The following is a 72089-nucleotide window of genomic DNA, read 5'->3' on the forward strand; positions in this document are numbered from 1 at the left end:
TTTTATATTTCCTATTTAGCCCTCCTGAAATTTTGAATTTAGTCCACATATTTGTACAAAAATATTTTTAGCACCCCTTAAGTATTTTTCTTGGCTCCGCCACGGACGGATGTTTCCTTCCAAGATACAACGATCACGCCTTATAGTAAGTAGCACTACAATATTTTTAGGCCAGCGAATGTTGACAATAACTGTGCTCTTAAATGACTCTGACTCTTGACATAAAGACTTATTTTCTGCTTCTCAAAAAACTTGTGAAAAACCCATGTAAAACTAAAACAAGAGATGGATTTATATAGAGTCAATGGTGACTCTATATGGTGTCTTTTCACTAAATGGTGACTCCCCATGTCTAATGGTGACTGCCCATAACACTTATGCACTAAGTGTCTTATGGTGAAAAGGCACGACCTTTAAACACATCTCTTGGAATTTAAACTTCTAAAATTAATTTCCACTCACATAATAATTTTTGTCCCAAAATTCCAACAGTTTAGAGGGGAGTCGCAGCTTGCAAAAAGTGTTCACAACTATTATATCTAATATTTAGATGGATGGCACGTCATGACTTACATTTGATTCGAGAGATGCCCTTTTTGTTCCATCTCCTGCGTCTTCGTTCAACTAGTGGACTAGAATATCGCACTCACAATTTTTGAAAATGTTATACAGTGAAAGCTAAATTTAATTCATGGAACATAAGAACATTGAACTAACCCTAGTTCTAATAACATCATTTGGATTCTGTAATTTGAAGTGGAAATACCGAGTTGCTTCTGCTGATGAAGTATAAGATGCTCCGTTGATGGTTGTTGTTGTCGTTCTTCCGAGATTTGCTCCAGCGTTACACCACATGGATATAAACATTTTCAGCTTCTGCCACATGAAACAGACAAACAAAGAGAAGGGGAAAAAAAGAGTACTCCCTAGAATTTTTAGAGCCTCAATTTGCAAAATAATCTATTTAACGAGAGAGAATGAGAGTCTGATAAAAGGAGTTAATCAAATCCTGCTGAATAAAGTCAAACTCTAATTTTTGGGGCCTCTTAAAATTGTTGGTCGTGAGGCTGCCTGAGGCTGCCAAATCAAAGATGCTCGAGCAGATATTTGCATTTTTGTGCTATTGATGAAGTCGTTAGTGAAGAGGCCGTGGGTGCAAAATACTGCATAACCAATAGGAGCGCCAGAAGATCATTTTAGGATCAGGCGAATATAACGTGCTCATCATTCTACCGTTGATGAACGCAGTGACGTCACCATGTCACACCAAACATGTGAAGATCAGCGCGGTAATTATAAGGTCAGTGCGACAACTATGAGGCAGGGCGATCATATCACCATCTCATATCCGAAAATAATAGCTTTATTAGTTGTCCTCCACTATGTAACTCCTATAAAAAGGGCAAGAAACCATTGAAGAGAGAGACCTTTTTGAGAGCTAGGATAAGAATTTTAGAAGAGAGAGTTATTTTGTTCTCCAAGTTAAGGTTTTATCATATCTCAATTGTTTTGATTCCAACTTTTGATAAAAAGACTTGGAGATTTTCATTACCATGTCTTAGATTTATCAGTAAGATCATTGGGGTGTAGGTTGTACGATTTTCTGCAACTACATTTTGGAAATAGAAACAGCTCGAGTGAGCAAGAGGAATGTTCCTCTCCTGTGAAGTTTTCAAAATGGTTTAAAACAATTGTTGGTTGTATCTTTAAAAAAAAGGTTTTTGTTCTTCTTTTATATACTTTTGAGTGTTTTTAGAATTCTAGATCTGCAAAAGAGTTTAAGTATTCTCCTGTGGAAGAAGATCTTTGATAGTTGTTTTTCTGAATCTTAGAGAGGACCCATTATACGTTGTCGAGAAAATGAATTGTTTCAGGTACAAAGATGATAAGAGTAGCATCAAGGGATGAGCATGTGATAGCAACCGGGAGGAGTAGGCGAATCGCAAGAAGGAGAGGAGGTGAAATCGGTGAAACATCAGCGACGAGTGAAAGAAACAACCAGTACCAGCAGATCCAATCACAGATCCAACACGTGCAAGAGACTGATAACGCCCAAAGGAATTTTTATGATGAGGTAACTATGCATATGACAGATACAGATACTGCGGAAGAAAACGAGGAGAGAACCCAGGAAGAAGGACAGATCCTAGATAGCAAAGAAAACATGACGATAGGAGAGTTGAGGCAAATATTAGGTGACGAAAGAAGAAGGGAAGGAGAAGAAAGAGCGAATTTAACGCGTCAAAATGCTGAATTAAGGGAAGAAAACAACAGGCTGCAGGAGGAAAAATCGCGTACGACATCCAGGACAACACATACGGCTACAGCATCATTGAAGAGCAGGAGCACGTCAAGGCGTAGCCGATCAAACAACAGAGATAACCGCATAAAGCAACCATTAGATAACAATTATGTTGAGCATCTTAATGTAGGGGATAACATTCTACAGCAACGCGAACATAACTGCATGGAACAACATCATAGGGATGATCGATATGAACAACAAGACGAACACAACCGCATGGAGCAGCATCACGTGGATGATTGATATGAACAGCGAGGCGAACGTATTCGTGTTGACAATGAGTATGGGCGTCAAGATGACGAAGAACAAACAAGAATATTGTTGGCGGAAAGAAGAGGACAACCCTATCGAAATCAACATCATCGCGCTGAGGAAAACGAGAGGAATAATGAAGTGCGGGTTAACATAAGGAATGAAAGACGCAGACGTCGGAGAGAAGATGCAAGAGAGCGAGAATTTCAAGAAGCAGTGCGTCAGAATAGATAGGAAAACAGAGCATGACATGCGAGGCTAAAGGGATACAACGAGTTGGGATCCCAAAAAAGTGCACTCTACCAGTATTTACTAACATTTTCGATGGAACCATATGCGCGGTCCAACATATCAAAGCGTTCAGCTACACAATAATGCGGTTCTATGCAAATATTTCCTAGCAAGCCTAACAACGGAAGCTCTAAAACGGTTTGATGGATTACATGTGGGAACTATCAGATCATATGAAGTAAATGGATAAGGCCTTAATCATCTTCAGGAACACCTTAGACCAACCCAATGGGACGGGCAAATTGTAGTCAATTGTTCGTCCAGGACGACGGGATAATGTGATTTCTCAGTAGGAAAATGGACAAAGAAAACTATTGGGAGTCTTGCGACCCGTTAGAACTGTTGGATATTTTCTTCTATGCAACTGATGTTGACCCGAATCACGACAGAAACGTCCCACCCGAATCACTAAATTAAGTTAAGCAACGCTTATAAACGTTACCAAAATTTTGTGACGGCATGTGGACAACGTACATATGCGTTGCTTAAATTATTAGCAACGGAAATATACGTCGGAAATTTGGGTTTTTGGTGTAGTGTATTCGAACTACACCAAAATTTGGGTTTTCAGTGGCAGTGTGCAAGTGCCGAGGTGACTAAGGGTCCTGGTGGTTGGAAACCAGTGACCGATTATCGGGGCATGAGTACCCGGCAATCGAGCATACAACATTGCTCCCATCGCAAGTGGCCGAAATCACTTGCCCAGGCTAGCTAGTTAATCGATAACTCCCTGGGATATCGAGCCAGTAAAATTTAGGAATGACCGAATACCTTACCACTAGATCAAATTGATAGTAATGAGATACCTCAATCCGGACATGGCATTGGGCCCGATGACCCTCCATGTTGAGTGTGTTCGACAGAAATGGAATTTACACTAACAAATTAAACATTTTAATGCAGGAAATAACATACCCACCATAAACAAACAACAAGGTATGATCGAAGTAACACAAGCGAAAATGTCAGGAAACGATAAAACAGCTGATTGGCGAGATAGAAAAATAAAGGAAGATGTTGGAAAAAATAAAGGTGTTCAAGCGGATTAGAACCCAGTACAAGGCACAACACTACAAAAGGTACAACTATTCCTTAGGCGGAACTGATCCTGAACCAGCTTTCTTGGCAGCGACGTCGACCTGTTTCTTTTCGATGACTGCCTTCATGCTTTCCTTGACCTTTGTGATGAGCTCGGTCTTGAACTTGTCTTTCTCAGCAGCTAGATCAAGGGTCAGTTGGGTCGACGCAGGTTCCGCAGTTGCAACTTGCCCGAGCAACTGAGTTTCCCGAGTCTTCAGTCGAGCAACCTCCCCCTCCAAGGATTTCACCTTTCCTTGCTCAGCTGCAAGTGCAAAGAAGGAGTTAGTATCGGGACAACGACATCATAACAGAAAAAGAGACACAAGAACAATACGACATATGGAAGAACACCTTCCAATAATGGCAAAACTACTCTAACATTCTCCTCGAACTTAAGTAAACTACATTCCGTAGCTGAGATCTTCGCAGTTAACTCATTATAACGTTTCTCATTGAACTCATTGGTGGGGAAGTATTTCTTATGATCACTCCAGTCATCCTTCTTCCGATCATGTGCTATCTGCAGACCTGACAATTGAGCTTGAACCCATTCCAACTCTTAGGATACTTGGTTGAATATCCGAAGCTTCTCATGTAATTCTTGGTTAGACTTCTCGGTGGCATCCTTCTATTGCAAAATCCGCTTGCGATCAACATGCACTCTGATTTAAAGTCTCAATCGTTGACACTGACTTTCCAAGTTATCGGCTAATAATGTCTCATCGGCGGCAATACCCTGTGATAAGATTTTCAATTGTCGTTGTTGTAAATAGGATTCGAACTCTAAGACTTGTGAATACTAAATTTAAAGGTTTAATAAAAATAATAAAAGAGAGAGTTACTGGGACTAGGATTCCACCGAATTCATATCATAAGGCTCAATTATTCATTCTCAACAATTATCGCTCAATAAATTAATAAAACATCGACTCTTGTTTTGCCAAAGTAGATCCTCAAAACATTAGTTACAAATCGTAAGCATGGGACATCAAACATTTAAGCAAGCATGACCCATCTAATAAAATAATAACTAATTAATTCGAATCATAAATCAATTCAAAATAAGTGCAAAGTTCATATAGAAAATAATACAAATTCACCAATGTGTGAAGTTGGGCTTCCTCCGTCGACCCAGTGTAGGGGTTTAACTCCTCATATTGTAGGCGCGCTCAAAATTCATTTTTATTGCTCAAAAGTGCTTACAAGAGGTGAGAGATAAGAAAACTAAGTTTCGCAACGCTGTAAATCTGTTACAAAACTGTTACAATGAAAATTACAGAAAACTATTGTTTTTATCTGTCGCAGAAAACTGTCGTTCCTCGTGGAAACAGTGACAGTTTTAAACGACTGACTACAAGCGTAATCTGTTCTTCTTCTTTTCTGCAGCAGCATAAAAATCTGCTCTGCAACCCTCTGGTCTTCTCCCCAACTCTCGATACCCTTATCTGATCTCCACTGACTCTATTTATATCCAACAACACCATAAGATCCCCGCAATCAATCAACAATATTCTCTTTATTTCCATGCAGGATACGGGATTTATTTCCATAATATTATATTTTCGTACGCCATGTAGCTGTTATTTTCTTCCTTATTTATCTTCTACAGTCTGCCACCTTCTGTCGAACTTCAGCAAACTCGTGAAACACTCACTTTCCACAGTCAGTCTCAACCAAATCCCGAGTTATCTTCACGTACATAAACAATTGCCCTGATTATCTTCCAAACGATAAAATATCCTTCCTCTTTTGATTTCAATTCAATTACCACCCCTGTTTAGTGGAAACAGGTCAATCCTAATCAAATCCAGTGAACAAATCTCAAAGAATATCTTCCAAATCTTTTCCATAAATCCAGCCGTTTGTGAAGTACATCTTCCCTGTTTAACAAATTCGAGGATATTTGGTCTTTATTTTTGTTGCTCAAACACGTCACCTTCTCTGTTTAGGCATGACATGTCACTCTCAATCCAAAACTAATGAAATCTATGGCCAAATGAAGTTCAAACTCAATGCAGACAATATTAAGAAATCCTGGGAACTGTTCAATCATTAAATCCACCATTATAGCCAATTATGATCTGAACGACGACCATTACCAACCCCTGTCTAGCCCAGAGGAACATACCCAATTAATCTCAGCCCTTTAGTCTCCTTAAAGCACGCCCAAATCACAACCCTAAATCTGCCGGTAGAGAATTATTTTTCCCGCCAAAACTTGAATATGAAATGAAGAAGATGAAGCTGCCCCTTATCCTGTTTTGGGGTGCGAATAACCATGGGTGTAAATAACAAATAGGTTGCTCCTTAGAAATTGGGTGCCCATTGGTAACTGAGTACCCCTTAGCCAACAATGAGAGTCCCAATAGCAAATGTCCTCCAGAGGTGCCTTTAACAGTTTTTTCGAGTCGATTCTTCTAAAAACGTTTATTTGCACAAAACACCTACAAACAAGTTTATTAGTGATAAAATGAGTCCTAGCTAATATATTTATGGGTGAAAATGTGTTGCACTTTCGTGCTTATCACCCTGGACCCGAGAAAGGCTCGCCCGAAGATTGTCTACCTCCTCGGGAACATACTCAAATCTCTCATAGAGGAGTAGCTCGGCTCGAAGATCCCCGATTTTGGCGCCCTGACGATCAATCTGATCATCCTTATTTGACGATTCTTTGGTGGAGATTCGCAACATGACTTTGCTCAATGTCTAAATTTCTCTTTAATAGGTGATACTCCGAGGCAGTGTATGTATCTATACTTGACATCTCAGCTAGGAATATAATAATAAACTCAGGATATTGGCACTACACGATCAATCATATATAGCACAGCTTAAAATCAAGTACCTTTGGCCTCGGCTAACTGCGTCTCCAGACTGGTACCTTTTTAACTCCTTCATCTTCACCTCGTTCCTGATCTTGAACAATGTTGAAAATAAGGGGTGTCTGGCCGACAGTGCATAAATGAACGATCGTACTAAATCTTCTTCTGATAGCCTTACCCTTAGTTCTTTGCAAATCGTACCCCACCTTCACACAATACTTCACAAGATTTCATTTTCCCTTTGTTTCAACGAAAATAATGCTGATATTTCTGGTTTACATGGATCACTTCTGGCGCATTTGATCATCATTTCTAGTTCTTCCCGTGTTCCATATTTTCTCTCTGTCACTGGGTCATTGCTCGTTGCGCCTTTTCTCCTTGTCACCATCAATTACTGCATACAATATTCCTTTTCCCTGAACTCCTTCCTATTGCTTTCTATAGCTCTTTTCAGTTCTTCTCGTTCATTTTGTTCCCCTCGTCCCTTTCTATCTCGCCAAAACTCATGACACCCTTCAATTGCCAATTTCTTTCCCGAAGCATTTTCTCCCCTTTGGGTGTTATGTTCTGTTTGTTTTCTTTTTAGATGATTGTTCTTAATCAAGAGCTTCTCGTTTTTCCTTTCTAGTCTTATTCGTTCTCTTACCAAGTCTTCCTTCCTTCGCCTTTCTTGGTAGAGTTCCTTCTTTAATTGCTCTATCTCCTTGTCATCATCGCATGCCTCATTTTCCTTACTTAATTAAATGCCCGGGCAATTCAACACTTTTCTCTGCCTCTTGTATTGATACCTTCTTGCGCTTGGAGTTGTTTGCCTTTGCTCCGCCTTGTAGGGTTCGTTTTTCCTTGGCAATGTGGGTTTATTTCTCGCTTCTCACTACTTCGGTTCCACAACTATTTTTCCCTTCTTTGTTTTTTCACTTTGCTTTATCTCAACTTGGCCTTTCTTTTCCAGAGTTTTCTCGCGATTCCTTTCATTGACAATCGTCATCTTGTCTGCCTCCTCCATGCTTTTCTGCGTTGTAATCTTCTCCTCGCTAATCCCAATGGTGAAAACCATCAGTTGTTCCGCTATTTTTTCTTCGCATACCCTCTTTTTTTGTTCTATCTTCTTCCTCAGTTTTTCATCATAGTTGTGGAGATCCTTTTCGGTACAATTTTTTGCATCCTTTAGATCTCCCTTGATCTCGCCTATTGCGCTTGGCATGGGAAACCGTATGGCCTGATGATATGTAGATGCAACCCCCCTTTATCCCATGTATCCACGACCGACCTATGAGCGTTGTAAGATGAGTCTATATCTATCACACAAACAATAACCTTTGTTTCCAACTCGCCCGCGAAAATCTTTACGACTAATTCTCCCTTCGGCTTTGATGCAACTCCATTGAACCCATATATATTATATGTTGATGGTACAAGGTCTGAATCCTTGTACCCCATGGTTCTAAATGCATGATAAAATAGAATATCAACCTAGCTTCCTGTGTCCACCAGGATTCTGTAAATTGCGCAGATTTTTTCTTTCTTGACTTCGTCATCCTCCCACTTTGAATATTTCCCGAAATTGAAGGTTATGACCAATGTCTTTGTGTGCGAAGCTCCTTCCTCTGGTACGTCATTTGTTTAGAATGTTATCTCCCTCTTCTGCCACTCTTCTAATGGCTCCTTCTTCGCCACGCTGAATATCTCATTCCCTTCAAATTCCCTCTTATACACTCTTTTGAGTATATTATCATGGAAATTTTGAACGCTCTTGGCTGAATGTATTATCGAATTACAATTCAGTTTGTGAACTCCCCGATGTATTTCGATTCGGTACACCTCTTGATTGTCACGAGGTGGGGGTGGAGGCGGTTGTACATATCCCTCCAGAAAATGAGCGAGCTTCCCCTGTTCCACTAGACGAAGTATAATCCTTCGGATGTTTCGGCAGTCATTCGTATGATGTTCGTGAAACCGATGATACCTGCAAAACTCATGACTTCTAGTACTAGAAGGTGGTTCTCTTCCCAGATTTGGTGGGGGAGGAATCTCTTCTGTCAGTACTATCGCTTCTCATACCTTCTCCACAGTTGTATTGAGTCTCGGAAGCTTTACATCTTCAAAGGCCGGTGCATTTGGTCTTCGTTCTCCAAACCTAGGTCCTTGATTGCTTTTGTGCTGATATCATGTGCTATGGCTTCGTGGCTCATAATTCCTGCGTCTTGAGTCCTCATACCTCTATTGATCGATCCACTCTTGATCTCTGCTTGACACAGCTACAAGTTTCGCCGGAACTGGGGTTGACGGATCCCCTTTCTCATATTTCGGATCATCCTCCACGACATTTATTTTTCTTGGTAATGGCCTTGAGTTCCCTTTCCTTTGCTGGAATTGGTGTTACTTCGTTGACTTTCCTCCGCTTCTCTTTCAACGCTATATATTCCTCTTGGTACTCCATTAGTTCATTCATTGTCAAGGAATTCCGGATTATGAATGTTTGGGTGTATAACAGGTCGGTCGGGAATAAGGCGTTCACGAAGGCTAAGATAAAAAAATTTCTCGTCAACTCGTCCTGCGAGTTCACTACACACTGTCCTCCATATCGTCACTAGTCCTCGCAAACTTTCCATTGGTCTTCGCCTTAGGTTGAACAAGGTCTCGATTCCTGGCCTCAGCAGGTTGTTACTTATGTATGTTGTTAGGAATATTCTCTGCAAGTCTTTGAATGACGAAATCGACCTTTCTGGTAGACCGTCGAACCATGACAATGCTTCGCCGGTCAAACTCGTCGGGAAATATTTACAGAGTACCACTTCGTTTCGTCCCCACTGCATCAATGATAAAGTATACTGCTTCAAGTGTTGCACAACACTTTCCGACCCACTGAATATGCTTGAAAATGTCGGTAGCACGCACTTCTTAGGAATGTCCGCATACATTATTTCATAGGTGAACGGAGATTTATCTGCCTCCTCTATCGCCTCTGCCAGCTGCACCCTGTCACCTCTTCGCGAATTTTTTATCAACGTCCTCATATCTCGTAGCTCATTCAAGACCTCTTGGTTCAGGTTTCCTCCATTTCCTTCATGATGGTCGCCTCTCATCACGCTAATCCTTCCTTCCCCACATGTGATTGCTTCCTTGTGTCTCCGGTTTACCTCTTGTTTCCTTTCCTACTTTCGCCTCATTTCGTCTTCGTCCCTCCTTTCTTCCTCATACCTTCATCTTTGATCTTCCTATCTCGTTTCCTTCAACGTCCTTCTCGGATTTCTTTCTTCACTACTTTCTCTTCGTTGTCTCCTTCGCCGCTCTCCTCCGTCGTCCTCGCGGGCGTACCTCCTCTGTCGTGTCTCTTCTTCTCCTGACGATATCGTGTTTCCTTCCTAGTCCATCCCTTCTGCCGCTACTTCCTCGTTAACACTAGTCCAAAAGGGACCATAAATGACGAATGAAGCATGTTATAAAACATGATTTATCACGGTTTTCATCTGTTATTCTAACCGTTATTTATTTGGTGTGACTTTTTATAAATGACAAATAGAGAATGTTATTAAGTATGACGAATAAAATTTGTGACTTTAAATCACGCTCAAAATCTGTTATCAAGTATCACATTAATTGAATGTAAAATAAAATAACGTTTGATGTATGCCATAAATAAATGATGCAGGGCGGAAGCGTTGAATAAAATTAAAATCTAAAACCACATATTTCCGAGATACCACTCTCAAGGAAAATACTACTTTTTCAATTAATCAAAATCTTCTCCTCTAATATCAAAACATGGAGCTCTTTATATAGATAACTCCTTATCAATTAATAACCAAATATTTTATTTAATTGCTAAAAATACTTACTACCTTATCTAATGGATATTTTCTAAACTAATAAAATACTAAAATAAATACTATTAGATACTTCTAAAAGTTACCTAAATAATAAAAGAGAAAATATCTTAATTAATTAAATATTATTTGCTAAATAATAATAATAAATCAAAGAAAAATAACAATAAACGAGTATATTCACTTTCCCTAAATACTCCACCATTCTCCCCTTCTCAAAAAAAATTCGCCCTCGAATTTTGCCAGTATTTGTTGTTGGGTAAATAATTCTTCGATGAAAATTCTTATAATCCTTCAACTTAAATAATATTGACATAATTACTATTGAACCGGAAAATACCTATGCATCGAAATAGTGAAGTTGATGTCGTTGATCCACCTGATTACATACTGCTTAAAGAGAATATGGACCAACATAACAAGAATATAACATGATCTCATCATCAGGGTAATCATCATAGACCGGTGGTGAATTCCAATCCACGATAACTTTATATTCTTTAGTTCTAGAGAAAGAAAAAATATCATCAAACCTTTGGATTTCAAGCTTTAATCCGGACTCCAACGAATCTCGCGGATCATGTGCAACTCCTTGAAATCCTTTCTCCTTGTCGCCAAAGAGATTTTTTTTTTCATCACCGGTCACTTCCTCCACTCGTTGTAGGCTAGGACCATGATGGGGCTCTTGCTGATGATGCATTTCCGCCAATAGGAGGGTGAGCGCCTTAACCTTCCGTTCTAGATCATCTATTATCGCTTGCTCTTTCTCATCGCTGAGAGCGGCTCTTCGAACAACATCATAATTTCTTCCTCGAAACATGATGCAGGAGCGTTGCCTGTCTCTGAACCAACTGATGCAGGGCGGAAGCGTTGAATAATATAAAATCTAAAACCACATATTTCCGAGATACCACTCTCAAGAAAAATACTACTTTTCAATTAATCAAAATCTTCTCCTCTAATATCAAAACATGGAGCTCTTTATATAGATAACTCATTATCAATTAATAACCAAATATTTTATTTAATTGCTAAAAATACTTACTACCTTATCTAATGGATATTTTCTAAACTAATAAAATACTAAAATAAATACTATTAGATACTTCTAAAAGTTACCTAAATAATAAAAGAGAAAATATCTTAATTAATTAAATATTATTTGCTAAATAATATTATTTACTTCGATCTACAACTCTCCTGAGCTACTTGAGAAAGACTTTAAAAATCTTGAAAATAACAAGAAATCTTAAAGAAAATTAGTGAAAAAACGTAGATCTGTTGATCTTGAGGTTCTCCTGGACTTCTTAGATCGTGAAAATCATTTTTGAGTCCGAGCTCTACTCATTCATCTCAACAGAAATCTACTTTGTAGTGTGAAAAAACTTATCTTACAGAGATTATGAAAACAATATAGAGTTGTTGTTAGGGAGGTAGATTAGATCTTCATACCTCTCTGTTTCTAGCACCAAAATTTAGTTGCATATTTTCTGACTACTACACCCAAGTAAGATTAAAGACTAAAAACTACTTAAACATACAAGATTCATCATGAACAAGATATAAATAGCATGAAATGTAAATATTGACAGAAGCATATGACGTGGTTTGGCCATGAAGATCTACGTCCACGGAGAAGAAGATGTTTTCTAATTGATTATAAGGTCTTACCGTTGAAAGTGTTACAGATCTCTTCTAGATTTCTCACTTTCTCTCTATCTAAATCTCTCTCAGGAATTCTTTGTAGAAAGACCATCTAGGATTACATAAGTTGTCCATCTCCTGGTACATGAACTGGTATTTATAGACAGAATAAACTCGTGGTCGCTTGATCGTCCGAGTTGGGTGAGCTGTCATCCACCATCCTGGCTCCCTCGGAGTTGTTCTATACCGTCCCTTACGATGGCATATAATAACGGACATGTACGCCATTAAAAATGAACTGTTAATAACGGGTAGAGGTCAGGTTGGTCCTCGCGAAGCTCTAGTTGATGAGGTGATGGAGAGGACTAGATACGATGAATTGTCACGCACGGTTGAGCAGCTCGCCGGTCAAGTAGCAACATTGTTACAACGACATGAGCGCCGTCGTCCTCCTACTGATGAATCCAATTCGGATGGAACAGATGACGATAATGATACTGAAAATCCCTTTGTTGGGCGTGAGCGTGATTCTAGGAGTTGGGAATCGTCATTCCGCATAGAGATTCCTGAGTTTCATGGTAGTGGTTTATCACCGGAAGATTGTATCGACTGGTTCTCTACTGTGGAGGAAGTTCTGGAATTTAAGAGGGTTCCTGATGATCGAGTGGTTCCGCTTGTGGCTACGCGCTTTCGCGGAAGGGCTGATGTTTGGTGGCGTCAGTTGAAAGCATCTCGAATTCAAAAAGGTAAAACTCCTATTTCGTCCTGGATTAGGCTTGAAAAGTGCATGCGTTCGGCCTTTTTACCGTTTAACTATACGAGGGAAATCTATATTCGTTTACAAAATCTTCGTCAGGGTTTTCGGTCAATTGATGATTATACGAAAGAGTTCTATGATTTGGTCACAGGTTCAGGTATTACAGACACCGAAGAAAAACTTGTCTATCGATACTTAGGGGGCTTGCGTGAGACTTTTCAAGATACCCTTAATCTGTTTGACTATTATTCTGTGTCTGAGGTTCATCAGCATGCTTTGTGATTGGAGAAACAACTATTTCGTAAGTCGATTCGGGCAGCAAATGGCCGTCCTCCGACTTCGTCTTCTCATACTGCTTCCGCTCAACAGGTTGTTAGTACGCCTACAAAGTCTGGTCCTAAGTGCTATCGTTGTGGAGATCCTAATCACTTGGCAAACGAGTGTCGCAAGATTGGAACACCGGGTAAGGCTTTTCTTGTAGAAGTGGATACTACTGCTGATGTCTTTGCTGATGCGGAAGACTCTGCAGCTGAGTTCGATGAGGTGTTCCTGCCAAGTGACCAAGGTGAATGTTTGATGATCTACCGACGTTCGTTTCTTACTCCTAAAGCTGACGCTGACGAGTCATGGCTAAGAAAGAACATCTTCCAGACAACGTGTACCATTGCAGGCAAGGTGTGCCGTTTGATCGTGGATTCTGGCAGCTGAGAAAATGTTGTTTCGGACGAGGCTGTTCGTAAACTCAAGCTTCCCAAGGAAAAACATCCTAGCCCATATTCCGTTCACTGGCTTAGTAAGGGATCCGAGGTAACTATTTCCAGACGTTGTCTTGTGAAGTTTTCCATTGGTGATGTCTATGAAGATGCCGTGTGGTGTGATGTTGTGGTGATGGATGCCTGTCATCTGCTGTTGGGTCGACGATGGAAATACGATAGGGCAGTGACTCATGATGGTAAGCTGAACACATACTCTTTCATTTTTAAGCATACTCGTGTTACGTTGGTTCCTGCCAATATGACAGTACACGAACCTGTTTCTCCCGTGGCTTCCAATTTTCTTTTTTGGCGTCTGTTTGAGAACGAGATGCTCACTGAGGGGATGGTGTTCCTCTTGTGTGGTCTCTCTCGTGAGGATACAACTGCTATGGAAGTTCCGACATGTGTGCAGGAGCTATTATCGGACTTTGAGGATATCTTCCCAGTTAATCTTCCAGAGGGTTTGCCTCCTTCTCGAGCTATTCAGCATCGAATAGACTTGGTGCCTGGTTCAGTGCTTCCTAATCGACCTCATTATCGCATGAGTCCAAAATAATATATGGAACTACAACGTCAAGTGGGGGAGTTATTAGCCAAAGGCCTTATCAGGGAGAGTCTCAGCCCTTGCGCAGTTCCGGCGTTGCTCATTCCTAAGAAGGATGATACATGGCGCATGTGCGTGGATAGTCGTGCTATTAATAAGATTACGGTAAAGTATCGTTTTCATATTCCTCGATTAAACGATATACTTGACCAGCTTCATGGTGCTACGGTTTTTAGCAAATTGGATTTGCGTAGTGGCTACCATCAGATTCGTATACGACCAGGAGATGAATGGAAGACCGCTTTTAAAACGAGGGAAGGACTGTATGAATGGTTGGTGATGCCATTTGGTCTCTCCAATGCTCCTAGTACATTTATGCGCGTAATGAACGAAGTATGAAAACCATTTTTGGGTAAGTTTGTTGTCGTTTATTTCGATGACATATTGGTTTATAGTACTGACTTGGATTGTCACTTATGTCATCTTCGTGAGGTCTTAGTAGTTTTATGCCAGCAACATTTCTTTGCTGCTCCAAAGAAGTGTGTTTTTTTGTACGGATCGTATTCTGTTTCTGGGCTACGTCATATCCAAGGATGGCATCTCGGTAGATGAGTCTAAGGTTGATGCTGTACGTACTTGGCCTTGCCCCCAAACAATCCATGAGTCTAGGAGTTTTCACGGGTTTGCGTCTTTTTATAGGAGATTTATTCCCCATTTTAGCACGATAGCAGCGGCAATCACTGACTGCATGAAGAATGGTAAATTTGCATGGACAGAAGAGGCGACAGCAAGCTTCATCTTGCTTAAAGAAAAGCTCTGTTCGGCTCCTATATTAGCTTTACCCAATTTTTCTTTGTCGTTCGAAGTTCACACAGACGCCTCTAAGGTTGGTATTGGTGCCGTCTTAAGCCAAACAGGTAAGCCGGTCTCCTTTTTCAGTGAAAAGTTGAATGGAGCCAAACGTAATTATAGCACGTACGAATTGGAATTTTATGCCATCATACAGACTCTTAAGCACTGGCGTCATTATTTGATTCATTCCGACTTTGTTTTGTTTACTGACCACGACGCTCTCAAGCACATTGGTAATCAAGACAAGATGAGTGCACGACAGGTTAAGTGGGCTAGTTATCTGCAGGATTTCACGTTTGTCCTCAAACACAAAGCGGGTACTCAAAACCGTGTGGCTGATAGTCTGAGTCGTCGTCGAAGCCTCTTAACTTCCCTGCGGACTGAAGTATTGGGGTTTTACTCGTTTGCGACATTATACCAATCAGACCCATATTTTTCTGTCATATTAGAAGCTGTACGTGCAGGAAACAGTGCACAATTCTCCTTGCTGGACGGATTTATCTTCAAAGGCACTAGACTGTGCATCCCGTCCTGTAGATGACGCTGATAATGAGGTCGATTAGGAAGCACTGAACCAGGCACCAAGTCTATTCGGTGCTGAATAGCTCGAGAAGGAGGCAAACCCTCTGGAAGATTAACTGGGAAGATATCCTCAAAGTCCGATAATAGCTCCTGCACACATGTCGGAACTTCCATAGCAGTTGTAGCCTCATGAGAGAGACCACAGAAGAGGAACACCATCCCCTCAGTGAGCATCTCGTTCTCAAACAGACGCCAAGAAAGAAAATTGGAAGCCACGGGAGAAACAGGTTCGTGTACTGTCATATTGGCAGGAACCAACATAACACGAGTATGCTTAAAAATGAAAGAGTATGTGTTCAGCTTACCATCATGAGTCACTGCCCTATCGTATTGCCATGGTCGACCCAACAGCAGATGACAGGCATCCATCACCACAACATCACACCACACGGCATCTTCATAGACAACACCAATGGAAAACTTCACAAGACAACGTCTGGAAATAGTTACCTCAGATCCCTTACTAAGCCAGTGAAGGGAATATGGGCTAGGATGTTTTTCCGTGGTAAGCTTGAGTTTCCGAAAAGCCTCGTCTGAAACCACGTTTTCACAACTGCCAGAATCCACGATCAAACGGCACACCTTTCCTGCAATGGTACACGTTGTCTGGAAGATGTTCTTTCTTAGCCATGACTCGTCAGCGTCAGCTTTAGGAGTAAGAAACGAACGTCGGTAGATCATCAAACATTCACCTTGGTCACCTGGCAGGAACACCTCATCGAACTCAGCTGCGGACTCTTGCGCATCATCAAAGACATCAGCAGTAGTATCCACTTCTGCAAGCAAAGCCTTACCCGGTCTTCCAATCTTGCGACACTCGTTTGCCAAGTGATTCGTATCTCCACAACGATATCACTTAGGACCAGACTATGTAGGCGTACTAACAACCTGTTGAGCGGAAGCAGTATGAGAAGACGAAGTCGGAGGACGGCCATTTGCTGCCCGAATCGACTTACGAGATAGTTGTTTCTCCAATCGCAAAGCACGCTGATGAACCTCAGACACAGAATAATAGTCAAACAGATTAAGGGTATCTTGAAAAGTCTCACGCAAGCCCCCTAAGTATCGATAGACAAGTTGTTCTTCGGTGTCTGTAATACCTGAACGTGTGAACAAATCATAGAACTCTTTCGTATAATCATCAATTTACCGAAAACCCTGACGAAGATTTTGTAAACGAATATAGATTTCCCTCGTATAGTTAAACGGTAAAAAGGCCGAACGCATGCACTTTTCAAGCCTAATCCAGGACGAAATAGGAGTTTTACCTTTTTGAATTCGAGATGCTTTCAACTGACGCCACCAAACAGCAGCCCTTCCGCGAAAGCGCGTAGCCACAAGCGGAACCACTCGATCATCAGGAACCCTCTTAAATTCCAGAACTTCCTCCACAGTAGAGAACCAGTCGATACAATCTTCCGTTGATAAACCACTACCATGAAACTCAGGAATCTCTATGCGGAATGACGATTCCCAACTCCTAGAATCACGCTCACGCCCAGCAAAGGGGTTTTCAGTATCATTATCGTCATCTGTTCCATCCGAATTGGATTCATCCGTAGGAGGACGACGACGCTCATGTCGTTGTAACAATGTTGCTACTTGACCGGCGAGCTGCTCAACCGTGCGTGACAATTCATCGTATCTAGTCCTCTCCATCACCTCATCAACTAGAGATTCGCGAGGACCAACCTGACCTCTACCGCGAACCATGTTGGAAGGATCGATACCCAGATTCCGAATTCTTCGATACCCAGATTATACGTAAAATATAATAACGGTACATGTACGCCATTAAAAATGAACGGTTAATATATGTTATTGGATGATAGCATAATAACGGTTAAAATTTGTTATAATGGAGAGTCAAGAATGTTCCATCATTCTCTGGCGATTTAGATTTTGGTATTCCGATTCTGTGAATCTAAAATCCGGTCAGATTGAGAATTAGTGCATCTGAAATTCGTTCAGATTCATATACCGAGTATCTGAAACTGATTTTGGAATATGGAAGTGAAACAAAATTAATCCAAAATTAACTTTATTAATTATATTTTTAAGAAAATCAAATATTCGAATACAACTCGGAAGATAAGTTACAAAATGAAAATTAAAACTGTAATCAATCTACTGTCACCTTGCCGCTCTAACTTGGTGGCTCTCCTACAAGAGTTACATAGGCTTTTGGCCATTTAATCATGCCACATCTTTAATCATCCCCGAGTACATCATCATCTTTGTCGCACAACATTGCTCTTGGGTTAATGATTTCATCAATCATGCAGTCATTATTGTCATCAATTAGCAGCAACTTTGAAGTATTAGCATATGCATGTGCAATGGTTTTTTTCTGAAATTAAAGACCAAACGACCGAGGTGCTGTTAATAGGAAAATGAGTAGAGAGTTCAACTGTAAAAGAGAGAACGTAAAACCATACCCCAAACACGTCTTTCAATTTGCTCCATTCTCAAATCTGGGGACCTAGCATGATGCATGGCAGACATCTCAGCAGTCCTGTATAATTCACATTTCATTTAGTATTTGTTTACCCAGAATTCAAACAAAAGCTAAAAAGGGGTAGGCAAACTTGGAACTGAGGTGAAATGGATGGTACACCTCATAATGAATTGAGTTTTAAGTATTGGTAGAACAACATCACCAAATAATTCAGATCTTAGCCATTATACAAAGGATTATACGTGCAATATCTCCCAAATACATCCCAGAAATTATCTTCTAAATAATCTGTTGCATTAATGAAGGATATGACAATTAAAAGCACTGAAAAGACAACAACTAATAAAATAAAATAAATAAAATAAAAAGATGTCCACACTTTTTACATGCTCACCAACATTAAGACTCTCTAGTCCAAAGCCTGATCATATTCAGTCACCGGAAGTACCCCAGTCCATGTTGATTACCTAGCGAATTAGAAAGCAAAATTTAGAATATTTATTTTGACTGCCGGATGCCTTTGCTTTATTTAGGTGTTTTAACTGATCAAATTGATCACTTAAAGCAGAAAAAACATATTCGAATTGGAGTGATAATGGTGAAGGCTACATACCATGTCTCCTGATTTACATAGGAATGGCGTGTGCACGCTCTACATATGTTGCATTTGTTCCAGTTACCAAAATAACTACAGCTGCAACATCATTATTGAAGTATTTGCCTCCAACTAATGTACCAATTGTATCATTCACCTGCATCAACAATGCCAATTATAAACAGAATCTGAAGAACCAGTATGCAAGGATAGCAATAGCATAAGAAAACTCTAAACTAAGAAGAAAATTTTACCTTACCAAAGCTGCATATCTATGCCTATCTGTCTAATGCTTTAGTTAGTTCCACCACCACAACTTATCAACCTAGGACAAGGGACCAAAAGAATCATTATCAGAAACATAAAAGTACGAAAAGAACTCCAAATTATGAACCATGAATACTGTCAGTAACTACTCTTATAGTTTGTGATATCTACCCAGCCATACTCTTACTTCAAGTACGTACATATATGCATGACTAAAGTATGCAAACTAGAGGAAGGTATAAAGAACTAACTGCATCATCAATGGAGAAACCCTTTGTCCATCTAATAAGAGTTCCAGATGCCATTGATAACTTTACAGGGAATGAAAAAATAAAATCCAATTCCGTCTCACTACCAGGAGGAAGAAAAAAGCTTCTCCTTCTATAGCTATAAATCTTAAGAGTTCTTTAGCAATGAAATCAAGAGAAAAACTGTAATTAAATCATACCTAAAATCAAACCTCTTTAATTGGCAATTGAAATTCTACAGTCTCAATCACCTCCTCCTTCATTTGAATATTGGTCACAATTTCCTTCTTAGCATCCTCCCGCCGTTTCTTCTCTGACCTACAAAAATACCAAATCCAAAATGAAATCAAATTACAAATATCAAATTAAAAAATTATGAAAATAAGATGTTCAAAGGAAAATCAACAAAAAACAAATGAAATCACTATAGACCCTTAAATTGACAGTAAAAACTGATGATCAGACCTTATAGTGGTCATGTCCAATCATGGGAAACTCCAAGGGTGTGAAGGTGGAGCTGACAAGAGACAGACTTAATCGCGAACAAGGGCAGGGTCTCCTCAGGTTGATGTAATAAGTTGTTAGTGACCGCTGGGCATCTTGGTGGTACTCATTTCGGTTCCCACTCTGCTCGCCAAAAGGTTGTGTCACAGGAACAAGCCCAAGAACCCCAGTTCTCATATCGGATTTTAACTTTTTAAGATCAGTAAGTGGCCTCAGACTGATTGCTCAGTGATAAACTAACCTCAGAAAACTGACCATCTTATATCAACAAAGCTTGAACAAGAGAAGCACATCAGGAAAACAAACTCACTTATTGATCAATGGAAAAATAGAATGGAATGACTTAAGATTTCCAAAGTATCCAATTCTCCTAAAAATCAGACCAGTTTATCAAACCAAAATCTCTGCAATTATCGATTCTTAATAGAGATTGAAAAACCCAATTCGTTCCCTTCCAATACATGCAATAAAACTAAACAAATTCATTCCTTTCCAAGTTTTATATCAACCAATTTATCAAATTAAATTAACCAAAAATCAATTTTTTTGACTAACCAGACAAAAGCTTAAGCAAAAAAACAGAATGAAATATGAAAAGGGATTTGAAACTTACTTTAATTGGATATCTTCTTATTCTTCTTCGATCTCCTCTTAGGTTTGTCTTGCGAAATAACAGAAAGAAAGGTATGAATCAAATCAAAATCTTTGTATTTTGGTCTCCAAAATCAATTTTTTAGGGACCAGATAGAAACTTTCAAAACCCAGAAACAAAGGATTTGAAACTTACTCAATATCGCCTTTTCTTCTTCTTCTTCTAAGTTAGAGTCTCCTCGAGTAGTTAGGTTTCCGGAGGGTAAAAAACAGCCGACGGGGTGAAGATAAGAAATCAGAACTTCTCTTTTGGTTCTGGGGTTTTATCTTTTTTTTTGGTTTTGGGGTTTGCTAGAATTGGAACGGATATGGCTCTATAGACTTATGGCAAGTAAGCCGGTGTCTATGTCTAGCCAGTGGTTAGCCATTTTTATGGTGCGCAACAGAATATTTATGGGGCGTATTAAAACTTATAATATCCGATAGATTTATTCTGTGATTTAATGGTTCTTAAAAAATCACACACCTACAAATTTATCACATACCAGAATAACAGTTTTTTTGCGTTAAATGATGGGTCCCACTGTTTTCATATTGTATCACATGATTTGTTTGTAATATCCTAATCACGCAACTAGTATGTTATTTAAAAACGTGATTTATAGCCCCTTATGGACTAGTGTAAGTTGCCGATTTTGTAGCGTCAACATAGCGTTCTGCCTCATCAACCGAGCATGCTTCTCCGCTAGATCCCTGTCTCGTTCGCGTTCAAGGCGGAGTGTCTCCCTTAGTTGCTCCAGCGTCATGTGTTCCTCATCAATGTTTTCTTCCAACTCTTCATGAGTCATTTCTTCCTCTATAGCGGTATCCATGTTGGAAGTGTGTACTGAGCCTTCCCTAAAGTCATCCTCATCGGTCTGATTATTCCTTCGTTGGTTCGCTCCTTGTCTTTCCCCCGCAATCGATGTTTCTGCCCTTCCCATTCTTCCTCCTCTCTTCACTTCCAAATGTTTGCTTCTTCTCGTCTCTATCAAGTGCCTCGCTCGATCTGGTATTATGGCCATCAACTGATCCTTGGTTTGATCTCTTCCGACTGATTTCTTGCCTTCAATCTTCCGATGCAATACCCAAGGGTCGTTCTCTCTCCTAGATTCCTAGTCTTGTTCACAAATGAATCGTTTAAGATCTACAAAACCTTAATTTTAAAACAACTCGCTAAAATCTCTAACTTCTACAATTTTAAAGCAATTTCAACCTTTCTCAAACTCTTAGATGAGGATGAATCCCCGATCTAAGTACATGTTTCTAGCGCCAAAATGTAACTACTGGAAACCCAGTAGCACACCCAAGTAAGAGAAGAAACAGATCTAAGACATGATAGAGGTTTTGGATAAGAAATTCTTTATTAATTAACCATTCCAAGTAGAGAAGAATACAAGTTTTTGAGTACAAGGAAACCCTAATCTCTGACTCTAAGCCAAGCTCTCCCTCACCAAAGAATCCGCCCCTTATACATTTCCCAAGGACCCCTATTTATAGACCAATTAACCATAATGGTGTACAACTCATTCTTCTTCGCCTGGATCTTGTGGAGATGCTTTCTATTTCGCCCAAATCATTTTCCACGAAGTTTTCCCCTTTCTTTCGCTGTCACATTTGGGTGTTTGTTGGGACAGCTGTCTCTTTTCTTGCTCCATAATTTACTTACTTCGCAAGTTATCCTTCTAGCCAAGTAACCTTACTTCGTCAATTTCTATTTCGTGGCTAGTGTCTTGCCGGGTACTCCAACTGATTCTTCGCGGTTTAGGTTCCTTATGCGAGGTACTTCGTTTTTTAGGATGCTTCGCGCTTTGTGTTATTAGTTAATGGCGAGGTAATTCTAACATTTGATTTGACAAGCCACTGACCGAGATCTTTAAGTGAGATTCTTCAGTCCTATTTCGTGCCTTCTGTGTGGCCATGTGGAGAGCTTATTTTGTGTACCTACAATCCTTGAGCCTTCTCAACCAGAGTCTTACAAGTTCTTCCTTCTCTTGTCTCTTCTCCGCGTCGGCAACCACAGCGAGAATCATTTCCGAGGTAATTTGAAGCTTCTCCAAGTCATCTTTGACACCCAAATCTGAACCAATGTCTTTGGAAATAACACTCACCATCTTTCTTAGGATTCCAGTTGCACCGCTCATAAGAATCTCTGCCATACGTATATGGATGAAAGAAGAAACATAGTTTAAGGAAATTCGTTTGAAATAGAAAGAAAATTAGCAGAAAAATGAAAGCAACTTTAGTATAACTCTCGGGTACAGTAGGTGTTTATGTGTAAGATAAATGATAGTGTTGGTGTGAATTTAAAGAGAACAGACAGCTTACTAAATATAATAAGACATGATCCTATAGTTGAACTAACCCAAGCGGTGCATAAATCTCAGATTTGGATCTTACAGATACGTATAATTAAAACTTAATATAATCCCACTTGGTTAGTCCATAAACTTATATTCAATACTCTGCTCTCCGGATTTCAAGTTAAATTAAATACTAGCTATGAGGTGCGTCTGCCATGTTCAAATTCAAATGCGAAAGTCTAATTCAGTATTCGCATCGAACATTACAAAAATGCATAAAACTAGATTATAAGTGATGGGGCATGTTACCTCATCTTCTCCCAAGGCCGTTTCCCAGCCTATGACCCTGCCACTCTGCCAGATCCATCGGTGTGTGTCTGTTAATCTGTCACTTAGAAAAATTTACATATAAACAGTAGCTGAAGAGAAGGCTGAAGATAACTATGAAGAAGGACCTGGATCAGTGGTCGTTGATGTTGCCGATCCAGATTTTTATGACTTTGAGACTGGCTTAAAGGTTAAGAATGCTTAATGGTTTGCATGTGATCAGATGTGGGCCGTTAATGACGATTTAGATGGCTTGCCCAGATTTTATGCTCGGATCAGTAAAGTATACCATTCACCTTTTAAGAGGATCTCACATGGTTGAATTTTTTTTTTTTTTTTGATCAGCACGGGAATCAAACTCCTAACGGGCCTAGTCTCTAACTTGGGAGTTCGACCCCAGGGTTAATTTTTGTTGGTTTCACATGGTTCAAGTTTGTTCAGTCTATTTCAATTTTTTTAAATATTAGAGAAACTCCTATGGGCACAACAAACAGGTAAATTTGACCATTATACACCTACACTGGGATTGGTAAACTATAAAACGGATGAGCAAACCTCCAAATAGAAAGATTTGTTCATTGCGTCTCTATTTGAGTCGATCTATCTGAATCACTCTAAACGCTTACGACTAATTCTATTTCTTAGGTACAAGGTATTTTCCATCTATTGCTTACTCATAAGAGCACTACCTAAAAACTTATTTTAGTTTCTTGTTACTTAATAGGCTGTAAATATTTTGAAAGAACTGTTGTTGAGTCTATTTTCTAGGAATTGGTTTTTCTTTGGGTTTGATTATGGTTGAAAGACGAGAGTTATTGGTTCTCTAGGATTGATACAATGATATAGAGTCAATGATTGTTGAAATATTTACTTCCTGTTACCTGTTAGTTATTCTCTAAGGTTTGGGTTTTGTAAAAATTGTGTTATACACACATACTATTCGAGTGAAATCAAAACTATTTTATCTGTAAATTTAGGAGATTTTGTTAGAATCGTTGTTGATTGCGCCCTACAGTTTACAATGTCACTCGTTGTCATGGGCCCAAATAAACAATGACATTAATATTTCAGACCTCAACCAAATTAAATGGAAGATGCACCAAGTGATGTTCAATTTTCATGTCCATCAAATGCTTACGGAGTGCAATCATGGCCTTGTACCAACTCCGAATGTATCATACATCTTGTTGGAAAATCTGGGTTATAATCGTGCATACAACCAAATCAATCAATAATAAGAAGACCCATATACTAATTTATCAAAATAACATAAGAGATGGTTGAGACAATTTATCAAATACCTGGTCCGCAACAATCCTCCTTCTCAAATTTCAACAAACCAATGTATCAACAATTCACAAAACACATAGAGAATGTAACAGAGATGGTAAGAATCAAAACGACTTATCTGGAATTTGTATTGAGGCGAGGTAATTCTTTTTCCTGAAAGTTTTAACTTCCCGTCAATGGTGCACAAGGTTTAAGGAGTAAGCTTAGCCAAGATGCAACAATACCATTGATGTTAACTTGCACTAGAATAATATCAAAACAATCGAACGTAAAGCAACAACAAACTCTCGGATTAAGACTCTAAATAAAAATTTGTTTTTCAGATTAAAAAAAATGGAAGTTTTTCTCGTTTTCTGTGTCTTTCTGTTTAAGAAAACTTAATCCAAACTGAATGGTCGCAACGATTGGGACCAGGCACGGGGGACCGTCCAAATCCATATTTCCAACAATCCCCCACATGAATAAAATTGCCTATATAGACATTTAGAAAATGCTTAATTCTAACCCTATACTCAAATGCAGACACTAGAGAGTTTGTGCGCGGAACATCACTACATCGGGAAAGATAGCTTTTGGATTTGAATCTTCCTTAGTGAATACCTACCGGACTTACTAGTGGTTCAGTGAACGCGATATCTTGAACTTCTCAACTTTATAATGTAAGTCGATACAATACATATCACATGAACAGTCTTGGAATTCATTGGTTCTCGGTTGTGTTCATTTCGGCCATGAACAGTCTTGGAATTCATGAGTGTTGTTAGATTAACTTAGCCTTATCGTTATCATTGAATCGGCCCCACTTCATACTCATATAGGTGATCTCCTATTCGAAAGTATCCTTCCATACTTTTCTTAGTCATACTAAGCTATAACAATCATTAACAGAATAATTCTCAACCTCTCACTTGACATGTGACACTGTTTCATCATAGAAATGGGAAAGAGACTAATCTCTCTCAGTGTCTCTGGCGAGTATTTTACAACTTAGTTTGCCCTTTTAAACCTAGACCATGGAATCTCCAATCGCTAAGTTGGGTTACCGCTGTAACTTACTCTATATTTGTAGGCAATAGTCTCATTCCCCTCGATGATGAAATTACCTGCTCTCTGGATAATCCTTTAGTAAGTGGATCCGCTAGATTATCTCTGGACCTTATATAACTCACTGTTATAGTTCCACTAGAGCATAATTGCTTAATGGTTTCATGTCTAAGACGTATGTGTCTAGATTTACCATTATACACTTCACTATGAGCCTTTGCTATAGCCGCTTACTATCACAATGTATATTTATTGCCGAAACAGGTTTAGGACATATTGGTATATCTTCAAGGAAATTTCGAAGCCACTCTGCTTCTTCTGCTGCTTTGTCTAAAGCAATAAAATCATCCTTCATAGTTGACCTAGAAATCAACGTTTGTTTGGATGATTTTCACGATATGGTAGCCCCGCCCCTAGTAAATACATAGCCACTAGTATCCTTAGTATCATTAGTATTTAAGATCCAATTTGCGTCAACATATCCTTCAATAACCACTGGATAATTTGTATAATGCAGACCATACTCCTTCGTATGTCTCGAGTATCTCAAAACTCTTGTTAAGGCTTTCCAATGAGTTTCACTAGGGTTATTTGTAAACCTACTTAGTTTACTCACGACACATGCTATGTCTGGCCTAGTACAACTCGTTAGATACATAAGGCTTCCAATCATACCAATAGCCGACTCTCATGCCCATTGGTCGATCGGTATTCCTTGACCCGTATTAGACAACTCTCCATCTTCAGGACTCAGGGTTCTCCAAAAATTAAGGTTTCGAATTTACAATAATTCGATAAATGTGGATAATTTTTATATAGATCCAGCGATCAATATTTTTAATTAATTTTAATGTTCAGTCATGCTGCCGACATTTTTTTTATAATTGCTCGACGAGAGCACCATCGTTGGATGGCCATCCACTTGGACGATCATCCAATGTTTCATTGGATGTCCATCCAATTGAACGTTCGATCGTCTAATAATCATTGTTTAATATTCTAATTCCTACTTTGTAATTCGAAAATTCATGACATATTAGGTAAGGAATGAGCACTCTACATAACTACATAACTCATAACTCAGTACCATCTAATTTCCTGTCAAATGCTAGACACATCAGAATAAGTCCGAGAAATCTTATCGGACGCGCGTTGATCTAAATTATCATAAAATTATTATTGCCTCAATTGGTAAAGTGATATATCACAATACATCAGAATCGTAGTCTGTGCATTATTCTATCCCAGCAGACACCTTATGCCCAATCTATGAGTCTGAGAGTATACCACATTCGTCCATTATGCTCGACTCATCAAGGCTAAGACTCGTGGTTTAGTCAAGTTAACAATTGATCAATTAAATACACGGCTGCTTTGCAGACTCCACATTAATGAGAATCAATCAAGTCACATGGGGAGATATTCACTAGGGTTTTGGTCTGTCGGCCTACGGCACATGTGTACACCCACAATGAGAAATGTGAGTAAGTCGTGCAATCAGTTGAAGAAGTTAGCAAAGTAGTGGATGGACAATCAACCAATTCTCCCACGCACGTCGAATTGGTTTATCCACGATCCCTACTTCCCCACTCTTTTATTCCTCTGCAACCGATACACTTACTGGAGATCAATGTGTTTACTATTTTTGCAGTATAAACAAGTTCATCAATGATTGAAAAAGGGGATCCCATCTCAACAAGACTAAATCTATTAGAACATATCTTATCTGAACTAAACAGTTCACAAAACTTGCAGAAGGCTCCAACACATCCACAAGCCTTCAATCATCATTGATCTCACACACCTCTCAGCTTCCCTCCTACATATCGGCCCTCATCCCTCTTTGTGACCAAATTGACTCTGAAATGACCATTGTTTTGGTTTAGGCTAGAGTCTTACAAATTAATCTCTAGTACTCAAAGCACTCTCGTGCAGTGCATTTGTTTGCTAAAGGGTAGGCAGTTTTCTCGATGTTTATGAAAGGGTAACTTCGATTAGCCCCGAATTGATTTAGGGTTGTCCCATGGAAGGGTGTCTATGAATATCCAAGAAATACATACGAAATTCGCATCCAAAATCCAAATTTGTAGAGTAATCAGCAAATGGGCTAAGCAGTATCCGAATCCGCTTCCCATAAGGTTAAATCCGAACTGTGGATAATTTCCTTAGTGGACTTGCATCTCGGTGCAAGTTCAGTTGCCCATATAAGCAAATATCATTGACCTAAATTCCAAATCTCATTTTATCTTTTCCTCCCTAAATCAAAACTGCAACAAACCCTAGATTTCAAAATCCTTAAGTCAGTGATGGGTTCAAGATGTTTTGTATGGGATTCTGGCGGACGAAGGAAGTGAGCATCAGGATATTTCCTCTCATAACTTGCTTAGTAGAAAAAATGGTAAAGTCATTCAAAAGTTGTGAAGACTAATTTCTTCAAAGTATGGAACGAATTCGTCCAAAACGGTGTCGAATCCATAAGTTGTGATGTCCTCAAGTTAAAGTTGGTTTAGTCTGTGATCTGGAGGAGGTGGATGAGCTTCTTCACCTATCGGAAAATAAAAAAACAAGCATTATGATATATTCTCTGAAAACTAAGCAAGTATTTTCTGATTATTGTCTTTTAAGATTTTATTTGTTCCAGTTGATTGTTCTTGGGATGAAGAATTTTTTTTTGATCCTGCTTGTTTTTTTGGTCTGGATGAACTCATTTTTTACCAAATCATTTTTTTTTTTGTGTCTTTTGTCATGGTGCGGAGGCAGTTTTATATTGGGTCAAGTAAATTTTGTAGATTCATGATGTGTCATAGTTGTTGTTCTTATCTTTTTTACATACTGAATTTAGCATTGTGAGTTAGCTTTTTATAAAATCTTCTGCTATTCTTAGTGCGCGTGCATCATGAGATTATAAGTTGGTTATCAACACTATAGATTGATCCAATATTGAAAGAGACAACTGTGTTTATTATACCTGTCTTTATACGTACAATGGTGATTAACTTCTACTTCACATGGCCTGTAAACTAGTAATCGTTTTTGTTTCATTTATTGTGTTAGAGCTGAGTTGATTTGGTTTATTAGGGACAAACAGTAGGTTACTAGTTTAAGTTGGCTCAGGCTAAAGGATTTTGGCTGTATCTTAGCTTGTTTTATTTCTATGTACATGGCGTGCAATTTAAGGAGAACTTGTGAACAATTTATGATATGAGCAAGAGAGTGTCACATCGTTATGGTATGGTTATGTATTGGTCCTATTCTCATAAAAAAAAAAACTGTTAATTGAGTGTGTAACAAAGAATAGTTGAGCATATGATTTATTTTATAGTGAGTAAGAACCAATACTTTGTTTAAGCAGAGGTTCTGAGTTTCCTGCATCCAAATTTTTTCTCTCAATTCTTTTGTTTTGTTTTTTTTCGATATTAGTTTAGGCATTTATAGATTAAGGTTTATTATCAGAATTCGAAAATGTTGTTTCCCGTTGATGATTAACAACCATGCTAATTCTGAGATTCCTTTTGGTCTTGATGAATCGAATCCTTGTGGATTATGGCTTTCTCCATAAGATCTGAGGAAACTAGTTACATACTATATCTCTTTGGTTCACTAGCATAGAATTTCATTCAATCTCGGTTAAATTTTGTTGATCTTTTATTACATTTGTGTTCAATTCGATTTCTACCGAGTTTATAAATCTATTCATGTGCAACGAGTAATAGAATGGAAATTGGGGTGAGGAATAACCGAATAAAACTTTGAACTGTTTCTGTTTCTTACTGTTTATTTATAGAGATGCCTGCCTATGTGAATGTATTACGTCCAGAGCGATATAAACGTGTAAGATCTGAAGAAAATGATCTCTCGACTTAAACTCGAATAGTCGAATTAGCTTCCACCCTTTTCATTGATTAGATTTTCTTCTTAGAGCTGATAAACTTAGACTACAACCATCACAGTACTTTGTTCCAAATTCTTCTGATTTAACATTATCTAATGGTTTAGTTGAGACTGCTTCATATTTCTACTCTATTGCTGAAGAAATTTCTGATTTTGTTCCTTCTCTATTTAGAGGAACTCATCGTTTACCAAGTCATTCTCTTTCAGTGTTTAGTTGGCTTTGTATCGTTTAAGCACTTGCCGGGTTAAATTTTTAGTTTTAGTTAGTATAATTTTTTTAAACTTGTTTGAATTAAGTTAAAATTTGTTGTTGATCATTGGATTGTCATCTTTGGAGGTACGTTAGTGTATTTGGGGTCAAGTGAATTCTGTACATTCCTCATGTGTCATAATTGTTCTCATCTTCCCTGCATACCGAATATAGCATTGGGACTTGGTTCTTTATGAAATATTTCTGATATCCTTTTTGGGTGGTGTTCATTATGAGATATACTTCGGTGATTAACAACATTTATCGATCCAATGAAAAGATATTTAGTGTCCTTTTTGGGTGGTGTTTTAATTATTCTGTCTCTATAAATATGCTGGATTAGATAATGATAAGACTAGATCTAACTTGGTATAACAACTATGCAGGTACTAGGAACTCCAGTTCACATCATATGGTGGTGTTCAAAAGCGGAATGCAGTCCACAATGTCAGTAGAGTAGGGGCATTTCTCTTGCTTGTACAATCGAAGCACCAGACTGACTAGTACTAGCATCTGGTAGTATTGGTATAGTACAGAAGCTAAATCAGTTTTTGTATGCGAGTCACTGCACCCTTTTGGACCAAACTACATCAATAAGAATTCAGTAAGATATTATTGTGTTTGAAACGGAGTTGGATTGCGATCTTGCTGAGGAGGACCTTCTTTCACTCGTACAGTGCAAGAACACAAAAAGACACATTGATATTTCCTCTCAAAAGTAACTATGTACTCTTCTGTTTATTGTCTTCTGAGTTTCCTTGTCCCATACCAATTCAATGAATACCATAATCTCATAATGCTAAATTTGTTTGTATCTAATGTGAAGCCATGTAACATTCAAGGATTATATGCAGAACTAGGCCTGGTATGGACCCTCACTTTCATTTCTAGGCCATTTTTTTTATTTCTTGCAAAACTAGGCAAGTTAAACGTATTTCATCCACTTTAACCATCTCGGTCAATTTATCGCGTTGACTTGTCAATATCTCGCCAAAATATCATATAGGGAGATCTCATACATGTGGTAAGATTACTGAAATGTCCTTCACACGTGTGTCAGTCACACTAGATAAGATGTCCACGTGTTGTTATCTGAGAGCCTAATCTACAAATCTCGGTGATTTCGAACGACTATGATTTCCGATATCTAACCTTCTCTGAATCGCGACTGAAGCAGCTCACCAGACAAAAATCAAGAGAGTTAGAGATGAAAGGCATCACTGAAACTCCGAGAAGATCAAATTCAGCAAATTCTGAACCAACCACAAAACCAAACTGAAAATAATCCAAAACCTCACTATCAAAATCCACTTTGAGAGAAAAAAATCCAGTTAGTGTATAAGGGTTTCCATTTCTGTCGATAATCACAACAGGAAATCCATCAGATTTTCATTTGGTATTCGTACTAATTCAATCAAGGATGGGAGTGAGGTTGCAGTGGAGCGATTTGAGGAGAAGGGTGAAGTGAATTCTCAGAAGAAGATTAATTAGGATGGGAATGTGGTTGTTGGTAATGAAAGAATTAGAAGTTGGCAAGAACAATTTGTTGCTGAGGTTGATAACGGGGACTAAATGGTACAGAGTATGAGTGTTTAAAGGTGTAGGAAATATGGGTTTGTTTTGAATTCGTGAGTAATTACAGACAAGGAGATGAGACAGGGGTTAGAAGAACACACTCAATTCATCTTTGCATACGGCAAGTCGTGCACTCAACATGGTTGAGGAAATGTCTGGGTGCTAGTTGAAGTTGTTATTACTGTGAATAAGGGATTAAAAGTGGATGTAATGTAATGATCTTGCTACAACCTTTTGTATGGGTATATGAATTGCAATGGAGGAACTGGTGATTGATATTTGCTAGAAATGGGGAAGATGCAAGCGCAATTGTTTTGATCAATAAAAGATGCAAGCGCAATGGCTATGAATTCATAGTAATTCAAATAGTCTGGTCACTTCTCCCTGCCTTTTCTTTTGTAAGTTTTGATCAAATAATAGTCATTCTACCACATTTCTCTTGCCCAATTTTGGATTTGATTAAATGGTGGGCGTACGACTAATCTGCAGATGTGACCGAAGACGAGAATTGTTTGGTCTAGATATAGATGGTGGGTAGGAAGTTCTGATGACAGTGGTCTCTCTACTATCAGTTTAGTGTTGGTTGTGGCCATCAGAAGCTTAGTCGTTAATGCATGGAGATGAAAGCAAGCTTTGCTCCTAACTGTTAGTAGTCAAGAAGTGAAATTGCAGGTGTTGGCTCGAGCAGAAAGTATTGTTGGGCAATATATGGACAAAATGGAAAGTGAAGTTGGTCCTGCTGTTGGCTGGTTTGATTTTGCTACGAGAAGGTACTTGGTTGATGTTGAGAAGAATCAGGTCTTGCCGTAACTGATTGAACTGCAGTGGTGATGTATGTGTGGCTGAGATGGAGAATGACTTGGCAGCAAACATTTACTTTAGATGCTGATTCTGTTTGGAGGAGGGATTTTCTACAGCTTGAACTGTGAGAAGAGACATGGGGTTCCTGTGTATGCGATATTTGGGTCTCATGGTGTTTGAAACTGGTTGTTGATGCTATTTGGTGTGAACATGGAATATTGGTTATTTGGTTGAGATGTAACAACTGGTGGAGATGGTTCTCAAAGGTACGGTAAGGTGGTGTTGTTACTGCTTCATGGGTTCAAGGATTTGTATTGCAGGCTTAAAAGATGGTTGCAGTGGAACTATGGGATTTGTATTTGGCAGAAAAGGGTGAAACTGGTGTTGATGAAGATTTATTGAAGAATTAGAGAAGAATTAAAAAATTGAATCTGAGAGAACATTGATGGAAAGAGTTAGAGAAGAATTAAAAATTAAACTCAAACAGGTGCATCATTTATTCTAATTCCTAATGCACTAGATTCCTTGAATTTTTGTTCTTGTTCCAGCAGTATATGCTAAACTTTAAAATGACTCCAAACATTGTTCCTTCCAGGGATTCCGTTCGAGAATCGAAGATGTCAGGGAAGAAATTCTTAGAAAGAGAAGGGCTGGAAAGTAACCTGGTGATACTACTTCAGTGTTGCAAAACTGGTGGAAGCAACATGCAAAATGGCCTTACCCTACTTTAAGTTCATATATTTTTACTTTCATTTACCTTTCTTACTTAGCATTTCTCTGCACAAGTTGTCGAATCACATGTTGCTGTAACAACTGTTGATTTGCAGAAGATTCGGTTCTGGTGCCAAAATAATTACCATTATTTTTCACTATTGTACTTCACTGAATTACCATTTTCTTGATTTTTGGGTCTCTAAATTTGTAGTATCCCTTTATATGGTTTTTTCAGGAAGATGATAAAGCAAAACTAGTGGAAGAAACAGGTTTGCAGCTAAAGCAGATTAACAATTGGTTTATCAACCAAAGAAAGCGTAACTGGCATAGTAATTCTCAGTCGATAACATCGTTAAAGTCTAAGCACAAAAGGTAGACGATCGAGGAAACGTTAATCATCAAGAAAAAAGAAGAAGAAACATACTTACATTACAAAAGATAGTAGTTTTTCTGTAAATTCAACCGTAGTTTGGTTCGTCGTGGGACTGTCAGGAAAGTGGATTCAGGGAAGTGAAAAACATGGGAGGAAGTAAGTAGCTAGATAAGTTTGAAAATGAAAACACGGCATATCCGAGCCCACGTGTACAGTTTTCATGTTGATTTAACTGAGTTAAATCAATGATATGACATTAAATCAGTGATACAAAGGACTTTTAGATCTTTTTAGTTACACCTAACGGTGCTAACTTTCCATCCATCACTTTTGGTCAAAACTTGCCTAGTCTAGCAATAAATAAAAAAAGTGGCCTAGATTTGAAAAGCACCAAAAAAACAGGCCTATTTATGTAAAAAGCCCAACATTCAATCAATATCCATCAGTAATTCCCTACTTAGGTCTGAGTGAATGTGGTGCGAGAAAGAAAAGATTTCTAGAAGATATACTCTGATACTCTGATTCAGTAGGAGTAGCAGAGTTTTCTGATCATTCAGGCATTTTCGTTGACTGCAACTGTTGTCAGAGCTCGAATAACAGATGATAAAAACAGTCTAGAAACAGCCATGCACCTTGGAGACGCTGTATTTTTGAGTTTGAAATTTAAAGAGGAAGAAAACCCACTAGTAATGGATTCAAGGACAGTGTATTATAAGGATCAGTGAAATTAGCTTCAGTTTTTAGTATTAGCAGAAGTAATATCGACATTAAATCACATTTTCATCTGAAATATTGCTAAATTTCATCTCACATTGCAGATCATAATTTAACAATTGTTTGGAAAATGTTCAAATGCGAAGGTTCCTTCTGACGAGCAGCCATTGTGGGATTTAGTTGTTTTCCATTCTGCAACAATCATGCAAGTTAGAGAAAAGATGATCGAAGAGATGGGAAAGATTCTCTGTAGTAATTTGGTTTCATTCTAGGAATCAATTTCTCTATGGTAAATGTGTGTTTATGCTTTTGATTTTGAAATTCTTGACTGTCTACATATTCTATACTGGTAAAAATGTGTGTTTATTTTGAAATTCAAAATAGTGTATATTACACTCTGAAATAAATTAAATGTGTATTTATATTTGTGTCACAGTTATCATCGAGTTTCCTCGATTAGTCAGACAGATAATTTTTGATGAAATTGCGTTGAAGATGAATCGCACACGACAAGAAAATGCGAACTTAGAGGTGCAACAAGAGAGGGAACATAACAATGGTTATGAGCAGGAGAAATATGAAGATTTATGGCTCACAATTAATGAAAAATGGATGGAGTTGCAGAACATGAAGGACAAGGATCAGATGATAGATCCGAAGATGGACCAAAACAGCATTATGATATTTCCTTTCAAAAGTAATGTATTATTTTGTTTATTTTCTTTTGAATTTCTTTTATGTTCTATATCAATTCCATGAGTATCTGCTAGGATTAAATAATTAGGTTTCTTCCCTTTTTTCAGGACGATGGAGGCCGTCTCTAATGGTAGGAGAAACGAATACATGGTAGGAGTTTATGGTGCCTTACTAGTTATCCTTCTGTTTGTTCTCTTTGAGATTCTTTCATACTTACTCAATGAATACATGGTCGTCTCTAAATTGAAGATAAATGATTTTCAGTTCACTGAGAAGGAGGATGCGGATAACTTACAGCATCATATTGAGAGGCAGTCAGCTGGCTGTCCTACAGGGTAGTTCATTTGGAAGAAAGCTGATTAGTCATGAGCCAGTGGCCCGATGTTGTTCCAAATTATTTGATTGATGAATTGAGTATGAACTAACAACGTCTAGACTATGTCAAGATATGTTTTATGGACTGGTAATTTTTCTAATTGTGTTTGATTCTTAGTCTTAATTATCATTTTTTGTTATTAGTTTAGTCTTCTGTTTATTGCCTTTTTAGTTTCTTTATGTTCCATATTAATTCAATTAAAACCAAAATGTTTTAGTCCTAAGTTCTGTTTGTCTTGTTATTAGGTTTCATATGAGATTGTGAAGCCATGTTTAATGATACATGCGTTCAAACTGTCAGGATTATGGTGTATGAAGAAACACTTCTACTCTGGCTGCATCCAAAGATCAGATTTCAGAAGGTTACATTGTAAGTAGCTGGTGTAGTAATTTAAAAGTATCATGACTTCGTGGCACATATTTTGTGTGCTAATACTTACTAGTACTAAGTCGGGTTAGATAAGAATGGTAAGCAACAATCCACCACTAATGAAATCTATGTGAATGTATTACCTACAGTATGACATAAACTTGTAAGAGCTGAAGGACACGGTCTCTCATTACGAGAATTAGATGGTCCGGGAATTAAACCAATTATTGTAGGGCTTCTGTTACTCGATGCATTTAAAGGTTAGCGTTCTTGTCAGAATTTGAAAATGTTGCTTTCCCGGTGATGATTAACAACCATGCTAACTCTGAGATTCCTTTTGGTCTTAATGAATAAAATCCTTTTGTTTATCCATATATAACTTCTGAGGGAACTACTTAAATGTATCTGTTTGATGCACTACTGTAGAATTCCATTCTATCTCTGTTATATTTTGTTGATTTCTTATTACATTTCTGTTCAATTCAATTTCTACTGACTTTCTGAATCGATCCATGTACAATGAGTAATAGAGTGGAAATTGGGGTTCGGAATAAACCTTTGCTTTGAACTGGTTGGGTTTCTTAATGTTTATTTTGAAAATTCCTGTGTATGTGTTTATATAGTTATATCTATAAGCGTAGATGTATCTTGTTACAGCAACTGCACGGGTACTAGAAACACCAGTACATAATGGTATGTGGATGCCCATACCTGATGGAGCTTGGAATCCTTATGCAATCACTGCTCCAGCATGGAAAGTCAGCCCACAATGTCAGTGGGGAAGAGGAAGTCCTCTTGCATGTACAGTTGATGCACCAGCACCGGCTGCAGGTTTACGTCGAGGGTAAAGGTAATAGGGTGAAGTTGGGATACCGGTGAAAAAAAGCATGGATCACATTTGGAAGTACAGTACACAAGCTAAGTCAAATTTTTGTATTTTTTCACTGCATTCATTTTGGATTAAATACATTATCAAAGATTCATCATCTTATTTTTCTTTTCAGTATCTTGTATTCTTTTGTCTGTTGCAAAAATCTTTACTTCCCAGCTTTTTATCTCAAAATTTTGCTCTAATTTAATTTTGTGATCCGTAGCTTTGCAAACATGAATTCAATATTATTTTGTTGCATTTTTATTGGTGGAATACAATTTGTCTTCTTTACTTGTAAACATGTACTCTGAGAGTACTAGTGGTAGTTCTTGTGTGTAGTTGTACTCGGACTTTCCGAGATATGGGTATATGCATGTAGTTAGATTAACACATTTGTTAGGTACACACTTTTGTCAAGTGCTTTTGTTGTGTTTCAGATTCCTGCTAATCTGTTTAGACTTCCAATCTTTTTGCTAGTTTATTGTTTATACTACTACTTGTGTCTAGGGGATAAATTTTCAGATCGAAATTTTCAATGGGTTTAGGGGATAAAGTTTTGATCTGCTTCTTTTCAAACACCTCCATATTTCTCACGCACTTTTTTTTGTTATATCCACTTAACTCTTTGCATATCAATTTCCACCTCCATATTCCACCGTTCAAGTCTTGTTCAGGGAAATCAAGAATTAGCTAATTGGCTAACATTATAATCAAAAAGCGGGTTAGACATTCAGTAGTACATTTAAATCGAAGTAAGGCGCGTTCTGACAACACTGTAGCAACTAGCAATGCTGTGCAACTTTTTAAACGGTGGCTTAGAAATTTTACTATCTTGTGCTTTTTTTCACTTCCCCGTTGTGAATTACAGTCATGGAACATCTTCCCAACACTCCAAACTGAAAAGAGTGAGAGAGCCTGGATATTTTCGCAGTCATTAATGAGTTTACTGACTATGCCATATAGGTATATACATGAGTTTACTATGTCCTAAAAAGTATTCATATAGATATATACATTTTTATCTCGAATTATAGATCGAGGTTTTTGAAGCTGAAAACTTGAAGGGTTCAGACTTCAGACTGAGAGACACAAAGAGAGAGGTGAGAGGTTTCTTCAATTCAACTCTTGTGGTATTATAAAGATAGCAGCATTATGATATTTCCTCTCAAAATAACTGGAAATGTTAATTTTGTTTTCTACACTCATCTTGTTGAATAGTTTATTCCCTTATAGGTCCGGAAGCTTCTCATTAGCTGTGTCTAGTACGATTTCATTTTCTTCTCCTACCTCTCTTTGATCCAGGGTATCTTTCATGTAATGCGCTTCATACCCGTGCCACTGATTTTTTTTTTTTTTTGTGAATTACGTATTTCATTATAACAGCCTAACATTGGGTGTTAGAAACCCTTATATCGTTGTCATCTAATGTGTTCGGACTTGCATATGTCGCCTCATTAAAACCTTGATAAAAAAAACCCATTGTGGTAAAGCTTTGTCGAAGGGAAAAAAGTACAACGCCAAGTGTCCAAAAAAATAAAACAGGATTGAAACTACTTAAAATAAAAAAATTACATTCATAGAAGACCCTAAAACTAAAGTTGCAAAGATAACAAAAACATTTATAATTCTTCATTAAACTGGGAAACATTCTTTCTCCATCGGTACCCAATGAGTAGTCTTCTAATACTGGCAGTATGTGTTGATTCACAAACAAGTTGTGAAGATTGAGAGTTTGAGCTCGTGATAAAACTATCAAGATGGATTCCTGAGCCCTTCTTCTACGAACAATTTTGATAAAAGTGTCACGACGGCCTATACAGGAAAGAGATCTCTTCTTAATGACTGAGGACGACGATTTAGTCTTTGCAACAATGGAAGATTTGAATGGTGAAAGTTGCATTTTCGAAAAAATACAACCATATAGAACATATCCAGTATTGATTTCAGCATCATGTTGTTTCACAGGAGTCTTCAATTTCCTATTCCACGAAAAAGCACAAAGGTAGATTAAATTGCACACTAACATTACATAGACACAATACATGTTAAAGAAAATTGCTAATGAACAGAAAATAACTAGGGAAAAACTGTACAAGATGAGTGCAAATTAAAAGCTTAGTCTACTGGCGGGTCTCAGTGAAACCAGGGGTCGAAATTTTAAATAACCTCAAGCAGAGAGAGAGAATGCCAAATATCACGGAGCAAAACTAGAGACAACTAACAACTTAGTGGCTAGGAAAGCTAAGGTAAAAAAAAAGCTACGTATTTTTAAAATTTAGTGAATCTGAATGACATACATCATAAACAAAATGGAAGAAATTAACAGACAAAAGAAAAATAACCAGAGAAAAGAGAGGAAGAAAAAGGCCCCTGAATAGCCAAACCAACTTGCGATTTTTTCCAGGCACTTGATTCCTAAACTTGGCTCGATAAGATTATTAGAAACACAAGGAAACTAAAACGTTGGAAACAAAAACGAAAATATAGATGTCAAGGGTTTTTTTGGATGGACTTACCTAGGGGCTTATTCAGATCAGTGGGGCTAGGATGGATACTGAGGTTATGTTCTTCATTCTGACTATTATTTATCAAGCACAACAGACTAAAAAATGATCGAGCAAAAACAAGCAATCAAGGAAGATCTAAAACTTTAAAGAAAATAGAGACAGATAGGAGGTATACAAGCAGACAAAGCAAGATATAAAGGAGAAAAATTAGAACCAAATCTCATAAAGAGGGACTATTAGAAATTAGAGAAAAGAAATGGAAGAGAGCACTAAGAGGGAGATTTAAAAAACATTAGAACAAGCAAACAGAAACATAGAGCAGAGAGGAACTAAGGCGAACATCAACATGAATAAACAAATCTTAAGAAGTACCCATAAGAAAATCACATACAAAGGGGTAAAGAAGACAGAGCACCACTAAGAAGAACCAGAGAAGAAGTATCAAATCAAAAGCAAGGATTTAAGGAGAAACCAACATCAAATTTGAACCACATAGCATAACAACAGTTATAAGAAAAATCGCAATAGAAATCAAACAGGAGAGAAGAAGCAGGGCAAGAGAAGAACACCCATTAAACAAAAGATTCATGGCCAAAATCAGAGAGAAAAGAAACAAGAAGAAGGTTAATTAGATCAGAAATTTTGATTTCCTTTTGGGACCAAAACAATTTTTAAGAACCCGATTTAATTTTTGAAAACATCTTATCAAACCCCAACTTACAGAACCTATTTTAACCGATCTGAAGCAGAAGGAGAAGAAAGGAGGAGAAGGGAAAAAAAGAATTAGATATGCAGAGAATACCATCATTCAAACAAACAAATAAACACCCTAGATGTTAGGGTACCGACCCTAAACTCGTCATAAGCCCATGGGTAGAACTCAACTCGAAAACCGGTTGACTAGAAGAGGGAACCCATTGACTTATAAACTACCAATTAAACCCCATCTAACCAATGTGGGACTAGGATCCCAACATCCCACTACGCTTCCAGACCCAACGTCCTCGTTGACCCACTCTATCGACAATGACCCGAAGGTAGCCATTTCTCTTATGGCGGCTTCACTCCCCGATCAGTTCTCAATCCGGGTGACAACTACGCCCATACATAGGTGCCCCAACACTTTAATCTAGCCTATAGGTCACCCCTTCCGTGGAGCGGGCATGGGTCGTGGTGGTTGGCTCTGATACCAAATTTTAGGGTACCGACCCTAAACTCGTCATAAGCCCATGGGTAGAACTCAACTCGAAAACCAGTTGATTAGAAGAGGGAACCCATTGACTTATAAACTACCAATTAAACCCCATATAACCAATGTGGGACTAGGATCCCAACACTAGATAAATCGGTTCAAGAAGTAAGCAGAGAGAAGTGACCGCCATAGAAAGAACAAGAAAGCTATAAACATAAATTGAAACAGAGCAGAAAACAAGGAATAAACTTATTATGTCATCAAAACAGTAGTATTTCACATCAGATTCCATAGATCCATAACCCCCACCCCTTGATCTAACTTTCGCCTCCAAGTTGTCCTAAGATTTACTCTCTAATGGGTTGTGCCCCCGTTAGAGAAGGTTGTTTTCTAGGATTTTTACTGTGAAGAAGAGAAGAGAAAGAAGGGTTTTTGACCCGTGCCACTGATTATTCAGTGTAACCCCAGGGAAGATAATGCCTAGACAAATGGAGTGAGCAATACCCAAATCCGCTTCTGATAAACTTAAACCCGAACCCATGGGTAATACTTCTATTGGACTTGCAGCTCGATCCAAGTTCAGATGCCCAATCAATATAAGTAAATATCATTGCCCTAATTCTAAAAAGTCTAATCTAGATCTCATGTTTCTCATTTTATCTTTCTCCCAAATCAGCACCACAACGAACTCTGAATCTCATTTTTATTGATTGTTTCTCTCAAATTAAAGCTTCTAAGTAATGAGTAGAAAGACTTAGTGACGGATTCAAGACGGAGTAGTAATGGTTTTTTATGGGATTCCGGTGGAGGACTCATACACATAAAGAGACACAGCAGCGTTATGATATATTTCCTCTCAAGACATCATTGGTTCTGATGTAGAAGCGATTCCGGAAAGAGGAAGCGTTGATTTTATCCATACACTCATCTTGTTGAAGAGTCTGTTCCCCTGCCTCTCATCGATGCAGGGTATCTTCAGTGTAATTCACGAGGATATCTGCTGGAATTACTAGCACTATCTATCAACTCTCTTTTCAAATCTCACAAACTCGTCGCCATCAAACTCTCAATCATCCAAATCACCAATGGGATGGTATATGTTTCAATCCTTTCCTAATTCAACTTACTAGATCTACATCCTGTCTGATTTTCCTCATGTATTCTAATGTTATTATTGTTGTTCAATTCAATAGGCCTAATTTTTTGTTTTTGTTTTTTTTTTGGGAATGGAAATCGAGGTGTGAATGTATTACCTCCAGAGCGATATAAACTTATAAGAGCTGAAGGAAACGGTCTCTCAACTTAAACTCGAATAGTCGAATTAGCTTTCACACTTTTGATTGATTAGATTTTCTTCTTAGAGCTGCTACACTTATTCTACAACAATCACAATACTTTGTTCCAAGTTCTTCTGATTCAGCATTATCTAATGATTTAGTGTGTGTGTTTATATAATTATATGTCTCTATATAAATGTTGGATTAGATAAGAATAAGACTAGATCTAACTTGTTATAATTATCTATTTGGCTTACGCAAAGCATTATAATTGTTGTGCATTGTGGAATTGTGATAGACAAAATAGAATGGATGGAAGTCACCATCTGAAGGTGACTCGATTCTCTGAGAGTTTGAAACCCATATAAATTATGCATCACTTTGAAGCATATTTTTATATGAAATATTTCTAAATTGTGAAACCCATATACACTAGACACCCAATAATGCCAAGGACCAGATTTTAGCCGGTAGCTGGTATAGCAATGTAAAAGTATCATGAGTTTTTTGCACATATTTTGTATGCTAATTCTTACCAGTACTTTTTCCAATGCAGATATAAATGAGGGAATAAGCTGGATTAGATGAGACTGGCAAGCAGCAATCCATCACTGATGAAACTTTGAATGTATCACCTATGCGGGGATGTCGAAAGATGGTATGCAGACGCCCATATGTGATCTAGCTTGAAATCCTCGTGCTGTGACAACTCCAACAATTGCAACCAGGGAACAATATCAGCTAGGTCTTGCGCGTATGAGTGAAGTCCCAGCACTGTGCACAGTTTCAGGTTGGGAGTAGAGGAAATTTTACTGAAACGCCAGTGGAAATGAAGCAGGCATAGCATCTGGTAGCATAGTAGACCTTAGAGTATTCGTTAAAATTATGCAGTTTGTATTAAATCAATTTCAGACACACAAGCTACATCGGTTTCTGTATACGAGTCACTGCATTCCTTTTGGACAAATATGTTAGATGTAAGCAAAAATTCATCATCTTATTCAGTTTTTCAAATTCCTGTATTCTGTGGATGTTTTCTCATTTGAAATTATCATTACCTTTTAGCTTTTTGTCTCGAGAAATTGTTGTATTCTGATTTTTTGATCCGTGATCTTGCAAACTATGAGTACAGTTGCAATCTGTTACAGATTTTTCTGATTCCCACACCCGCAATTCAAAGTTTTTGCTAAGTTTGCATGGACTTCCAGTTTTCTTCTGATGATATATGACATATGACATCTCTTTACTAGTGGTGATAGTCCACTCTCTATTCATGATAGCTGGCTTGATGGCGTACCATCAAAATTAGAGGCCATATTTGCTCATTAAATTTGTAGCTCCGTGGAACCAGTTATCTTAAGCAAGTTAAAGGATCCGTGTTTGCCTGTGATTACGTATTTCGTCCGTGCGTGCTAACTAGGCAGCATTTTAATGGCGAATATCATCCGATAAGCAAAATCTTAAAATCATAATTTTCCAAGTGGGCTTGCAGATGGATCTAAGTTCAGCCGCCCTATATAACGAAACATTGCCCTAAATTTCAATTTCTTACGCTCCCCAAATCAAAACACCAACAAAAATGGAAACAATTTTTGTTTGCGAGACTCCCTGAAATCAAAACCTTCAATTAATGAGTAGTAAGTTAGTGACGGATTCAAGATGTACTACTACTGGTTTTGTATGGGATCCTGGTGGAGCAAAAATAAGTAAGTATTCTTCTGTTTGATCTCTTTTGAGTGTTCTATATTTCCTACTAATTCAATGAATACCTGATAGGAGTTCAATGAGGTTAAATCTCCATATATTCGGTTCACTAAAAAGGCAGGTAGCTGCTTTGATAAACCAAAGCACCGTATACACAGGCTTCTGCTGGCTGCCCGAAAATTTCTCCAGGATCCTACGTATGGACGAGTAGGAGGTAAATTACAGCCCTGATTCTGAAATGTGCATATATTTTTTTTTTTTGTAAAAAAATATGTTTTTGATTTTGAAATTCTAGACTGTCTGTATATTCTATATTGATAAAAAATGTGTGTTTATATTTGTGTTACAGTTATCATCGAGTTTCCTCGGTCAGTCGGACAGATATGAAATTGTGTTAAAGATGAAGCGCACGACAAGAAAATGAGAATTTAGAGGTGCAACAAGTGAGGGAACATAACACTGGTTATGAGAAGTAGGAGAAATATGAAGATTTAAATGGATGGAGTTGCAGAACATGAAGGACAAGGATCAGTTGATAGTCCCGAAGATGGAGCAAAACACCATTGGCATTGTGCTGGTCTATGAAACCTTTCGTTTCATTAAATAGTTTTTTGTCTCAAAACTTTCATGCAGTCTAATTTTGTGATCTGTAGCCTGGCCAACCTAAGTACAAAAAACATATAAATAAATAAATAATTAACTTTTCTTGAAAATTTTCATACATTCAACGGCAGACAATAAAAATCTCATATAAGAGCATGGCCATCATTGCGTATGCATTAGAACATAACAAACTGCGTCTAGAATATCTGTCAAGAGAGATGGAGGAAATCAATAATATCATTCAGGCAAGAAAATATGAGATGATACGTTTGAGGACTTGGATGAGGTTTGTACTCACTTCTTCTGTTTTCCTTTCTTTTTGACACTGTGAATCCCCTCGGTGGCATTAGTTGACAATCAAATTAGTTGCAATGTCACGTACAGCTGTGGATGTATTTCTTGCACCTTATATACAGCATCTGCAACTACCCTAATAATTGCTCGCGTCATGTTGGAAACGCTTTCGACTACAGTCTTGTAGAAATTTGAGTTTTTGGTAACAAAAACATATCCTCAAAATATTTGGGCTGACCGAGCGAAGCGAGGGAGGACCTTTATATGGCCATTTTTTTGTAAATTCCAAGTCATCAATTGACACAAAAAGATTGGATTTGGTGTCCATGGTTGGTCTTTTTCACTTGACACAATTATCCCTCCCTTTTAGTTCAATTACTATAACTTCGTATCTATCATATTTTTAGGGGTATAATTGGAAAACAAACTTTAATATAATACTCCCTCCGTCCTAAATTATTAGTCCGCTTTGACTAAGTCAAGATATTGAGAAGACCGGAGGAGTGTACAAAAGTACTACTACTAAATGATATATTATTACTAAAATTAAAAAGGAGTATATGGAGTATGTAAGAAAACTACATTGGTAATTATAATATTTATAGATTTGTTTAAATAGAAGATAAAAATAAAAAAATTTATGGATTGATTTAGGATTTGTTTCCTATTGAGGAAGATGTCATTTAATATTTAGATTGGTGATTTTTAAAATAATTTTATAATTATGAAAATTTGAAGGATATATTTGAGAATTTGACTAAAAAATATGACTATAAACAGAAACTGGACAGTATTTTAGGACAAACGGAAATAGAATAGAGGACAGAAATTTTAGAACAGATGGAGTATATCTTAAAATCCGAGATTGTGTCAGGATAAAAGTATGAGTGGATTTTTTTGGAGGACGAAAACTAATTCTTATCATCGTTCAAGTTTCACGATCAAGCTTAGAACCGTGCCAAACCCTGTGGATCAACGAGCCTGTCAAGTTGTCGCTTGAACTTTTTCACGAATCAACTTGGATCGCTTGGCGCTGCACAATTTAGCATTATGCGCCAAATGTTTTGGCCAACAAATCTGATCCATTAGATTTGTTTTAGAAATTAAGATTTACCAGTTGTGTCATTTGCACACAACCATCGGACACATCTATTCTGAGCCATCAGATTTTCTTTAAATGTAAAAATCCAATGAGTGCAATTTTTTGCATTAGATATGTTGAATCTCGATAAAACTTAGCCCATGCATCAGGTTGAGATGGCATTGCTTGAATCTTGAACTGTGATGTGTCCAGGGGCGAAACCAACCTAGCGCAAGGGTGTGCACTTATTCTATTTGTACCGTTGTCTCCTAATTTGAAATAAGCCCACCTGCAAGCCTGTTTTTGTTTTTCTGCACCCCTAACCTAGCTGACTCAATGGTAAGCAAATTTTTCCGTCCCAGCCTAGAAATCCTAACTTCGCTCCCTGCAAGAGTGTTACACCATTGTTTGTTTGCATATGTTTCGCGATCTGGATCTGGATCAACCCAGACACGTCGCGAGTCAGATGTCAGACCCTTTATTTTTTAATGTCAGTCAAATCTAACTCACTACCTGAATCATGCCTAACAGATCTGTTAACAAAATACAATGATCATAGGACTAAGTCACCGACTCACATATTTTTGCGTCAGTCGAGTCATATTTGATTCAGAAAACACACATACTGAGTCAAATCCAGATGAATCAGTTGATTTCAGACATTTCTAGATGAGTCAGATCCAGAAAGAAAAACAAAAAATCAATGTGTTAGTCTAAGCAATCTCTTATCATACCACCCATGATTGATGCATCAGAGTAACCTGAATTTATTTATGGCAGTCCCAAATGAGCCTTACTGAGCAAATGGAGCGAGCAGTACCCGGATCCGCTTACAATAAGCTTAACCATATCCTAGTAGGCTTTCAGCTCAATCCAATTGCCTTATAAAGAGAAAGTTTTGCCCTAAATTCCAAATCTCAGTTCTCAGATCTCATTTTATATTTCCTTCCCCAAATCAAAACCCCAACACATCCTAAATCTCAATTTTATTTCACCTTAAAAATCAAGACCCTGCTAAATTGTAATCAGTAAGAATACAGTGAGTGATGGATTCAAGATGTAGTTTTGTATGGGATTCCGGTGGAGGATGGAATTTTCGGTGGAAATACAAAGACAACAACGTTATGGTATCTCCTCTCAAAACTAAGTAATCACCCCAAGAATGGATTCGGGCCTCGATCAATCGACAATGATTATTATTATGGTGAGTATCTTTTCTTTAATTATAGAATTCTTTTTTACTTTTTTGTTTATAGCTACTAATATTCAATATATGTGACTGTTTAGATGGATTGATGGGATGATGAATGGTGTAATTTCCCATGGCATTATAATATGCTCACAATCATGATCACCACTGAACACCGAGACAATGGGAGAGGCTCAACACTTACTCAAATCCCAATAGAGTTGTCATTCTATCTGGTTTTACTGGGTTATATAAAAGGTTTGTTGTCTTTAATTGAATTTTAGTGTTAATTAACCATTGAATTGAAATGAAAATGTGTGAATTTTTTAGAAATTGTTGGTGCACAATTTATAAAGACTTAACATTATGGTATTTCCTCTTAAGAAAAAGTAAGTATTCTTCTATTTATTTTATCCGAGTGTTTTATATCTCCTACATATTCATTGAATGCCTGCTAGGAATTTAGTTGGGTTTACCTCTCCATATGTATTCTACGGACTGTCTAATTACGCTTGATTCTTGGTCCTAATTATCATTCTTTGTTATTAGTTTATTCTTCTGTTTATTTGCCTTTTGAGTTTCTTTTATGTTCCATATTAATTCAATTAAAACCAAAATCTTATAGCCCTAAATTTTGTTTGTCTTGTTATTAGGTTTCATACGAGATTGTGAAGACATGTTTAATGATACATGTGTTCAAACTGTGAGAATTAAGGTGTATGGAGGAACACTTCTATTCTGGCTGCTTCGTATCCTGTTGAATACTAGTCAACACAATGCATCCACAAAGCCTCATGCACTCTTCCGTTCAACGTCATGTGTCCTTATATGAGGGTACTATTACCCGAAGAGGAAAGTTAAGGAGAAGGCTAGAAACCAGAATATATTCTGTTCAGTTCCAAATAAGCAATAGCATTTCCCATCTAAATCCTAGTTCATATCTCTCTCAAATCAAACCCCTTACAAACCCTGATTCTCATTTAAACTTTTTCCGACCAAGACCTTTAAGTAATCTAGTGATGGGTTCCCAATTGAGTTTCGGTGTTGTATGGGATTTCGGTGGAGCAACCTTTACTCACATTTCCTCCCAAAACTAAGTATTATATTCTTCTGTTTATTGTCTTTTGATTTTCTTTTATGTGCTATACCTATTCAATGAAAGCCTGCTCGGAAATCAGTAATTTGATGGGTTACTTTTATATTTTCAGGATGATGCTACAGAGCTGCTTTGATAGTGTAAAGCACCGTCCCTGATTGTCCCAAAATGGCACAAAGATCCTGAGAACGGACAAGTACACGGATAAAATATGGACTTAATTTTGAATTGTGCAGAAAAAATAAGTGTATGTCACTAATTTTGAAACTCAAAACAGGATAGACTCTGTACTAAAAAAAAGTGTTTATATGCATGTATTTGTTAGAAATTGAAATAATTTTAACTTTGAGTAATATTTGCGGAGATATACGAGCATAGTGATGTTGCTCGTATATAGCTCCTAGAATTCTATTAGTGAAGGTGGTGAAGCAAGGACTTTGTAACTTGAAGTTTCTAATTGTATTGATACTTGCTTGCTTACAAATGGTGTACAAGATGCCTATTTATAGGCTTACATAAACCATTAGTTCTTTCCATATTCTTCTAGAATTCTCCTATCTAGAATATTCTTTTACAATTGATATAAACTAGTGTTCTCTAGATTCTTCTAATCTAGAACATTCCTTTGGACAATAACAACTTTTAATCTCAACCAACTTTGGCAACTCTAGTATATTCTAGAGTACTTATTTTCTACACTTCTCTACATTTGTCTAGATCATTCTAGACCATTGTAAATTACATGTTCCAACACCCTCTCTTAATTTGTAATGGTCTCTTATTTTGATCTCACCCAATCCTAACTCGCCCTTAGCTGCTTATGCTCGCCTTTGCCTGATTATGCATGTTCCAATCATTTCGACGTCATCTCGTCTTAATTTCGCCGTGTACTCGTCTCCATTGCTTTTGTATGTCTTCTTTAGTTTTAATTGGCTTGGTAATGGTGGATACTTGTCCACTTTTCTAGCTTTTACTAAGCTTGATCGTTGTAGATTCAGAAGCTTCATCTTGTGTCGAATTCCTCCTTCTTCACGGTTTACACCATCTTCAATACAGAGGCTTTGCCTTCCGTTGATATTCCTTGCCTTTCACGAAACTTGACCATCGAAGGTTCAGAGGTTTCGCCCACTCAACTTTATGAGTAGAATATTTACAAGATGGCTCTCTTTTGCCATCTTTGTAATTTGAGGAGGCATTCTTTGATGCTCTCTTCCCTCAAATTTTTCTTTAGAAAATGCACTCTTTTGTGCATCTCTTTACGAGGATGGAAACTTCTCTTCTAACTTTTTTTTTTTTTGTTAACGGAAGGAGGTGAAACTATATTTTTCTTACTTTGCTTACTTGTATTTTATGTTGTAGGGAGACTTATTATTTCTAGGAACTACCTCAGCTCTACCTTAATTTCACGAGCTGCTACATTTTTTATTTTTATTTTCTTTATTTTTCATATATTTCTAAACTAGAATTGGGTGATATCTGGTTTCTATTGGGGGTTGTAAAACAAGTAAGGAACTTGGATAATTGAGACGTACCTTGCGTCTTCTCATCTACTTTGAACTTCATTTGTGCGGAATTATCACCTTCAGCTTGTAGCGGAAACTTGGACGCCCATTTGAATCGAACCCGCTCTGATACCATGTTAGAAATTGAAATAATTTTAACTTTGAGTAATATTTGCGGAGATATACGAGCATAGTGATGTTGCTCGTATATAGCTCCTAGAATTCTATTAGTGAAGGTGGTGAAGCAAGGACTTTGTAACTTGAAGTTTCTAATTGTATTGATACTTGCTTGCTTACAAATGGTGTACAAGATGCCTATTTATAGGCTTACATAAACCATTAGTTCTTTCCATATTCTTCTAGAATTCTCCTATCTAGAATATTCTTTTACAATTGATATAAACTAGTGTTCTCTAGATTCTTCTAATCTAGAACATTCCTTTGGACAATAACAACTTTTAATCTCAACCAACTTTGGCAACTCTAGTATATTCTAGAGTACTTATTTTCTACACTTCTCTACATTTGTCTAGATCATTCTAGACCATTGTAAATTACATGTTCCAACAGTATTTGCGTTTCAGATATCAGAATTTCCTCGATTTGGTGTGGTTGAACAGAAAGTCTTGGATGAAGTTGCAGTGAGGGTAAGGGAGAGAACACTTTTAAGGCTCACAATCAATGACAAGAAAATGAGAATGTAGATGTGCAACAAGAGAAAGAACACTAACACTGGTTATGAGGAGGAGAAATACAAAGGTTTAAGGCTCACAATCAATGAAAAATAGGATGGAGTTGTAGAACATGAAGGACGAGGGTCAGTTAATGGATCCGAAGATGGAACAAATGTTGGAATTTGTCGTTAGATACGTATCGTACTTCTCGACATAGTTCGTCAATCTGTAAATGCCCCCACCAACAATATCTTATGTCCACCACTTAAGCACATACCTAGCAATTAATAATTGATAACAATTGCTTGAGTGAAAAGTGTAACCAGCAGGAGATAGTGTAGTTAGCCAAGAGCCTAACTCCTTATATATGAGATTGGAGTCTTTGCTGTAGCATCTGATAATCTCTTGAATTGCCACTCATGTTTCTAGGAGAAAAATTGGTTGCATTTCTTAGATTTGTTTTGATTATTGATTCATGATGCAATCCCAGCTCATTAAGAGATCTTGCTTTGTGGAAGTTCAGGAAATTAAACCATCCATTTTATATCTGAGTATCCAATTTTAATTCCTTATTTCAATTTCTTTGTTTCATTTTTTCAGAATTAGTTTTTGGCTTCTATTATTCGATACATTTAAAAATTAATGTTCCTATCAGAATTTGAAATGTTTTTTCCGAGTGATGTTTAACAACCATGCTAATTCTGAGATTCCTTTTGTCTTAGTGAATCGGATCCTTTTGTTTATCCAGAACATTTGAGGGAACTAGTTAAGTACATCTGCTTGTGTTTCACTAGCGTAGAATTTCCTTCAATCTTTGTTATATTCTGTTGAGTTTTTTTCATTACGCTTTTGTTCAGTTCAATTTCTATTGAGTTTCGGGATCGATTCGTGTACGATGAGTAATAGAATGGAAATTGGGGTTGGGAATAAACCTTTGAGGTGTTTCCGACTCTTACTGTTTGCTTTGGAAACTTCCTCTATGTAACAGCTGAATGAGATGATCTCTTGACCTAAACTCGAATGTGCTTTCACCATTGTCGCTGATTAGAGTTGCCAATCTTAGACTACAACCATTACAATACTTCGTTCTATGTTCTCCTGATTCAACATTATCTAGTGATTTAGTTAAAACTTGATCATGTTTATACCCTTGTGCTGCAGAAATTTTGTATGGTTTTAGTTCCTGATCTATCTAGAGGAACTTATCATTTACCAAGTCATTCTTTTTCTGGGTTTCGTTGGCTTGGTATCGTTTAATCACTTGCTGGGTTAAACTTTTTGTTTGGTTACAATAAAAATTTTTTTTCTGAATTTGTTTGAATGAAGTTGATATTTGTTGTTGATCAATTTTTATTGGTGGGATAGTATATATTGGGTCAGGTGAATTTCGTGTATTAGCCATGTACCGCTTCTATTTATCTTTTGTGAATACTGAATATAGCATTGGGAGTTAGTTCTTAATGAAATCCTTCTGCCATCCTTTGTGGGTGGTGTTCAACTGTTCATTGTGAGTGTATATGTTGGTCATCAACATTGATTTACCCACTGAGATAGTGTATAATTGTATCCGTCTCTATATGTATCCTGGATTATGTAGGATTCGACTAGATCTAACTTGTTTTCCAACAACTGTGCAGGTACTAGAAACAACCAGTGCATACAGTGGTATTCGGATGCCCATATGTGATGGAGCTTGGAATCCTTATACTATCACTATTAGATAAATGTGTCCTGTACTTGTGTTAGAGACAAGTCAGTCTTAGTTGACTTGACCTATATTGGTATTGTGAGTGTGTGTGACGTCTGTGTGTAATAACACTACAACATTGATCGTATTAAATAAGAAATCATAGCTTTTGTAAGAGTTATCTCTTTTCAATACAAGTTTATCCTAGCTTAATTGGGGGCCATAACTTCCAATTGGGGGCCATGCACTACGAGACAAAAAAAGTCACCCAATCCTGATTTGGGTCACCCTTTAAAAAAATATTTTCTAAATGGCAAAACTGCCCTTATATGATTAGTATTAGGAATTAATTAGTTTGATTAGTGTGGTAAGTGTATTTAGATTAAAATCTGATCTTAGGAAAAAAATTATGGAAAATGTGTTTTATGTGTTGAGAAGAAGAGGAGGAGTTTTGAGAGGAAAACCTAGGGTTTTTACAAATGGGTGATTCAAGTGGAGGGAATGAGATTGGTGAAGCTTCAAATAACAACAATGATTGTGTTGATGGTAAGATTGTCTCAACTAATGATATGGGTTGGATGTTTTATGAGGAGATGTTGATAGAGGAAGGCATGAACAATGGTTGGAATGAAGATCCCATTGCTCAAGATGAAGGAACCAACACTCAAAATGAGGAACCCCAAGGCCAAAACAATCAGTTAAAATTCCTATACTCTTCAAATTGTCGGAATGGTGCTCCAAGTGGTCGAATCATCCACACTATGGAACAACTCAGAGAAAGGGTCGTCATAGTCGGGGGATGTATACTCAAACTCAAACATGCAACTTTTCCAGGTTATGAAAAATCGTTAAGATAGTGTGCTAAACATTGACGACCCTTTTTAACTAGGTTACTTAGAGTCATTTTGTTGTTTTGTTTACACATTGACGACTCTAAAACCAAAACTCTCTGTAAAAAGTAACACTTAGGGTCGTCATACATGTAGTCATATCAAATGACGATCCTAGCTATCAATTACTAATTTCTTTTAGAGTCGTTAGTTTGATTAGTTATATAAAATAACGACCCTTGCACTAGATTCTCATAATTTTTGATTTCATAGAATCATTTCATTGAATCGTAAAAGTTATACATCTCACATAGCGTTGCATTGAAGGAAATGAAATACAATAGATAATAAAGGTGCACTTATACACTTAATCATATATGGTGTAGTTATATATAGTGCCTTCCAAGATAAAGTAGCAATCATGGAGCTCAAACTTTTCCCCACGAAGCTCCTCATAATAGCGATACGACTTCCCCAACTGAAAATGCAAATATACTTAGTTAGTATCGATCAAATCTTTTTATAAGTTTTACCTCTTGTTCAAATACTTACTCTTACAGCACTCAAAATATCCGGAAAGTCTTCCCTAACAGCCTTAAGTTCTCTTTTCAAAACATCACACTCGAATTGTATCTTCTGGAAGCGTTCCTTGACTTGTTTCAAAGACCTTGAATTGCAATTTCCGTCCAACGCCACAAAAACGATGAATACGCGGTTCCACCAAGCATCCGATGTTTCATCAATGTCTTTGTCTAGACTTTCAAAGTGGTTAGTGACTGTTTTCCAAGCTCTTGTAATGGCACAATTCTCTTCACTAGTGAATGGAGTCATGATGTTTCTCTTTTTTTTTTGCTCTTAAATGGTAATTAAATGAGAAAGAGAAGAGGAGGTTGATAATTAGGGTTTTGATATGGAATAGGTGAGATATGGGCCTCTATATATAGAATGGAGCGACCAAACTTCCTCAACCTCATTTGGTTGAGTTAAATTCAAAAATAAATGCAACCACTAACATGAATCGTTAATCCGTAAAGATTAAAACCAAACGACTCTTCATATGTACCAGAGAACGACTCGTAGAGTCGTTATTTTATATGTATACAAGGTGACAATTCAAGGTGAAAACTGGGCAGAGTTGGTTATATCTTTCAATGTAGAGTCGTCACTTTATAAAAAAGAGTCGTCATACATCGAGAAAAGGGTCGTCGGTCTACAGAAAAGCTGGGTGACGACTTAAAGAGTCGTTCACCTGTTAATTATGGTGACGACTGTCTGGGTCGTCATATTAACATCTTACAGAGTGACGACCCTATACCGATTTTGTTGTTCTTTTTTTGTAGTTGGTTGTACGGGTGAGCTCTCAACCTGAACCCCTCGACACTGTCGGCCCGGATACCTCCCAAGCATATATGACCGATTTGGTACGTTTTTATTGTTTGAGTCAATGTATATCCATACAATGACGACTGTTTGCAAAAACCCCCAACGACTCTTTTTCTATACAAGTTTTCCCATAAAAAATAGTCGTTACAAATTATTCTATAAGTAGAGGAACATATCAAGGTGCAAAATCAATTGAAAACAACCTCATGAAAGCTTTTTTTTAATTATAACTCCTTCATCAATTGAAAGCATACTTAGAAGATGCAAAAAACCAAGAGTCGTTACGCCATATCAGAATTAGAGATGCGTGAGGCTGAAAAACGGGGAAAAGAACAAGCGCATCTCTGGGAAGTATTCAAGAAAGTCGAGAAAGAGACCGAATGGGTTAAAAACTATTACAGATTCAAAGATCTTGACGAAGAAGAAAAAGATGAATGGAAATTTTGGATAAACGTTGGTTGCGGTCCTTTCCTTAATTCCCACGCGCATCTACGCTATGATTATGAACCGTCCCACATTCGTGATAGGACAATTCACGTTATGAGATTGTGCAACAAGTACAACGAGTTTCTCGTGAGGCATAAATGCGATAGACGTGAGGCCCAAAAAGAATATACCAAATGGAGAGGAGAGAAGTTTCATCACATCGAAGCCGCAATGGCAGTTAAATCTCGCACCGGAAAGAACAATAACATGTAATGTTTTCATAAAGAGTCGTTATCAGTTTTAGTAAAACAGTGACGACTCTGGTTATCTCCAGAGTCGTCATCTTGTGTAAAAACAAAACTAACGACCCTTATTTTGAATTTCAAAATAACAAACCGTTTGGATCTACTTCGCCATCCAAGAGCTCCTCTTAAGGAAAAAGTGAGTATTCCGTTAATATTTATACTTTTGTCATGCTTCAAAGTTATAACATTCCTCGTTTAATTTCAGCTGGAACGTTTCGATGGGTTATGGACAATACGTAATGGGGAAACTAAGTTCCATTCACCATAAAGAATATACAACGTTGACGACCATTTGATGCATCAACTTCAAGAATATCCATGTTAACTCTTATGCAATACGAGATAGATGTAATATTATTTTCCTAATGAAATCAAAATCCTTTCTAGTTTCAAAATGAGAGTCGTCACAGGTATCCATAGCAGAGTAAAGACTCCTAAATCCAACAAACAGTCGTCATTGACATGAAAAATCTAACGACTCTAGCCAAATAAATTCAAACCTCCTGGATATATTTTGTTAACCAAGGGTCGTCATTGATTTCATTATAAACACTGACGACTCTATCCAGAAATATTCTTTCCATCTCCTGGATGTTTTGGGAAAAATGGTCGTTAGATCTCTATTTGAGGATATTAACGACTATGTGTGTTGAAGTGGTAAATACAATTAGGGTCGTCAAAGTACTATGAAACGAAGATGACGACCCTTGGTATGAGGAAGGGAAATGTTGTCTGCCTTGGAGTACTACATGGTTCTAACGAGCATACTTGAAAACATAGTATTTGCAACAAACATAGGAGTTACCAAACATAAAAGTACTCGAAACAAAGACTCCAAACCAAACACATAAGTTGTTTCAACACACACTTAAGTTCAATTCATAAAGTAAAATTAGCATAAGTTGAATTCGACCATCTCGACCTCGACCACCACCTTACTGCCTCCCTGACCTGCTAACTCTCCGGCTTTTCTTAGGAGGAGCACCCTCTGGGGAACCAGCATCTTCTCTAGTAATTTCTTGTACCTCTGAGGGATGTTCATCATGATGTTGACTACTTTGGACATGCTCATCAACTTCTTGTGCTCTTTGGATACGTGATTTCCAGCTCCTCTTACCTTCCTTAGCCAGCTCCTTGAACATCTTCTTTACATTGGGATTTTCAATGTGCGTGCAGTAATATGCGCACCGACGTTGCTTCACAGGATCCATCACTTCCCCTTTGTCAGCCGAGCAACAAAAAGCCTTGACAAGAAGCTTCATTCGCCCCCTCTATATGCATAAACAATTTAACATTAACTCTCTTATATGTAGATGAATAACACAATTACAAAATTAAATACTCACCACTAGTATCAGAACGGAAGTAGCATCTCTACTGTCGACTTGAGAAGAAGAAGAGGTGGGTGCTCTGTTGTTCCTCCTACCCGGAGTCGGATCTACCCATATCACCCTACCATGGGAGAAGCCTTCATACCATTCGACGTAATCCGGTGTTGCCTCATGACCTTCATCCGCATGCACCCACCATGAGATTTCTACAAGCCTAGAGTGTCTATCATTCCAATGCTTGACATCAACTTCAGGTTCATAAGCCACCTTTATACCCGCTTCGTCAGCCTCGCACTTTTCCAACTTGTGCTTGAACAGAGGTACATAATCCTCACCGTGTGAATCTTGAATAAAACCAAGTTGACGCATGATTCTTATCGGATTGTACATTGAAAAACCGTTAGGGTGAAACAAAGGGCCATGGTAATACACGACATCTTCCATTGCGCCAACTCTATTATTCTTGTATGGATTGAAGACTACCTCTTTAGCCGTGATGTTGTCAAGTTTTTGACGCATTTGCATCAACGCATCAGTTTGTTCCCTATCTTGAGAACCAGTGAACAAGTATTTGGTTCCCGTTGGACTACCTTTGCTCCATTGTGGGTTGAGTTCCACATCTTCATTATCTTTGATCAGTGATGGGAAATGATCATAAATCCACACCTATAGCAACCAATGAAATAAACATAAATAATTCAATTTTAAAATGTACAAAAATAAGAAAACTTTCATCAATCCAAATACCTGGATTAGAGCCAAATTCCCATTAATTTGAGAAGTTAGTTTGCAAGATCCCTGAGAAAGCTGACCATTCAGGTGTGCAATTATCCCCCAAGAGTACTTGATCACATCTTCCAAGGGATCCAAAAGCTGAAGAAGGTTGGCGCTCACCCGGTTACCTTTGCTGTCAGGAAATATAACCGACGCAAGGACATACAACAAATACCCAGCCGCCGCATAGCGACATTCCATATCAGAGAGACCTCCTTCTTTTTCCTTCTTTTCTACCCCAGAAAACATGTTCCTAATATCTACAAGTTTGAACTCTTTCTTCGGGTACTTAGGTCCCTTCTCGAAAAGCCCATTAGTCTTCTCGGAATCCTAGCCAAACAAGTTCTTGGTCCATGTATAGATGTCTTCCCAACTAGGCCTTCTCTTGAACTTCTCACCGGTTGATTTTCCTTCGACCTGCAATCCTAATATCTGTTCTGCGTCATCAGGAGTTATCGCCATCTCACCAAAAGGAAGTTGGAATGTGTCGACTTCAGCGTGATACCTTTCACAGAAACTAGATACTACGACCTTGTCATACGCAATCACAGAGTTCAGAACGACATTGTACAAACCTGAGTTTTCAACCAAATCTTTAACTCTTGCACATTCACCTTCTAGCGGCCACAACTCCATTTTCTTGAAAGAAGATTGGTGCCGAAAAAGACGTGCGGCATCCTTATTATCCTACAAAACATAAACAAACACGTGTTTAAAAAACAAAACATAAACAAGTTAACACCAACTAATCAAATAGCAAGCAAATTTGGGATTCTTACGATTGTCTCAATAATGCAATGAGCCCATGATCCAGGATATCCAAATAGAACTTTTCCCCCATCTCTAGGTTCTCCTCTAAGTTTACCACCTCGAAGAGGAGGCAACATCAAATGAGTAGCGGGAACGTGTCTCGCACTGGGTGGAATATCTGTTCCATCCTTCTTAACCCTCTTTACCGGCTTTTTCGCCTTTGCATTCTCTTCCTCATCCTCAACAGTGGTTTTACCATCATCACCACCTTCATCCTTTTCATCATCATTACCTTCATTATCTTCCTCCTCATCATCATTATCATCACCGCCATTATCACCTTTATGTTGTTCCTCCTCATTACCATCATCCTCATCATCACCACTACCATTAACTTCACCCTCTTCCTCCTCTTCTTCTTATTGAATCTCTTCTTCTTGTATCTCATGTTCTACACCCTGTTCCTCCTCTACTTGCTCTTCTTCTTGTTCATCTTCTTCTTCAGCACTAGTGTTAGCTGAAACAACAGGAGTGTCTGATTCTGATGAATCAGACAACTCATTACCTTTGTCTCTTGGTTCGGTGATAGAAAATGATACTTCACTCGGCCTTCTTCCGCGCAATGGACCGGCAAGTAAGTATTTATCGTTGTTGGGAGGTTTCGAAGGAGGAGTTATCGTTATTTAAACCTTGTCTTTCGTTTTCTTGTCACTACATTCCAAACACGAATTTTTTTTTTATAAGACATCAAATTTATCTCTATCAGTTAAAGAGTCGTCAATGATATGCTCTAACAAAATAACGACTCTTTATTACAAAGTAACGACTGTAATTTATAAGGTAACGACTCTTTGCAAAAATTGGACAGTGAGTATGATTTTGGTCCTTAAAGGGTCGTTAAAGATTAAACTTGGGTCGTCAAACAAGTAACTGCCGATCCTTTAAAAGAGATGACGACTCTAGGGATTATAGATTACTAACGACTCTAGTCTAGGGATTATATACTACTGACGACTCTGTCGTTTTCTCCAACAGAAGGCAGTTCAAGTTCAACCCAGAGTCGTTATGCACCAATTTGGGGTCGTCAAACTACAGTCATCATCTTCAACCTAATATGGCGACGACTCTATTCTAGGGCACAAAAGGTCGAAGTAGCAGAACAAGGGTCGTCATATTTACACTAACAGGTTAACGATTTTTAATAGAAAAATCATGCAATGTAAGAGTCGTTAGGTTATTATTTCTTCGATGCTAACGACTCTCACTCTGTAACTTCTATTTTTCAGTTACCAAACTCGATTACACAATCAAAAAACAACCAAAACATCGAATAGGAGGTGGGTTTAAGTTCACGTACCCTCTAATTGGAGTCATTCCCTTTTTGGGTTTTGATTTGCTTGCTTCAGGAGCTCTTCGCACGTACACCTTGGCATTCACCGTATCTACAAGGTTAGGAATTTGAAGTGCTTTGCGAGCGGTTTGCTTTGTTTTAGCCATATTTGTAGAAGAAGTTAATCATCGATTAAAGTTTTATCATCGACGATTACGCGATGAATCGGTTCGAAGAATTTTCCTCGGTGGAGGTGGAGTCGTTAATGGTGGAGGTGGAGAAGAGAAAGGGAGGAGAGGAAGATTAAGATAAAAGAGAAACTGATTTTCTCTTTGATTTAATTAGGGTATATAGATTAGGGGCCTTAATTAGGGTAGTTAATTAGTGAAACTGATTTTCAATTAGTGAAGGGTAAAATAGTATATTCATATTGCGATACTTACACCCCTGAAAAATTTGGGGGGCAAAAAAAATTCCATGGCCCCCAATTGGAAGTTATGACCCCCAATTAAACTAGGAAGTTTATCTGTTCCTCATGGTATCCGGCTGAGTGATTGATCTTAGGAGAAATTTTTCAACAATTTTTCAATCAATCATTAAAATCTTACCTGCAACTATTTTTCATCATCTTTTTCAGGAAGAATTTGTCTGAGAATCAATATCTATTTCTAAACTTTTCTTAGGTTCAACATATTTCGATTCAGATATATTGAAGATTATTTTCTTGAATTTTAATTCACGAATTCTTCTATTGCCGGTTTTCATGTCCGTTATTGTTTACACACGAAGAAACAAAATATCTTCCGCTGCTCCGGCTAGTAATTCTTTACCTTTTTCATTACCTTTTTCAAGTATATCAAATTTTGTTTCCTCCAAATTGGATTCTTCAAATTACCTTGTTTGGAAGGATCAGTTTGAGTCAATCTTGATTACAACTGATTTATATAGTCATGTTACTGATGATGATCAAGAGCCGCTTAGGGAGATTGTTGTTAATGGTGTGAAAACAATTAATCCTGAGTGGGTTTTATGGAGAAAGTTGGAATTTTTTGTTGTTAGTTGTTTAAAAGCAACGTTTACTCCTTTTGTATCTGGAGATGTGTTGGGTCTTTCTTCTGCAAGGAAAATTTGGAAATTTCTTGAAACTAGCTTTAGACACCAATTCATGGCTAGGAAAACCTTGTTAAGAAAGAGAATCTTACTATTCAAGTTTATCTACAAAGCATCAAGACTATAGCTGACAACTTAGCTGCTATAGGTGAAAAGTTTCCTGAATCAGATTTAATGATGCATGTTTTGAATGGTTTAGGCAGGAGTTTGATAGTTTTGTCATTGCTGTCCAAAATAGAGAGAATCCTTTTACTTTTGCTGAGTTAAAGCCAAGACTGCTGAATCATGAGCAATGGCTTATTTCTCAACATCATGACACTCAGAGTATGTTTGATAGTCAGACTTCTTTTGCTTATTATAGCAAGAATAATAATGGTGGTAATAACTTTGCTGGAAATAACAAGAATTCTACAAATGTAAAGGGTGGTTCAAGCCAAGAAGGGTCTTCTAGTGGAGCTAATAGTTATATAAGAAGAGATTTTTCTCAAGTAGAGTGTCAAATTTGTAGGAAAAAGGTTCACTATGAAAGTAGATGCCATTTTAGGTATCATCCTCCAACTCCAGCTCCTACTTCTTCTACTTCTGGTCATGTAGCTACTGTGGAAAATATATAACAGCAAGCTGCTTCTGGTTCTTCTGGGGTTCAAGATTTTGCTGGTTTTTCTGCCTACTCGTACTTCTACTCCACAGTGGATTTCTGATTCAGGTGCAACAACTTACATGACTGGTGATGATACTTTACTTCAACATACTTCTACTTACAAAGGCAAGGATCATGTGCAAATTGGAAATGGTAAGTCCTTACCTATAATTTCTACGGCAAGTTCTATTATTCAACCATCATACACTAGTTTTAAGCTCAACAATATTTTATTAGTTCCAGCAATGAAGCATAATTTACTTTATGTTGCAAAGTTCACACATGATAATTCTTGTTATTTCAAGTTTTATCCCTTTGGTTATGAAATCAGAGATTTAGCTACAGATAGTTTAATGGCTCAGGGAAAGATGGTTAACAATCTATATCCTATTAGTCATATTGTGCCTACCAATTTTGCTTTTGTTTCTAATGTAGTTGCTTCTTCCTCTACATGGCATAATAGACTAGGTCATCCTTCTCAGCATATTCTTCATAAATTATCTTCTCAACATAAGATTGTTTTAACTTCCAATTCCTCTCCTTCTTTATGTCATCCCTGTCAACTTGCTAAGAGCAAGAAATTTCCATTTTAATTGTCTCCATCACATGATGATACTCCATTTTCACTCATTCATTGTGATGTGTGGGGTCCTACTATTTCTTCTTTGAATGGTTTTAAATAATATATAGTTTTTATTGATGATTTCAGTCGTTTTAATTGGATTTATCCAATGGAGTTAAAATCAGATGTTGTCAAGTGTTTTTCACATTTTAAAACTTTGACTGAAAATCAATTTACCACAAAAATCAAATCTTTTCAAGTTGATGGTGCTTTTGAGTTAGTTAAAGGTCCTTTTAAGGTTTTACTTGAATCTAGTGGTATTCATATTCGTATTTCTTTCCCTCACACCCCGGAACATAATGACCTTGCTGAACGCAAGCATAGACACATTACTGAAATGGGTAATTCCCTTTTGTTTCATGCTTTATTCCCTAAAGAATACTGGTATGATGCATTTCTCACAGCTTCTTATCTCATAAACATAACTCCTACAAAAATTTTGAACTATAAGTCTCCTGTTGAAGTTTTATTTGGTTTTGCTCCTGATTATAGTTTTCTTAAAACCTTTGGTGTTGTTTGCTATCCTTGTTTAGCTCATTCAAGAGCTGATAAATTATCTCCCAAATCAGTTAAGTCATTTTCATTGGTTATAGTATTTTACATAAAGGTTTTAAGTGTTATAATCCTCTCACCAAAAAGTTGCATATTTCATGAAATGTAGTTTTTGATGAATCTCAGTTTTATTTTGCTTCTTCTTCGACTGATTTTTCTCCTCCATCTCTTACTGATTCTTGTGTTGTTTCTGAAATCCCTTCTCTTTCCGAGTCTGTCCTACTAGTTCTGTTTTCACTAGATCAAAAACTGGGATTTTCAATCCAAAACCATTTCCAGATCATGTTTTAGTCTCTACTGTCAAGCATCCTTTGTCTCATGTTCATACTGCATTGTTAACTACTATTTCTGAGCGTAAAACTTTTAAGGAAGCAATTAAGGATCCTAAATGGCTAGTGTATATAAAAGAAGAACATGATGCTTTAGAGTTGAATGGAACTTGGAAAAATATGCCACCAGAACCTCATATGAATATATCAGGTTGCAAGTGGGTTTATAAGATTAAACGAAAGCCTGATGGTACTATAGACAGACTCAAGTCTAGGTTAGTTGCTAAGGGTTTTGATCAGCAAGATGGAATCGATTTTAATGAGACTTTTAGTCCAGTTGTGAAATGTACAACTGTCAGAGTTGTTCTTTGTATGGCTTTGAACTATAACTGGCAAGTTAGACAATTGGATGTTAGTAATGCATTCTTACATGGTTTTCTTGATGAGGATGTATATATGATCCAACCACCTGGTTTTGTGGATCCAGTTCATCATGAGTATGTTTTTCATCTTCATAAAAGTTTATATGGACAAGCACCCAGAGCTTGGTTTCATAGATTTAGTTCATTTCTACTGGATTCTGGTTTTAAAAAATCAATTTCTGATAATTCCACGTTCGTTTTTCATCATGACAAGGATATAGTTATTCTATTGGTCTATGTTGATGATATTCTTTTGACTGGTAGTTCTCCATATTTGTTGGATTCTTTTATTACTTCTTTGAAGACTGAATTTGCTATGAAACAACTGGGTAATTTGGAATTTTTTCTGGGAATTGAAGCTGTTAGAAATTCTGATACAATTGTTCTTACACAATAAAAGTATACATTGGAGTTGTTAGATAAAGCTAAAATGTTGGATTGTAAGCCCTGTGATACTCCCGTTGTTAAAGCTTCAAGAGCATCTATTCATGATGGTACTTTACTTGCAGATGTCTCTGGGTATAGGTCTTTTGTTGGAGCTTTACAGTATTTAACTGTGACAAGAACAAATATCTGTTTTGGTATTAATTATATGTCCTAGTTTATGCATGCACCCACAGATATACATTTACAACTTGTTAAGAGAATCTTGAGATACTTAAAGGGAGCCATTGGATTAGGTATTACATTAAGAAAGGGTGATTTGCAAAATTGAGAGCATATACAGATTCAGATTGGGCAGGCTGTCCTGATACAAGGAGATCTACATCAGGATATGCAGTTTTTCTTGGTTCTAGTTTGATAACTTGGTCTTCTAAGAAACAGCCAACTGTTTCAAAATCCTCAGCTGAAGCTGAGTATAAGTGCTTGTTTGTGGCCTCACCTGAGCTTAAGTGTCTTTCTTCTTTATTAGCTGAGTTACATATTCCTTTACAATGTTCTGCTAAGCTTTATTGTGATAACATCAGTGCTCTTGCTTTATCTTCTAACCCAATCTTTCATGCCAGAACAAAACATATAGAACTACAATATCATTCTGTCAGAGAGCTTGTGGAGGATGGTTTTATTCAGTTACATCATGTTGCTTCTGAAGATCAGTTGGAAGATTTATTCACAAAGGGATTGTGTCATCCAACTTTCTCAAGGTTGCTGTTACAGTTGTTAGGATAGCTGCTTAGCTGTTTTACTTCACTGTCTTCTGCTTAGCTGCTACTTCAGTGTTCTCTGCTTCAGTGTTTCTTTCTTCAGCTTATTAGATAAATGTGTCATGTATTTGTGCCAAACTGTTCTGTCTAGCCCTAAACAGTTTGAGGGGGTGTATTAGATAAATGTGTCATGTATTTGTATTTTAGTCAAGTCATTCTTAGTTGACTTGAACTATATTGGTATTGTGAGTGTGTGTGAAATCTGTGTGTAATAACACTACAACATTGATTGTATTAAATAAGCAATCATAGCTTTTGCAAGAGTTATCTCTTTTCAATACAAGTTTATCTGTTTGTCAATCACAACCTCAACAAAGGAGAAACCAGTCCACAATGTCAGTTGGGGATGGAGCTAATTATAGAGAAGTTGTTGGAATGATAGTCAAAACAGGTATAACATCTGGCAGTATAGTACATGGGCTAAATCAGTTTATGTATATACTCACTGTGCATTCATTAAATACATTATCAACTATTCAAAAACTTATTCTTCTTGTATTCTGATAGGTGTGTTCTCTGTGCAAATTTCTTTATTTTGTGCTAAATCAGTTTTTACAGAAAGTGTGTCCAAAGTATTGAAGCCCCAAGTAGTTACGACGAATGGCATTCGGAAGACAGGAGTGGATGTAGTCCAAATTCAAAACCATGGGAAAAAACTAAAATATGGAATTTCTTTTGTGAAACTTATGAACCTAATAGTTTGAACAGAGTTTGCTCCCACACAAAAAATACTATTGACCTGAAAACTTGATGCCAAAAATCAGGTTTGACCCATTTGCGGAGTAAAGGGTAACTTCGGGTAGCTCCGAATTGATTTCGGGATGCCCCAAGGAAGGGTCTTACTGTCAATGAATAATGGAGAAATACGAAATTCGCATCCGGAATCCGAAATTCGTAGAGTAATCGACTAAATGTGGCAAGAAGTATACGGATCCGCTTCCAAATCCGAACTGTAGATAATATCCTGGGTGGACTTACAGCTTAGTCCAAATTCAGTTGCTCATATAAACAAAAAATATCATTGACCTAAATTCCAAATCTCATTTTATCTCTCCCCAAAATCAGATCCACAAGAAGCCTTAGATCTCAAATATTTATCTTCCCTGCAATCAAAAACCTAAGTTATTGATGGGTTCAAGATGTTTCGTATGGGATTCCGGCGGAAGAACATTCATTCATGTAGTGGAACACATAAATACTTAGCATTATGATATTTCCTCTCAAAATTAAGTAAGCTAACAAGGTTTTTAAAGACATACAAAAGTTGTGAAGACTAGATTTCTTCAAAATAAGGAACGAATTCGTCCACAAATGGTGTAAATTCCATATAGGTCGGCCGTTGGGTCAATAAGAATACACTAAGGTTGTAATGTCTTCAAGACAGATATGGTTTCCCATGAGGAGGACCTTCTTCACTTATACAAGTTGAAGAACACGGAAATGGCAGCATCATGATATTTCCTCTCAACATTAAGTAAGTAATTTCTGATTATTGTTTTATTATGTCTAATACTACCTATTCAATTCAATGAATACCAGAATCTCATAATGTTAAATATGTTTGTACCTAATGTGACTCCATTTAACATTCAATCATCATCCATCAGTAATTAAAGTCTAAACTGATAACATGACCAGCTATATCACTTTTAATACCATCCCATGAAGAGCAAATCAAAGTGGTCCAAGAAAGAGTAGTTTGAAATTGGCGGCATTACTAGTATTAGAAGGAGTTGTATCACCATACCCTAGTACTAGTGGTGGTGTTGGAACCATGAATAAAAAAAATTCCGCTGTAGAAAACTGAAATAGTATGTAATTAGATTTTTATATGAAATATTGCTAAATTTTGGCAAACTATATTATTTATCTAATTTGCCAAATTCTTGTCACATTGCAGATCATTTGGTGACGATTGTTTCGAAAAAGATAAAATGTAGAGGTTCCTTCTGATGAGCAGACATTGTCTGCTATAGTTGTTTTCCATTCTGCAACCCCAGTTGCTGCAATCATGCAAGGTAGAGAAGCAGTACCAGTAAATATAGGTGGGAAGAATGTTTAAGCTGGGAATGGATTTTGGTGATCTAAGAGAAGTGAAAGATTCTCCATAGTAATTTGGATGCATTCCAGGAATCAATAAGACTTGAGAAACTGTCAAGGTACACACTACTGATGGCATATTGTTTCTAGAAACTTAACAGTTCATCCTACTATTTTCAAATTGTTAGGTGCAATGGGTTATATATACTACTAATATGTAAGGTCTTTAGGCCTTCTACCAGTTAAATGTTGTAAAATCCACTCCATATTTCAGTCGCCCGAGACATAAAATACCATATTAACATTTTAATTAATCAGGCTTCTTAAAATTTCATTCGAAGTGTATGTTATTATGAATTATATAAATGTAGTTCACGACTTGTAATCATCACCTATTAGTTCTAATATTTTCTTGAATCTCTGTAGGTTGGGAAGTTAATTTACAAACTACATAAGAAACTTTGTTGCAGGCTTTTGCAACTGGGTTTGTCAGAGTGGGGCAATTCTGTTGAATGCCATTGCTGGAAGTCTGTATGCATATGTAGCGACAGGTCTTATAGGACAACTAAGGAAATCGTATGCAGAGGCCAGAGAAATTGTCGAAGAGGTTAGTTCCGTTAAATATTTGTCTGATTTATGTGCTCCTTGATTATTTTATACTTGGCTAGTATTGTAATTTGATGATGAGTATTTTGGGTATCTCTATATAATTTTTTATCACTATTTTTAAGGATATTGTGAATGTCCGGACTGCTCAAGCATTTGTAGGTGAAGAAAAAGCCATAAGATCCTTCAGGGATGCTCTTTCGAAAACTTACAGGTATGGGAATAGGGGAGGACTAGCCAAGAGTTTAGGACTTGAAACACTGCAATGTGTACGTTTTTGTCCATGGTCTTTGCTTGTACTGTTGGAAAAACGGTTAATAAAAATACTTTTTAAAGATTTTAATTTAGTGTTTCTTTTGTGAATGAAAACTTATTAGTCCCACATAGTGGAGTTTCCACTCTTTAGTTGTTTTTAAGAGACCATATAAAATTTTTAGTCCCACATATGGGAGGAGCTCTTCTTAACTTGAGTTTGTCAATTATATAAACAAATTCACTTCTTTTGTAAAAGGATGAAAAAAAAAGGGGTTGCTCTATATTCTGGAGGGACCACTATATGGTAAAGGGGTTGCTCTATATTCTAGAGGGACCCCTAAGGGAAAACATGGGAAAGGGGTTTCTCTATATTTTAGAGAGACCCCCAAGGGAAATATTTTGTATTGCTTTCTTTAGCATTCACGATTTTCCTTAATGTTTTTTTCGGAGTTTCCAAGCTCAAGTTGAGCATCTACTACATATGCTAGTAGTAGGTGTATTAGGGTGTTTTATCCTGGAGATATCCGTCCTGTGAGGGCTATAGCATCACTCTTGAGTGTAGCCGGGCGCTAATGTCTTAAGGACAGCGTGTTGAACACGCGACTTACTCTGTTTTCCAAAGTTTTGCCCTGTTGCTATTGCGGAGATATGGGGAGCTTGTTCATTTCGTCAAAGCAATCAATTCCACTATAAAGGAGCTAAGTGTCAAAAACTTTTTGCTTATTTGATTTTTCTTTGTTTTTGATTATTTCAACCAACAATCTTAAGACATTAGTTAATTGTAATAATCGAAAATGGTTGGTCTTGTGAATCATGGATGTTAATTGTGGAGTGAAAAACAAAAAACGAATTTTTGGTCAGCTGTAGAGTTTCGAATTTATCTCTCATCATAGAAGGTATTTCGATGACCCCTTTTGACACAACGTAGTAGACATCCTGATAATTACCCGCCTAAAATTTCAGAATTTTTGGAGTTGTAAAAATATTTTTTTTGATATTTTACAAAACAGAAAAACATTTCTAAAAAATTCTGACAAGCAGAAATTTGTTGTTAACTAAATTAATTTTTATGGGGTAACCATGAGTTTTTTGAAACGCTGATTCAAACGAAGTTTGTATATCTAGATGTTATCTTCAAAACTCATATTTTACTTTCTGATTTGGAATTGTGATTTGTGAATAAAGGTGTCATCTCCGAGGGACATGGCTAATAGCCGCATGTGGTTGGAAACAAATCTTCCAAAGATGGCAAAGGTGAGCACATCGAACGCAACACTAAGCGTGGTCTTCATAATAAAGGTATGTTTCGTAAACCTGAATCTAGCATTACTTTAATTAAGGGTGATTTTTATGTTTGTAAATTCCTAGCCATATGGCAGTAAATTGTAGGCAACGTAAAAACCTTAATAAGTAGTAAGTTAATGCTAATTTAGTTGAAACAAAATAGAACGAGTTCAGTGGCATGATGTCGGAAGTTATTTTAATAACCAATGTGAGAGATATTGATGGGTGGACTTTGGAGCCACTAAGCATGTTTGCTGAAACAGAGACCTGTTCACCTCCTATTAGAGGATAGGGGATGTCGAGAAACTCTATATGAGTAACTCATATGCAACAGAGGTTGCATAAAATTAAAAGGTCGAGCAGAAGCTCATATCTGTAATATTCTCACACTGAATGAAGTTTTCATGTTCCGGGCATATGCAAGAATCTTGTATCTTTTTATGTTGTAAATGGTAAAAGATTGAAGATCGTAAGTGAATTTAGAAAACTTGTTGTAACTAAGGGCAGTGATTTTTTAGGAGACAGTTATAAGACTTAGGTTTTTTATAAGCTTAAAGGAGAATCTGATAAAATGAACATAGTTGATTCTTGTGCTTTCTTTTGTGTGACTTTGACATGTAAATTATAAGTCAATGCATAAACTGGATAGCATAGGCTACGTACCCAAATTTAATTTGGATATTGAACACAAAAGTTAAATTCGCGTAGAATCAAAATATGATAAAAAACCTTTTAGCAAAATGTTCATAGAAATTCTAAACCCTTATGATTAATTCACTCGGACCTAGTTGACATGAATCCGGTTCAAACTAGAGGTGGTAAGAAATGGTTTATTACTTTTATAGACGACTGTACTAGGTATTGTCATATATATTTGCTTAGAGGTAAGGATGATGCCATAGAACCTTTGAGATGTATAAAATTGAAGTTGAAAACCAAATGAATACTACCATTAAAACCATTAGGTCTGACGGTGGTGGTGAGTACAAAATTCCGAAAGGAGATTTCTGTGTAAAACATGGCATAATACACGAAGTTACCCCTCCTTATGCACCTCAGTCGAGTGGTGTAGCTGAACGTAAGAACCGTACCCTTAAGGAGATGATGAATGCCATGTTAATTAGTTCAGGATTACCTTCGAACTTGTGGGGGGAAGATGTCCTCTCAGCCTTCTATATCCTAAACAGACTACCTTTTAAAGGATCAGATAAAACTCCATATGAACTGTGGAAAGGTAGAAAACCTTATTATGCTTACTTCAAAGTGTGGGGGTGTTTGGCTAAGGTTTCCATCCCTAAACCTAAAATAGAGGACCCAAAAATATAGCTTCGTCCATAACATTTACCGAAACCCCACTCTGCTAAGAAGCTTCATTTAGTGAAATGGTCAAAGTCCGTCTGAAGCAGACTTGGGATCATGCTAGTTTACCTCCGGGAAGTAAGACCATAGGATGTAAATGAGTCTTTAAGAGGAAACGTAAGATAGATGGAACTGTGGAAAAATTATGAGGCTAGGTTGATATATAAAGGATATAAACTAAAAGTAGGTGTACATTTCCTTGATTCTAATTCACATGTGACAAGAATTAATTCCGTTGAGATGCTAATTGTTATTACTGCCATAAACAACTTAGAGATACATCAGATGGATGTTAATACAAATTTATAAAGCCGTGAATTAGATAAAGAAATTTACATAGACCAACCTGAGGACTTTGTAGTGAAATATTGTGAAGACAAAGATTGCGAGTTGAACAAATCTTTGTATTGTTTTCAAATAAGCACGTAAACAGTGACATGATAATTTGATCATGTCATAATGAGTAGTGGATTTAAGGTAATGAATCTGACAAGTATATTTGCAAGTAACTTGTTAAGGATGCCTATGTGATTGTATGCTTGTATATTGATGATATGCTTATACTTGATATAAACGTAGATATAATTAATTCCACTAAAACATACGCTGAATGATAACGTTGACTTGAAAGACTTAGACCTTATTGATGTAATCATAAGGATGAGGATTAAAAGATAATCTAACATTTATAGTCTTAGTCATTCTCATTGTGTTGAATTTGTGCTTATGAGATACAATAAGTCTGATTGTAAGCATGCCTTACTCCGTACGATTCTTCTTGTAGATTCGAGAAAAATAAGAGTAATGGAATATCTTAACTTGAATACTCAAGAGTTATAGGATGTCTGATGAATTTAATGAACTGTAAGAGTCCAGACATTGTCTATATTGTGAGTAAGTTAAGTATATATACTTGTAGTCCAGAACAAGAGCATTGGGATGCGCTTAATAGAGTATTGTGGTACCTAAAATACTCTATTACCTTTTGTTTTATTTATGAAAGGTATCTTGTTGTCCTTGAGGGACTTTGTGATGCAAACTGGATAGTTGACTCAGAGGAGTCTAAGTCTACCAGTGGATATGTTTTCACTCTAGCAAGAGGGTTTGTTTCTGGAAGTTTTTCAGACAAACATATATTGCTCAATTCATTATGGAATCTGAGAGTATTGCGTTAGATAAAGCACGAGAGAGGGCCGAGTGCCTAAGATGCTTTTTAGAAGACATTTCTCTCTGGCATAGGCCTGTGCCAGTTATATCTATACATTGTGTTAGCCAAGCTATAATAGTTAAACCTAAGTAATAACTAATCTCAATCGGCGTTATTTCCATTGATTGGCTAAAGTCCAAGGAGAATTTCGCGCAACCTTTGACGAAAGGTTTGTACAAAGAGATAGTTAAAAATGCATCGAGGGGGTTGGGGCTTAAGCTCATATATTAAACTTACCATGAAGGATACTCAACCTTGCTGACTGGAGATCCCATGATCAAGGTTTCGAATGAGAAACTAATTTGTGGTGGGTAAAGGTAAACACTATCAGAGATTTTCATTCTCTGTCCCTTCCCTATGGTGTAGACGTGATAGTGTGACTGCATGTGGAGGATGACTTTTTAATAAGTCTTAATGAGTTCTATAGTTTCAATTTAAGATTGAAGTGGGGTGTAGCAGTAAACAATCTTGATGGATATCACCTATCTGAATGGGGAAGTGGGTCGCTTCCTATGAGAATATGAGTTCATTCTCTAGAGCATTCTGAGAAACAGGATAAGTCCAGGGCCAAAACGGACACAACGACACGAGCTTGGCAGCAACCTTGGAGATATCATGCGTGGTTATTTTCGCGGATTACACCAAACGCTAGCAGTTCAATACATCGCGTTCACTGTCTAGCAAGTAGTTCCGGTAATCTCTCACTAAGAAAAGGTTCAAGACCTCATGGACACCTCTGCCTATAGTGGTGTTTCCTGTTTTTCGTTTTTATCTATTTTTAATTCATTTTGAGAAAATGAGTTTTATGTTGTTTTTATGGTCTTGGTATTACTAGTTCTTAGGACCTAAGGGTCACTAAGGATTCACTAGTTCATGATTTTTCACTTTGGTGAAAGAAACCTTTAGTCTCACTTGTGAGAAACTAAATATGAAAGCTCTCTATACTATTATGATTTATGCAATCCATAGTATGACCCTGGGATCAACACACTACTGTGTGAAGGAGAGGACGTTGAAATGGCTAGTATGAATTCAACATTCACGATCTATCTGTCTGTTCAGTCAGTTCGGGTCGTGAGATTGGGTTATTGATTTACCAAGATCTATCTGTGTTTTTCACGTTTTATTGAGTTTTCATTCATGTGGGGGATTGTTGGAAAAACGATTAATGTTCATACTGCATTGTTAACTACTATTTCTGAGCCTAAAACTTTTAAGGAAGCAATTAAGGATCCTAAATGGCTAGTGTCTATGAAAGAAGAACATGATGCTTTAGAGTTGAATGGAACTTGGAAAAGGTTCCACCAGAACCTCATATGAATATATTAGGTTGCAAGTGGGTTTATAAGGTTAAGCGAAATCCTGATGGTACTATAGACAGACTCAAGTCTAGGTTAGTTGCTAAGGGTTTTGATCAGCAAGATGGAATCGATTTTAATGAGACTTTTAGTCCAGTTGTGAAATGTACAACTGTCAGAGTTGTTCTTTGTATGGATTTGAACTATAACTGGCAAGTTAGACAATTGGATGTTAGTAATGCATTCTTACATGGTTTTCTTGATGAGGATGTATATATGATCCAACCACCTGGTTTTGTGGATCCAGTTCATCCTGAGTATGTTTGTCATCTTCAGAAAAGTTTATATGGACAAGCACCCAGAGCTTGGTTTCATAGATTTAGTTCATTTCTACTGGATTCTGGTTTTAAAAAATCAATTTCTGATAATTCCACGTTTGTTTTTCATCATGACAAGGATATAGTTATTATATTGCTCTATGTTGATGATATTCTTTTGATTGGTAGTTCTCCATCTTTGTTGGATTCTTTTATTACTTCTTTGAAGACTGAATTTGCTATGAAACAACTGGGTAATTTGGAATTTTTTTTGGGAATTGAAGCTGTTAGAAATTCTGATACAATTGTTTTTACACAAAAAAAGTATACATTGGAGTTGTTAGATAAAGCTAAAATGTTGGATTGTAAGCCCTGTGATACTCCTGTTGTTAAAGCTTCAAGAGCATCTATTCATGATGGTACTTTACTATCAGATGTCTCTGAGTATAGGTCTTTTGTAGGAGCTTTACAGTATTTAACTGTTACAAGAACAAATATTTGTTTTGGTGTTAATTATGTGTCCTAGTTTATGCATGCACCCACAGATATAAATTTACATCTTGTTAAGAGAATCTTGAGATACTTAAAGGGAACCATTGAATTAGGTATTACATTAAGAAAGGGTGATTTGCAAAACTTGAGAGCATATACAGATTCAGATTGGGCAGGATGTCCTGATACAAGGAGATCTACATCAGGATATGCAGTTTTTCTTGGTTCTAGTTTGATATCTTGGTCTTCTAAGAAACAACCAACTGTTTCAAAATCCTCAGCTGAAGCTGAGTATAAGTGCTTGTTTGTGGCCTCAGCTGAGCTTAAGTGGCTTTCTTCTTTATTAACTGAGTTACATATTCCTTTAAAGTGTTCTGCTAAGCTTTATTGTGATAACATCAGTGCTCTTGCTTTATCTTCTAACCCAATCTTTCATGCCAGAACAAAACATATAGAACTACAATATCAT

The 72089-nt window shown here is 37.3% G+C and overlaps 2 long non-coding RNA genes and 1 pseudogene across 9 annotated transcripts; 2 read left to right on the top strand and 1 right to left on the bottom strand.

The window, feature by feature from the left end:
• Positions 1–17739: 17739 nt before the first annotated feature.
• On the bottom strand, positions 17740–20693 carry LOC113319116. 8 transcript variants are annotated; one of them, XR_003345121.1, is made up of 10 exons: positions 20571–20691; positions 20397–20444; positions 19745–20056; positions 19480–19597; positions 19019–19089; positions 18783–18921; positions 18564–18636; positions 18329–18457; positions 18150–18226; positions 17740–18061 (listed from the first exon to the last, which is right to left on the bottom strand). It is a non-coding gene; the product is annotated as an uncharacterized LOC113319116 (long non-coding RNA). The 8 variants fall into 8 exon arrangements; XR_003345120.1 differs by having other exon boundaries at positions 18549–18636; XR_003345118.1 differs by having other exon boundaries at positions 18300–18457; positions 18549–18636.
• Positions 20694–23011: 2318 nt separating this feature from the next.
• Positions 23012–33027, top strand: LOC113316361 (annotated as a pseudogene).
• A 12577-nt stretch (positions 33028–45604) lies between these two features.
• On the top strand, positions 45605–47771 carry LOC113317773. Its single transcript, XR_003343997.1, has 4 exons — positions 45605–45869; positions 45953–46112; positions 46508–46951; positions 47063–47771. It is a non-coding gene; the product is annotated as an uncharacterized LOC113317773 (long non-coding RNA).
• The last annotated feature ends 24318 nt before the right edge of the window (positions 47772–72089 follow it).

The sequence above is a fragment of the Papaver somniferum genome, chromosome 10 (assembly GCF_003573695.1).
Source record: "Papaver somniferum cultivar HN1 chromosome 10, ASM357369v1, whole genome shotgun sequence".
Classification (NCBI taxonomy): domain Eukaryota; kingdom Viridiplantae; phylum Streptophyta; class Magnoliopsida; order Ranunculales; family Papaveraceae; genus Papaver; species Papaver somniferum.